This window comes from Catharus ustulatus, chromosome 3, assembly GCF_009819885.2.
Source record: "Catharus ustulatus isolate bCatUst1 chromosome 3, bCatUst1.pri.v2, whole genome shotgun sequence".
In the NCBI taxonomy this organism is placed as follows: Eukaryota; Metazoa; Chordata; class Aves; order Passeriformes; family Turdidae; genus Catharus; species Catharus ustulatus.
In genome coordinates this window covers 26099062-26171150 of record NC_046223.1, presented here as the reverse complement: position 1 = coordinate 26171150, position 72089 = coordinate 26099062, and the positions used below count along the sequence as shown (strand labels likewise).

The 72089-nt window shown below is 39.5% G+C and overlaps 1 protein-coding gene and 1 non-coding gene across 2 annotated transcripts; one reads left to right on the top strand and one right to left on the bottom strand.

Annotated features, from left to right (window-relative positions):
- Positions 1-33582: 33582 nt before the first annotated feature.
- Positions 33583-33676, bottom strand: TRNAI-UAU. The gene is made up of 2 exons: positions 33639-33676; positions 33583-33618 (listed from the first exon to the last, which is right to left on the bottom strand). It is a non-coding gene; the product is annotated as a tRNA-Ile (tRNA).
- Positions 33677-37517: 3841 nt separating this feature from the next.
- HAAO (3-hydroxyanthranilate 3,4-dioxygenase) lies at positions 37518-71466 on the top strand. Its single transcript, XM_033055866.1, has 10 exons — positions 37518-37614; positions 41571-41649; positions 50061-50144; positions 51768-51874; positions 54668-54757; positions 55462-55505; positions 68301-68446; positions 69531-69599; positions 70651-70733; positions 71388-71466. Exons 1-10 carry the CDS (start codon positions 37535-37537, stop codon positions 71464-71466), a joined length of 861 nt encoding a protein of 286 aa, XP_032911757.1. The 5' UTR covers positions 37518-37534.
- The last annotated feature ends 623 nt before the right edge of the window (positions 71467-72089 follow it).

Sequence of the window (72089 nt, the reverse complement as noted above, 5' to 3'; positions counted from 1 at the left end):
CCAGACATGAAAATAATTCAAAGGACAGAAGGAAAATCCTATAAACCCTATAAATTGAAGGAAATCTCCTAGCTTAGTTGTAGCTATTGGAAAGTGAAATTTAACTTTGCAGGTTCTCTCTCTTACAGTTTATGAAAGTGACTGCCTTTTGTGAGGACAACAGCTCTTCGCAACATTTCTGTGAAAGCATTTCTATCTTTAAGAAAAGCTTTTTATTTAACATGGTTTGGAGCAGATCTTTCCAAAGTTTCAAAGCTATTTATACATGAATCCATACATATAAAAAAATAAGGTACTTCATGAACTGTAGCATCCCACATAGGAAGCTTAACTGTGTTTTTTCAAAGTACCAGCCCAGTAAATTAAGTGGAAATGAAATAATTGTGACTTCATTTAAACTATTCATTCTTGTAAAGAAATATACCAAAATTATTCCCCATGGAAAAACTATGATGCTTCAACAACTGTGTAGAGGGAATCGACACAACTGGCATTTTCTGCAAGAATTGGCAAGAAAGCCACTACAGATTTTTGCAAAATGCAAGCACTCCAGGTAGGTATGTTACCAGGTTCACTGAAAACAAATAAAGAACATCCACTCAATTTGTCAAAATCAGCTGAAGTCAGAATGATATAAAAAGATACTAGGTCATAAACATGACAAAAATTCAGTGTAAACTGATGTTTAGAGATTTATTTGTGAACATGGGTTTAAAAGACACTAAGAATGAGTGAACTGAGACATGGATTTTTTTGTTAAAATTGAATCACAGTAGCTTACTGTTTTAACATTACAAGTGCAGTAATACGGTTTTTTAAAAAGTAACACAGTGATGTAAGTTCTGATTAGAACATATCTTTTTGGTTCTGAACTGAAAAAAATCAATTTAAGCTAATTTTCTTTTAGAAAACCCTCCAGAATTACCCTCTCCCAGATCTTTCAGCTAGAATTTACAGTTGAATTCATCCATTAGCCACTTTTGACTGCATAATTATGGCCAACCTTGCAATTTGATTATGAAGCCATTTAATTAATGAGTCTGCACAGCAAAAACAAATTAAGTTAAATGGAGAAATAACAATAGCCCAAGAAAGCGTACAGTGAAGTCATTTTAGAAACTTCAGTGAAAATCTACTTTGTGAATGCAATTCTCCCCAGCCACAATTAGATCATTAACCTAGTGCCACTTTTTAGAGCTGAGATCCAATGACTGGTGAGTTGACAACCCTGCATGATTTACCATCAACTGTCTGCCATCTGCCCCAAATTAATCATTTTAGTCTGCAAATGTGGAATAAGGCAATGCTGTAGCAAGCTACAGATGACTCCCTTACGTTCCTGCAATGAAACACAGCCAGGCACTCTTATTTAGGAGAATGAGCTTGATATCTGCAAAGTCAAAGCCAAGGGCACAGGACTGAGTCCATCTGACTGAGTTTGCAAGTCAGTGCAGAATGATTTGGGGCTTTTTAAAATGTCTTTCTAAACATCTTGCTTTTCTGACTAACTGATTGATCATCCATATGCTCACAAACAACTGTAGATACCTATGAGGACTACAGGGGTCAAACTGTAGGACAGTTCCAGCTAGCTATGAAGAGACATTGGATTTACAAACACATGGAATATGCAAGGGAGTTATTGCACAGACAGTTTAAAGGACACTACCTGCAAGTTCGTAATAGAATGCATTTATGTTTCTAGAAACATGAGATAGTACAATAATCTCACATAGAAAATGTAAAAGTTCAGCTCTGGCAGAGAGCTTGCAAAGACAAGAATAGTTTTTCCAAACAATCATAAATAAGAAGATAAATAAAATCTTATTTATAAAGATAATCCAATTTTCCTAGGAACTAGATAGCACTGTTTGAGTTCTATGGTTACAATAGCAACCCTGGCAAATTCTGCAGAATAAATGGAAGAAAACAGTGTGTCTCTTACATTATTCAAAGTCACCAGAAAAAATATTAAAATGTGTCTTCATGCAAGAACCCGACCTTGCTCATAGTCCTCAATATGCTAAGCACCAGATTATAAAATGCATAGGGTGTAGAGCCCAGAGACAGAACATTCTGAGTGGGAAAAAGGATTTTGCCACAGCTGGACTGACACTGAAGCAATGGTTACCAGATGAATTGGTGCTGAAACCAGGACTGACAATCTCCTCACCTGGATTTATACTGGAACCAGGACTGTTGATCTCTTTTCCTGTTTTTTCTCCTCTCTCCCCAATTTCTCTCTTCCCTTTCACCCTTCCCTTTATCCAAAACCAGTGCTCAACTCATATAGTAGGTTGGGGATAATACACCAATTTATATTCCAAGTGTGGAATTTGCTAATAAATCTGATTATCTAAAGACCCACTGACTTTTGTCATTCTTTCAACCACAAGTATTTATAAATCTTGGATGCATCCTTCCCCTTAAGGGTGGGTCATCACATAGGGGAAAATAGGATGAAAAAAATGATGCAGGGAAATTTTGACACTTCAAACAAAAATCCATTTCACCTGCTATAGCACAGCTGACCTCTCTCAATATTGGATATATCAGTTCCTTGCTTCCTAAGGGTGTGAAGGCCTTCCTCAGATACAGTTTGGTCCAAGAGATTTCTGGACTACTCTGAGAACTGTGTGAAAGGATCTACACTTCAACATCCCCATCTCTGGGGCCAACAGAAAACTAGCAGCACAAAGAGCAGTTTGGTGCTCCTGAATCCAGCCAAGCAAGTCCAGCAATGAGGAGCTGACTTTTCCAGGGGGTCATTTCTGGAGACTCACTTTGACACAGTGTACAATATAGGGCAGAGGTGTTACTTGTGACATTGAGATAACTTGTACTCTTCAACACTTTTTAGAAAAGCACACAGGGCACAAACTAACTTTCTAAAATCAGATGTTACAACAGCAACAAGCTGGGACATGGGCTTAGGAACCAGCTCTACACCCAAGGCCAAATTTAAAAGTATTGGTATTCATTTCTGCAGTACACAGAGATACTGTTAGAAGACAAAAGCTGGAGCTTTAAACACTGCTGCCAACCAGTATAAAGATTTTCTGTTTTCTGGTAATCCAAGAATACAAGGTCTTTTTGCTAACATAGTTTAGAAATTTCAAAAATTTGTATTTTGGATATAATTGTGATAGTTGTGCAACAAGGTCACTTAAAATTAGATATTAAGTTTGCTTTTCTGAATCTTGCTTCATCCTCTGAACTATTTTATGATCGTTTATTTTCCTGTTGACAATTGAGGTCAGTGCAAGAGCGGTAAGTCATATCTCACACTTCAGGAGTTTATGCAATAGCTGGCAACCAGACAATCTATCTGACATCTGGGAACTAATTTGCAAGAAAAGCTGGTGAAATGAGGCCATCCTGAGTTATAAACACAAGTCTAATGATATCTTCCAGCTTTGCAGATCGCTTTTTATAGAGTGGAAACTATGCAATTATGTGTATAGTTTCAATTGTCATGACAAAGTCTTTCCTACACACAACTCGTACTTAATCAATGAAACAAACCATCAGTTTACAAGATTCCCTAAAATACTTGAAAAAGTTATAATACTGGATAAACACTTAAGGAAAATTAATAACGAAACCTTATCTCTCATACACGCAAAGAAAAACAAACCACTGGGAGATTCAGGCCTAAAGATCCAGCTCTGCAAATTCTGGAATTTATAGAAAACAGCAGCTGCTGCTGAATATTTATTTGGTTTTTTTTGCTACAACAGCAGGCACTTACATGCAACCATTTGATAACTTTCAAGTTACCTGCTGTTTTGGGTGAAGAATCTTTTCAGATATTTGCCCAATTTTCTACTAGCTAGCCACCACACCTTGAAGTGTTGTGAGCTACTTACACATCACAAGGTAATCTGCAGGAGTACAGTCTTGGCTAGGCCCTTAAGAGCCCCATCGTCCCTCCATGCAAAATTATTCCTAACATAAGCAGTTTGTTGGAACGTCAGGTAAGAATTAAAATCCACACCCATCTGTTACAGTTTAGGCCCTTTCCTCAGGTTCCCATATCTGTTTTGTCCTTGATTACAAAATTAATCAAAAATCAGACAGACAGATTGTTACCCTGAAAAAACCCATAGCTTTACTTGCCAAAGAAATCTGTTGAATTCAATGAGAAAACTCAAGTAACAGAGAAACCCTCATACACAGCCCAAGCACAAATTCAGCACATTTGGTTTTGGGGAGAAACAGCCTCTTGGTCCAGTACCACCCTGCAGCAGACCAGCAGCTTGGAGCAGCTGGTTCTGCAGGCTTTATTGTACTCCACTCTCTTGGATTTCTGTTTTGGTTTGTTTTGATTCCTTGAGCCTAATGTCCTGACTACATTCGCAGTTTGAAGCTGTCTGAAGGAAAGCTGTCCAAAAAGCCTTTGCTGCCTGCTTTGCCAGAATGCTATCTTGGCAGCTGTCATGTGCAAAAAGCCCAGCAGCACATTAGCGCTTTCCCATATGGAAGCAAACCATATTTCTGCTCCTGTTCACTCAGGAGTGACACCATCTTGTGTGTCATCACATCACACAGTGACACCACACTGAATCTCACTCCAATGCTGAGCTCAGTTACCAGCCATGCAAAAGGAAAGCACCAGGGAAAGCGTACCCATCATGTGCTTAGCTCACCACTTCACTTTTTCTGAGTGTAAGAGGTATCCTTGGGTGTCACTGTGGCCTTCTCTAAATCTGTTTTCAGGAGCAGGAATCCCAGAACAGAGCTGAGCCTGCACTCATCTCCAAACCTGTACATGCTACAGTGCCTTGAGAGTGGCTGCTCAATTCTCACTGAGGGCACAGCTCCTGAGTAATCTCCAGATTTGGGCCTTCAAGGTGATACTGCTCATCATCTAGGACAGATGGCTGCTGCCCTTCTCACACCCCAGAAGACCAGCAGGGTTGACAGCCTCACAATTCTGCTGCTACACTCCCCTATCCAGAGCAGCTCCAGCCTGTCTCATGGCACAAACTGATGAGCAGCAGTATTTCCTCAATGTCCTTGGTGGATTTTCTGGGAAGTGCAGGGGCTGAAGAGCTGAATGGTCACTCAGAAATGGGAACAATTAATAATGGTCTATTCCTGAGACAGAAGGTTCAGAAAACAACTTGGCAAGGGCAAGAGGAGAGTGCAAAAAAAAAAAAACAAAAAACACCACCCTAAAAATTGAAACTATAGACTGTGAAAAACAGAGCTGCTGCTGAAGACTGATATTTGATAGCAAGTAAAAAGCTGCCCAAGTCATGTGGCTCCCTTAACAATGAAAGGAGCCTTCTCAGATTGTCACATTAACTCAGTAACTTGCATTTGTGAACACTTTTAGGATAAGATACAGAGCTTCACTTATGGGGATCCCATGCTTTGATCTGGACCCCTGTATGCACAATCTGTAGAAACATAAGATATCTTCTGTTTTCAACTCAAAGTATATACTCTATACATACTTGAAACACTCTGCAATCCAGACTCTTTCCTTATCTTTTACTCCTATGCAAGAAAAAAAGACAAAAAGATAGATATAGAAATAGAGAAGACAATGTTGTTTTATTTGCTACTATTTCAGTTCTTTAAAATGCTTATTACAAGACTAGCACAGATGACTAGGGGATTGGTCTGTTCTGTCTTCTCAGCAGGTGAAGAACAATGACTTATCTGCAAAGCCCTTAACCATTCTGTATGTATATCCATGATTCCAGTGTCAGAGAGTTGGGGTAACTTGGTGATAAATTAGCATTTTCAACTTGCTGAACAGACCTCCCCTTTCCTTCAGTGACTCAAAATTATGATAGCTCCCAAATAAGCCACAGATCAGAAAAACCTTAAGAAATGAGTGTGTTCGTGCCACACTCACTAATACACCCCCTTTATTTTGTCTCACTCATGAATTCTGAATCATTCTACAGCAGGTAAAGATATTCACATGACTTGGTCAGAAATAACAGTTCTGTTTGAACACTAACACTCTCAGGCCAGATGAATCTCCATGCTGCTCATACCAGAACAGAGCTCCCTCTTCTAAACTTTTCTTGGCAATCACATATGATAAAAATTGGGGAAGCTCACAATCTGGGAAACTTCTAAAGAAGTCATGTTTTTTGTGATGTATTTAGAAATATGAAATTCTAAAAAAGAAAATAAAAATATGAAGTCTGCTCTACTTTCTCATTTTAGTAGTATACTAGTTGAAAGCTATGTTTGAAATGTTATCAAATTGCTCCTTTGTAAATCTAGAATTTTATAAAAACATATTTAAAAGGCTCATATGTGTTTCATGATATCTCTTTATATTCTTGTGTAGGTGACTAAATTGACCACAGAACTAGTAATTTCCAAATGTTAAAAAAAAGTTATTAACTTCATTTTTTTTTTCCAGAAAATGAAACCAAAATTCATCTATCATCCACAAACTTATTACTGTTTTAATCTTCTAAGGAATCACAGCCTGCAAAAAAACCAGGTAGCAGCTTTTCCAGACCAACTTGATCAATCTTGCCTAGATCATTTTTTATTTAATTAGTCCCAGCTGTGTTTGGAACACTGATTTCATTGCACCAAGAGGCTTTTTGTTCCTGTTTTGCACAATTTTTGCAGGGGAATTTCCCAGCAATCATTTAATTCTCTCATCTATCATAAAAGTTTTGTCATAAGATACCTTTCCTACCACTGAATCAGATCTCTGCTGATTACTGCATTTTCAAATCAGGAAATAACTCCTTATTCTCCAACTGTAAAACACCCTGCTTCTATGCACAGGCAAGACCTATTAATGATGTACAATAGATGGGAATGCTTTTTTCCAAGAATGCTATAGAATAGTAATATCTTTGCATTATTAGCAGAGTATTAAGCTTTCCCAGGCTGTAAAACTGAAAGCCACCCTCCTCTTGTACAATCTTGAGTAGTCTTCAGATTCCAAGCACAACTTTTGATTCATCCTTTGTCACCATAAGAAACGACAGCCAGAGCCCCTTTACCTTTTCCAACAAATTTCAGAAAATTCTGGACAGAGTCTGATTTCCTAACAAGAACTTTAAATCAGGTAAGAACAAGTCATTGGCTGCTGGGAGCAAGCCAGAAATGGTTCTGCATATTCTGCAGATTAGAAGAGAGAGGAGGGTATGTGGTATCTGCTGAAGGGTACTCTCTGGAATCCTTTCTTATCTCAGTTGTTTAGTTTGTTTTCCCTCAGTGGATAATTAACTGATTCAGGGCCACAACGAAAGAGAAGAGAAAGAGAGAGCCAAAGGGCTTTCCTCCAAATAAAACACCTGACCAGAGAGAGGTGTCAGCCAGGGAGCACCCACCATAAAATCCTTCTGGCCAGGCTTCACACAGATATCACTGTGCAAAACCAAGCCTCGGCAGCACGTGTGGTGCATTTGACAGGTCACAGTGTCTGTCCAGCAAAGGAATTCCCTTGCTGAGCAGTTCAGCACATGCCCAGTGCTCCTTCCTCAGCATGTTTGACTTTCCTCTACTGTTTCTATCAATGCTGTATACTGGGACTCAAGAAACAAAACTGAAAACGTTGGATGTTCTGCTTCCATGTTGGAAAAGAACCATTAGATGAACTTGGGAATAGAGTTAGACCCAAGCAAAGAGCTCTGCAAAGCACATTCATCAGGATAGAGAGGGAAGCAAGAGACACCATTGCTGTTTACCAGTTGCTACAGAATGAATTAGCAAGAATACTTTTTCCAAACGTTTTTCAAGAAAGAAACTTGCATCGATTCCCTACTCTACTATGCATTTCTGTACAATATCTTCCTCGTTACAAGAATTAAAGTGAGGAACAACCATGACTCACATCAGCCAAGGAGGAAGAAAAAAAAAGAAAAAGACAGGAGCTGTATCTCAAACATTTCCAACAGCAAAGGCATAAAGGTAGAGGCATCTATTTCCACTTTAGTTTTTCTTATGTTCAGATTTGAAGGTTTAAGATATTAGAACCACAAAACACAAACTGAAACACAACTATTAAAGGAACCCTTAAAATAGTTCTGCTCTCAAAGAACTGATACAAGACAAACAGTTTCAAGTAGTTTACTACCAAAAAAGTAAAACTTTGCTATACTGATCTGCAGTCGGTGGAAGGCTAATAACAGTTTCTGGTGCACAAGGATAGCAGTGCAAAGGAGTTGAAGTCTTACAAAGAACATGGTGGATGTTTTTAATTTTTTTTCTTTTTAAAAGGTTCTCAGTGTAACCCAAATAATCTGCAAATACTGCATGACTCAGACTGCTGTGATAAGTAGGGTTGTTTTTAAACTGTCATGAGTTTATAGTGTAAGAATGTGTTTTTTGTAAATATTTCCAGTACAAGAGGTATAAAAAGCTAGGTTTGTTCCCATTCTAACCATACCCAGGGATTTAGATCTCACAAAACACAACTCAAACCCTGAAATTTATTCTTCTCCATCACTTCAAAATGCAGGGATTTGTGTGACATTTCACAAAAGACTTCTTTCCATTTTTCTTCTAGCATGGGGATGGATGGCTTCAGGCATGACAAAATTTCATGCTATTGAAGATTAACTAAAGGAATTAACAACTTCATCCTAAGATGCTTATAGAACAAGTTTAAGGATCCTAAATACAAAGGCTCCCGATTTTCAAGTGTTAAGTACCTTTACGAATCCCATCAAACCTTGGCTTAAACACACAGCAGTAAGCTCATTTTTTTTTTCTTTTTAAACAAAAAAGTAAAACTAACGTACATTTATGTATTTGCACATCTTCCACTAAATTCAATCTTAAACGTACTTGTAACTGTGGTATGTCTATACACTTCACATCCACCTTTTTTTACTGTTAAGTGGAGGATGCAGATAATGTTGCAGGTTCCTCCTAAGTATCAATGTTTGACCATTTGTGTACTTGGTTCACCCTCAAGGAAAAAATTCAGGTGTGGCAAATACACCCTTATGAACACAAAGTCCTCAAGTAAATACAGGTTTTTTTCTTGCTTAGGTCTAAGGGCATGCCCAATGTAATCCATGTTCATATCAAAAAACAAATTAATGCCCACTTAACCATTAATATTTACTTCTTGCACTTGTGTTATTTTATCTTTGTCTCAAACTATTCTTCAAAACTTCTCAGAAGGTTCAAACAAGCTGGGAAAGAAATGTCCATTCTAGTTCCATGTAAAGATCTGAAAAAATCATAGAACTGTCATGGTTGGAAGAGACCTACATGATTATCCAGTCCAGCTGCCCACCTGTCAATACCACAGTAACCTCCAAACCACATCACCCAGATCCAGATGCCTCTTGAACACTCCAGGGATGGTGACTTCACCACCTGGGCAACCTATTCCAATGCTTGACCACCCTAACAGTGAAATTTATTATTATTTTTTAGTATCTAATCTGAATCTTCTATCTCAGCTTAAGGCCGTTTCTTTTTTTCCTCTTACTCCAGGCATGGCAGAAGAGATCCCACCTCACTACAGCCTCCTTTCAGGTAGGGCAATGAAGTCACCCTTAACCCTACTCTTCTCTAGATTAAACTAACCCAGCTCCCTCAACTGCTCCTCATAAGACACAAGAATATTCCTTGTGTTCTCATTTGAACACTTCTTTCTACAGCACTAAAACAGCTTAGAATTGGGAAAGGAGGGGTGAGAAGCTATCCTATGAGCACTGGACACCTCCAGATTTCCTGACTTGTCAGATTTGTAGTTTGTGCTACTTCCCAATGGAAGCTGCTGAAGAATGCCTCTAGGATTTATCACACCAAGTTTTTTTTCTTCCAGTAGCAGAACATTTCTTTAGGATTTCTCTTACCATCATTCTCTAAATACAGCACTGCTTTCAGCAATCAAACACATTGAAATTGAATAGTTTCATTGAAATTCTCCTCGCTTACAATAACTTTTTGGTCAAGTCCTAGTCTCACAAGCACACTGACAAAAAAACAAGACTGAGAAGGACATTTGGATTGAACGCATTAAAGAAATCTTGATACGCTCATTGTGTGCCTTACAGTCTGAATTGCATTTTGTTTTCATCAGGCAGAGCAAGCAAGAGAATTTATTAATAGCTTTATATGAAACAAAAAAAATGTATCAAAATACTAATTACTTCAGCAGGAATAGCTGAATTTAAAGAAGTTCACCTGAAGCTAGTAAATTTACATTAATGAAAAGTCATTCTTCCCTTTATGGTCTATATTTAATTTAAATTTTAACTCATTTTAAAACTCAAAGCAGTCCCTGAAATCCCAGCATTGTTCACATACACAAAACAGAAACCTCATCATAACTTAGCATGCAAGTATGATCAAGCTTCTGGAAAATACCTTTTCAAGTGAAAATAATGATTTTGAGTGTGTCTCTGATCTTAGTCTACACTGTTACACTAGAAGCCCCATTAAATCCCACTCTAGATGACATGAGCCCTTCTGAGCAAGACCAGTAAAGCTGCCAACTGCTGGTTTTCATACTCACACTGCCTTCAATAGACACAGAGTCTGTAAATAATTTGTGCAACCATGGTCTTACACTGGAAATCCTGCAGCAAACATTTACGTTAATGGACCAAGTGAGTGCCAACAAGCAAGCCTGCAGCAAATCTTGCACAACCCAAACTCAGTTTTCATTTGTAGACATAAATGAGTATTACAATATCTGAGTAACTTGGAAGGTTCATTTCATCAAGATCTCTACAGTATTTGTTGTGTCCTGATACAGGACCCAGTCTAGACCCTGATAAAGCATTAAAAACAAACTCATTTCACACTGAAGTTAATAATTAGAGCAGCAGACATGCTGTAAAAAGTTAAAAAGTAGAATTTATGCTGATTTGCAGGTATGAATCTTGTATTTGTGCCAAGACTTTAAAAACATTGGCTACTTTCTGAAGATGTTCCCTCATGATTGGTGCTTGATTTTTAAAGCTATTCACATGCTCTGCAGAAGCTGTTTCACAGCCCTTACCCCTCATTTGGTTCTACTAACCTTCTTCTTCCCCCTTTAATTTAGTACACTGAAAATCAATGCATGCAAATACTGAATTATATGTTAAAAATGATTACTGCATACAGATTTAACTGCTCTATCCACCCTATTCACTAGCAGTCTCTTCCAAAATTTTGTGTCAAGTTTGGGCAATGTACCAAACCCTCTCCTTTTAATTATGCTTGCTCTTGCAAAGCTGATGGGCAGATATTCAACATGCTATCTCTTACAGCCCTCAGGCACATGTTAGTTTAGTCATTGACTACTGTCTCCCTGATCTTCTCTAGAATTTACGTCCTAATTCTCGTCTTCAAGGGTTTCCATTAATCCAGCACAGGAAGGAGGGGCCTGACTTTCACAAACAGAACAGAAAGTCGCTTTTCATAAGTACATATAGTTCTGGTAGTTTTATTCAGTGGCAACATTTCATGGGCCCTTACAGCCTTATCAGCACTGCTGGTCTGAACACAGAGCAAATTCACAGATGCTACTGCTCTTCCTGAGATATGGAGCAGTTGAAAGCAGGGCATTTGTATTAGGCAATTGTCAGAATATATTAAACATATGTTTCATCAAAGGCCAAAATTTTCCCAAATGCCAGTGCCTCTGCCTCTGGACTGTCATGTGCCACTACCATATTTCAGTAGGCCAGGCACACATTCACTGTGTCTGCCTGGAACACTGACTCCGAGGCACACGAGCATTGTGCCATTCCAGCAGCCATTCCCAAGAGCCTCGCTTCCCTGGCAGCCCATAAGGCACACGTAGTTTCAGCAGGAAAAATCTCCCCCTGAGGTTGTATGCCACCTCCCTTCATGCCAGAGCAGAGGCACTAATTCCCACTCTGTATGGGAAATCTATGGATAGGCACCCTGTGGGGTGGTGTGGGACCGTGGCTCCCGCCATACCAGCCCCTCTTCCTCTTTCATTTGGGTAAGTAGCAAATGATGTAGGAGACAGAGTGGAATGCTGCCTTTACTGTAGAATTTGCTTGGAAACTTGTTAACATTTCTGGAGCTTTGAACTTCAGGAAAATCACCTTCAAAGTCACCTCTTTGGTTGAAAACCTGTTGCACTGGCACTGAAACCAGCTGACACAGTGTGCAGCGACAGCTCCATCATTGCTAAAATCCAACATCCAAGTAAGGAAACTGAAGGGATCTCTTATAGCTGTGCCATGGAATTACTGGTCCTCACATGAAATCTGTTAACATTAACAGAAATTTAAGGAAAAAATTTCATATACATCAATGAGAGAATATATCCCTAAATTTCAAACAAAGTATGCCAGAGAGGAAACACCCTTTATTACTTATATAAAAAGACAGTTGACTGAAAATTGGTTTGATGACCATGGTGCTGTGTGATTCCTCTGAGATAATTTATGATTCTTGACTGGTTTCTGGCTTCTTCATTAACTTATTTGTGAATCATCACTGAAAAACTGAAATTAGGAACACAAAATATACCATTAGATTACATATCTGGCGAGAAAAACCTTCCCTTCATGCACTGTGAACACGGAAGATTTAAAAGTCTAATCAACAAGGTTGTGACTACTACACAAAGAATGCCCAAAATCTGGTGATGGCATCTTCAAAGAAATGGATACCTAAAGAAGAGTAAGCTAAACACATGTACAGCCTAAACCAAATTTATTCTGCTTGAAAAGATGAAACAGGAATAGTATTTGTGACACAAATCACTTTGTTTGTCTCTGCAGACTTGAACAAACTTCTAAATTTGTTTGGCCAGAAGGAATGAAAAAATGTTTTAGGCCCTACCTTCATGCAGTGTATATTTAAAGACTGCCACACACCCACAAAAATCATAAGAAAGGGGAGTGTTGAAGTCAGAATGGGAATACAGATGTCATGGTCATGTTACTGCACATAACAGTAACATCCACAGAGGAATTTTGGGCCAAGGTCTCCATATATGCAAGATGGAGTTTTTGCCTCATGCAGAACATTTAGGCTAACAGGAGATTTCACAGAAGTATAATATGGATGTATTTCAGAAAATTGCACTACTCAAAGTCCGGAAGTTCCAGTCCTCTTCCATGGTGACTGGCCTGTAATTCCAGGGGTTTCACTCTCCATCCTTAAGACAGCCTAGTTTTCTTGCTGTTACATGCTACTGGAGGGAGAAAGTATATTTTTTCTGTTCTAGGGAGAAGTACAAATTTTTCAGGAAACCTTGCAGCCTCCATGACATCAGTGTTTGAAGCACAAGAAAGAGTAAACTTCACAACTGAATAAATCATGAAGAAACATTCATTAACACATTCTGACATAGCCAGGTATATTTGCTCATGCACTGGTCTGTCTTCAGCTAATGTAAAAGACACATTAAAACAAGAAATTTCAGCTTATGAAATTAATGAAATTCAGAAATGAATGCATGGAAGTAGAAGGTGGTACAAAGGAGTGAGGTAGCAGCATTATTTCTCAGAGTGAAGCATGATAACCGAGGGTTTGTGAGTAATCAAACCATAACAACTCTTTAGTTTAAAACACTAATTTGAGAGGCTTATTACAGTAAAAATAAAGAATTCTGGAGAAGACAATCAATACATGGAGACAAATGCATATTCACCACATATTTAAAAATCACTGTTCCAGCCTCCTGCTCATCAGATTTGACTTTGTACCTGTAAACTAGAAATAACTTTGGCTGAAGAAGCAGCTATGGGTGGTGTCCACCCTCACTCCCCAGCCTGAAAGCTGAGGAATACATAAATTAACATGAAGCTTCCTTTCACTGAAGGTTTTGTTTAATTTTAGAAGTGTCAGGAAAATGTTAATGTTACATTTTGTTGCGTATTTTCCAGCAGCATGTGGCATATGCCGAGAAGGGAAATAACAGTGTTTGTCATTATAACTTCACAGCCAAGGAGGAAGAAGGAAAAAAAGCAAAAGGAACCTAATGAAACCTGTAATTCATAGATCTGCTAAATACTGTTCTCTGCTACCCAAATTAGATAAATAGTTTAATATAAGGTTCTTTCTCTGCTTCTCCAAACTGCTGATTTATTACTAACCAGGATAAATTAATTTTTATCCAGAGAGTCTGCATGTGAAAAGTTTCACATACCAAATTGGGAAAGAAAGTTGTGTAAATGAGGATTTATTTGAAGATTACAAATCAATGGCCAGAGTTTAAGTTTAAAAATCTAAGTGATAAAATCAGTAGCTGAAACAGGAGTAAGAGAGGTACACCAAGACATTTAAATATTTACGGATTCAAAATTTCAGCAAGCGGGAAAACTGTTTCCTATCCAGGTCAAGTGTCACTCATGACTCTCCTGCGTAACAGAAATAAATTTAAGGAGACATTTTCATGTGTATTGACTGTAGAAGAAGAATCCAATAACACTCTGTTTTTTCTCCCTTTGCCTAAGACATTAAGAAATACCTGTATTATTTAATTTCCTTTTAGTTTCATCAGTACAGACACTGGAGTTAATCTGAGCATTCAGCTTTGACAAGATGTCACTTTTCATTTCTTCCCTCAGCTACCTTAAGCCACTCCTTTCTTGCAAAGATCCTATGTCTAAGTTGCTAAAATACTTGGTCCTTACTTTGCTTCCTCTTATGGTCTGCATCCAATATAGAGAAATATTACAGAAGAAAGTAACATGCTTGTAACATAAATTAATGCAAGGATTTATTTTCAACACTTTCTAAAGTAAAACAGATAAAACTGCACATTTATCTGACTAATAAAGCTGGTCACTCCAATGAAAGTTCTTTACATTGAAATGGCCAAGAAAAATAATATTACAGGCCAAGAACAGGTTTATTATCTGTCCTTCTGTTTTCCATCAAGATTAGTAGTAAGTCTGACTGAATTAAAGAGTCTGCATTGTCCATAATTTCTTCTGGATAACTGCATTACAGTCATTGGGGTTTTGCCAGAGAAAGAGCACCACTTTTCCACAAATACGGACATTTCCACAAAAGCATGATGCCCTGAAAGACGATAAGTAAAATTCAAATCTAAAGCAGCTTGTTCTGCTTTGGTTAGACCAAATTGTCTGTAAAGAGCATCACTCCCATTTCCCCCAGCTCTAGAAAGATAAAGTGCAGCAGTACTGGAAACTGAATCTGACATACAGCTAGCATGGCAAGAAACACTTTCACAAAGATCTTTCCTGCCCATTTCATTACATATTTTATTTTTCTACAAACACACTCTGGTATTTAAAAAACACAGAGGTGTTACTGCCTTACTGTATCAAAACACAGTATCAGACCATCCTCTGTACAATGGTCTCACATTTTTTCCTCATTCTTGCTTCCTTTCTTAAGCCACCCACCTATCCATATCCAGAGCATTAGAGCAGACAGGCATTTACAACTACTACAGAAGTGTCAGATTCCAACTGGTACTAAAAATTTCAGGTGTAGATACTGTTGACTGCTCAGAACACTCCCAACATCTGTAAGTGTTGAGATTTCAGTGCTCTTATATTTGAGAAGCACCTTCCCTGGCAAGCACCTTCTGTGTGTGGATGTGACTTGCACCAGGTGTGTCACTGCCCTTGGACTGGGGCACAGCCCCAGGCACCAAGGGGGAGCACAACCCAAGGGAGCAGCATTTGAAGCCAGCTGGTGCTGAGAATGTCACCAGGTACATTCCACCCTGCTGCTGGGTCTCTCTCAGGGGGATCTGCCTGGCAGGTCTCTGACCCACCAGCAGAGCATCAGTGTGTTACACTTTGCTGTTGAAACAGAAAATACAAGGAAGCCAGTTTTGTAGGAAGACTGGGGACTGAGGCACAAAGCCAGTATGTAGAAGTCCTTGCCAACCCTTAGGCCTTCAACACAGAACCATTAAATTGCAGCATTTATAAAATCCAAATTAATAGCTTAGGGAAATAAAGAAAACACTGTTATTAGCAAGGCCAACATCCTACTGCCTCTATTTCTTCTCAGTTGCTTAGATGCTCTGCCGAGCTTTCCACAGATTACCTCCAATGGATGTAGAAACCAGAAACATGACCTTTCTCAAGCTTTCCAGCAGAATTTTCCATGAATTTGGGTTTAGACATCACTAGGCTCATTACTGAAAAGATACTAGTCAGAAAGACAGTACAGTATTCATATTACCATGAAACAGAAGTGCAAAATAAGTTTTGTTTGGAGTTATATGGGGGAGGGGGGGATGGACCAAAAGACTGGAAACCAGGACATCCTGTAATTGTAGCTGGAGGATTGGGGAAAGAAAACAATTTGGAAAAGAAACTCTAATCCCATCATGATCACTCTCTCATAGAAGCCAGAGAAACTGCTTTCTGTAAAAATAAACAGAAATGAACATTTCAGTATTTACCATAAATGCCAGCATATTGAAGGAACAACTTTAATTTTGTAAAGACTGAAAGGGTAAGTAATAAGTTGGCAGGGTTGCTTAGACATTTGTGAACTCTCATAAATATTACCTACCACAAGTCTAAATCACTGCCAGCTCTGGCTTATGTTAGACTATTTTAATACCTTACAAACTCCTCTGCCAAGGCATAACTGACCTTTGAAAGATTATCTTCCAGTGTGTACAAGATAGTGTCAAATAAATGGTTATCAGTTCTCAGAGAAATTTGCTTCTAATCTTTTGGATGGACCATTACCTCAAATCATGATTTATTAGCTATTTGAGAGCTTTTTGCACTGAGGAAATCGCAACATAAAACTAAATATTGCAAAGCAGTAAGTCTTGCAATTAAAATCACTGCCCAAAGACTAGATGAGCAGCTATTAGATTTACCAAAGCTTTATTACGGATTACTGAGAATAATTAACCTGTGTAATGGCAGGTTCCACTTTTCACTTGGATTCTGCTATTTGCTAAAATGACTCATGCACACACATAAAAATTGATTTGGATTTAAATATACATTGCACCCCCACTCATTTAGACTATATTTAAACAGTATGATAGAATTTGAGAATCTTTCTGACTTTTCAAACTATCTATCAGTATACCTGAACTGGATGACAAAGAAAACAAAACACAAAACCAAAGTAAGCACACAGAAAGTGCATGGCTTAAGAGCAGTGTGCACCAGGTAGCAGGGCATGTGGTTGAACACATCCAGTAGCTGTACTGCCAGTATAAAAAGGGCTCGCTGTTGTTTTATTTTCACTACTAGAGGAAGGGAAAAACACTAACTGTAAACAAGAGAATGACTGAATCTTTGGCATTGCTTTAATTCTGTTGAGGGGGGAGAAAGAATAAAAATTATACCAAATATGAAGACCTAATTTTCTTCCTGAAGCCATATGATAAAGTGAAAAAGTAGGCTAACCTCCATATATGTTCCCCTATCTGCAGCAGAGGCCTGTGGCAAATGCAGGAATTACACAGCAATCGTTGTGTCCACTTTGATTTCTAACTGCATGGAGAGGAGTGAAATACAGAACAGAACAAATCCACAGCTTCTCTGAAGGTCAGCTGAATCTGCCAGCTCTAATAAACAGAAGACAGTCTCTCCTCTTATTTCTGAGAAACCCTTGGCTCTGTAGTTGTGTGCAGCCACAAGATTTGTCAGGTCTTCAGATGTGCATATCTTTCCACAGTAGCACTTCTCCTCGGTCCTTTTCTGAATTAAATGTCAGAGCTGAACACCAAGACAGCATGGGACTGGCATGATGCTCTTTTGTTTGTCAGGAAAAATATTCCTTCAGGTTTATGCAGGGGTTCTGTTGCTTCCAATTGAAGCAAAGGGTAAAATTGGTCCCACTCCAGAATCAGACAGTCACAGCTTAAAATTTCAATGCAAAAGGAATGCAGGTTTGAATTGCAATGAAGGTAGAAAGTGGTACAGTAAGAGAAAGGTTCTATGTACTATTATTTACTCTGATGCAATTCCAGAATGGAGGGAAAGAAGAAACAAGAAAAATCAGCCACACAGTATTATCTAATATAAATTCACTACCTCAATTTACAATTTCATTGTTAAGGTAAATTTTGCTTTCCCATATCCTGCAAGGATAACAGTGTAGGCATCACCTCATATTGCTACAGAGTCCTAATGAAATGAGTTTCAGATTGCCTGAATTTAGAGATGAGACATGTGGTTTTATTAAAATTTTAAAACAAATAGTCTAAAAACATGACTTAAAAGTATAAGTCTGAACAAATTCCAGAGCAATTCACTTTAAATACACACTGCCTGCCTTCATACCACACAATATAGATAATGGAGTGCTCCATTTTCTCATTTAGAAGTTGAGTCTTTGCCATAAAGATGCTTTCCTGTTGGTAGCCAGGATCTCCTAGAAGAAGAGAACAACTTTAAAAGCCTATGTTTCTAGAATAATAAGCATTAGTTTCTTAAATCTTAATCCCACTGCAACATTTACATACAACTGCAGGTTGCAACCTAACTAAACTGAAGGATTTTTGAACTGTAAGAAGAAAAAAAATAATTTAAGCAAATACTATGTTTTATTTCTGCTCTGTTCTTACCAAGAGAAATTTAATATGCTAAATACCTGACTCCAAAAAAAAAAAAAAGAGATCAGTTTGCTTTTTGTCCCCTCCCTATCAGCAAGGAGGGAATATTATGTCTAAATCTGTGGGAAGTTACAGCAGAGAGCTAGAACGACCAACAAACAAAATGTCTGCAGATAAGGACCACAGAAAAAAAGTTCGACCTACAGCTTTAGCTGAAAGTTAACACTTGAAGGTTGATCCTCTTCACGTGGTTATCATTTGTCTTATTTGAAAAAGGAAACACTCCTATACTTCATCTCTCATTGAGGGTGAAATAGAAATCATTCCTGTACACAGAGCCAGAGTCCCAATCAGACCCTTCCATCAGTGATTACTACAGTTTTCGTGCTGCTGATGAAACAGGCTAAGTAATTTCTTTGATCCCATCAAACCTGAGTGGAATATAGATGTTTTTAAAAACCTTTAGATTTCCTCATTCTGTAATATATAAATAACACTGATTCACATAATATATTACATCACAACTTGATGCTGTTCCACTAAGCAGTAATCCTAGAAAGGGAAAGTCTCAGTTGGACTGGATACTATACCACCCACTCAAAAAAGGTGCAGCAACGTCTCCCCAGCTTTCCAGCCTTTCCCTCCAACCACGAACAGAAGCTGCACATTTTGCCATATGTCGGAACATCTTCCCCCACCGGAAGAGCTCCCTCCTCAGTAGTGCTCCTGTGTCTCAGGGTCATTTCTGCTCCAGAGGCAGGAGACTGCTGCTCCCACAAAGATGTGCTTTCCCCTTAGCTCAGCAGCCCAACACTTCCCGCACACATCCAGGCCCTTGGCGTCGTGCACCTCAAAGCTTGGCTGCTCTTACCAGCTCTACCAACCCAACTAGTGAGGCATAACCTCTGTCCACAAACCTTGTCTTTCCTCCTCATGGCATGCAATGCTTTTCACAAAAACCCATTTCGTTTTTCCAAAACTTTGTTTTTTTGTTAAATTAGTTAAACCAGCAATTTTTTCCAAAGCATGGCATAGCCCTATACTAGCCACTGTGGGGAAAATTAACTTTACCCCAGCCAAAACCAGCACACAAATACACAACAAAAAAATCCCAGAATGCCCTAACATAGTTTTTCTGGAAAGATAAAACACATTTAGAGTTTTCTGAAGCTGTTTGTCCAATTTCAACACGTTAATCATATTTAAAGTTACCAGCACAGTTCTCTGTTTTAGCAGATATAAAGTTCTCTCGTTTTCCAAACACTGCAGAGTTTTCCTAGCAGGCTATTAAAAGTTTTATTTTGAAGAAATGTTGGCTGTACAGGTCAGGAAATCATTTCTTTAGGCAAGTTCCAAAGTACAGCAGAACTAAGATGCTTTGAAAGCCTGTCTGCCAGTCGACTTTGTCCCACTTTGAAAACAAAAGCAATTCTTTAGAAAGCACATTCTTAAAAGCTGTTAATCCTTTAAAAAGAAACAATTCCTAAATTATCTGCACTATAAAAGCAAGCAGAGCCTAAAAGAGTCTTTCTGAATGGTTTACAATGCTATTTGAATAGGCTGCTTCTAAAAGGTACACAATATGCAAATAATGTCACAGAGCTGTAACACATGAAAAAACATCTTTTATTCTGTTTTCTTGAACACATAAGTGAGCAACACTTACTTTGTATTCAGGAAACACAGACAAGAGTGATATAATCAACTAAGAAATAAAGTATTTGGCAAACAAAGAGCAGATTCTTCACCTACAAAAACTGCAAGCTTATTTGCTACTAAAAAGCCCACCAAAAACCCAAATCAATTCATTAGGACTAGTAAGGAGGAACTGATGGTACCTCCTGACATACTAACAGTATATAACCCCTGGATGCTGAGTGTTCCACACAGAACTCATGTTCCACATTCAGTTACACACCCAGAACTTTCACCACAGTATGGTAAGTAACCTCTAGATCACCTGGAGCAGTCCCTGATTATTACATCAGCCACGTTAACTTCAACATACTCACACATTCTCTCCATTTACAAAGTGTTGCTCAGTATCTCAAAGATAAACAAGGTCATTTAAGCTGTTTATAATATACTCTGTAACACAAGAGTCAGAAAACCCAGTACTTCCTTAAAATATGAAAATATGATCATTCAGTGCTGAAAAAGCAGAGGTAAGAACATATTACATATGAAGATAACTATTCTCATATTAAAGCTTTTATGTCGGAGTACTCTTTATAGCATTACTGAAGTGACACCAGAAATTAATGCATCTTTAAAGTTACTCTTATGGTGCAACTATTCCTGATATAAAAAGCCTGAAAGACCAGAGCAACACACTGTGAAAGACATTCTCACAGATACAACTGCAGGAGCAGAAGCCACCTAAAGTAGCTGCATTCCCCAGAACTTCTCAAAGGAAGACACTACATGTAGCTAGAAGGACAAATCTGTCAAAATGAGACCTCACTTTTGTGGCTAGATGGGTTTCCCATTTTTTTGGTTTCCTGTTGCCCTTTTTTTTGTTTTTGTTTTCTTTTTAAAAAAAAACAAAAACTTGTGTGTCATTAAGATAAAATAAAATAATGACAAATTATGCAACACTCTGAAGTGACCTGTGAAGACTGTCTTAGAAAGAGTGACTTATCTCCCAAACTTTATACCCAAAGAGACAAGGGAAATCGATGGTCTGATTTAATTCCAAGACCAAAAAACCTCCTGAAATTTATTTGGCTTGGACCTTTGGAAGGGCCCTGAAGAGCTTCTCTTCCCTCCCTGTTCTGGGGTTAGAGGGATGTTGCTACACCAGAGATACAGTCCTGGCGGCTTTTTACAAAGAACACATTGTTCCTTTGCATGAGAACACAACAAACCTATGTCATTAACTGTAGGGATCAGAAAGTAATGTGTGACTCAAAGTATCCCAAATCTCCACACCACAGCTTTAAAACGTGGCCACCATGAAAGACACCCAGTGATACCCTCTCACAGTATATACACTGTGGAAAGATGGCAGTGAGTTCCAGTCTCTTAATGTGCCCTTAAGGATAAAATATTACATTTACACTAATATTTTCAAAGAACTTCCTCCTGGCAATATTAACCAACTTTTCTTTGTTTGTTTTGATTTTTGCTTTAAACAGGCTTATGCAAACTCTGTTTAACCTATAATGATGACAGGACTAGTTCCAAGTCTTACTACTCTGCCCAAGTTGCAACAGGAATCCACCTAGGTGAAAAAGTCCACTGCCACAATTTCTACTCCACAACACACAAGTTGTGCTCACTAATGCCTGCACACTGTTTGAGGGCAAAAGCAAGTGTGCATTAGACTGACTCTGACCACCAGATCATTTTCTGAGGATGTGACTGGAATGAAGACCTTTCTAACTTCAAAACACCAGTTCCCACGATGCTGATGTTCCTGAAATTCTCCCATAAAAGTGAGATTTGCATATACTTAATTTCTTCCAGAATACTAAGCTAGTCACATCCAGACTGCATCTAGTAAAGAAACCATCCATCTTGGCAAACTACTCAGGTACCTGAAGTATTCTATTTTGACTAAAAAAACCCAGAATAAATCAAAATTTCCATTGTGGTTCACTTGTATGACAAAAAGGAGAACAGTATTGGCGTGTAACCCAAATGAATCAGTCTGAACTTCTGCTTACCTAAAGTATTACTTTGTTCTGTAGGGGAAAAAAGAAAGGTTCCTTCATTTACTCTGGAGCCAAACTCTGAAGTAGGTGCATAAAGCTTCCCAAAGAGACCACTAACTTCATTTATATCAATATACTTGTTTCCACCCAAACTGCAAGTTTGGATGGCAGGAGAAGAATGGTTTTTAGTCTCTTTCTGAAGGACTGCAATGGCTGACCTAGTTTCTATTTATTATAGCTTTGTGTTTGTGTGATGCCATTTAAATCAGTGCTAGCTGGTTGCAGTGCAGCACTCAAACTGCATCTTGTGCCAAACCTAAGCACAGAAATATATTCTCCCTAAGAGAATACACACACAGACAAAAAAAAATTTCTTATGCGTTTTAGGATTATGTACAAAGTAGTACATCATAGAGAGATAACTATCTGGAAGTAGAAAGGTTTTTTTTTTTCTGAAGAGGCCTCTGTACCCAGCCCTTCTCTTTCGTAGCAGGAACAGCTCTCATTTCCTGCACAGTCCCTCTGTAACTCTGATGAATCAACAGTGAAGGTGGGAGAGGTGGGAAAATCTCTCCAATCAACTAGACTGAGCTACAAGCAAACTTGTGCTTTGTATATTATTAACTGAGTAATCACAAACAGAAAGTAACTATTGCAAATGAACCTTTGAACACAGTAATGTTCACTTGTATGTCTGCCTAGGTATGGACTCTGGAATCAGGTCGTATGGTGTTCAAAAGTACAAAAAGCACCAGGAAAGTCAGTATTTTTTTTTTCTAAATAAAGAATGGGAGCATGTTGTAGTTTCAAGGACTATATGCAGGAAGTCATTTACAAGCTCCCCACTCATGGTTCAGCTTTGAACTCTTAACATCTTTAAGGGATTTGTTAGTATTTTTACAAAGAACATTTTTATCTAACAGCCTTCCTCTGTCTCAAAGCAGTTACTTAGAGAGTTAACAGAAGAAATTTAGGTGTACTCGCATTGTTTTTTAGTACATTTTCTTATGCAGCACAGAGGTATTTTCCATACAAAACTCACGAGTCTGAAACAATACCCAATTACCATAATCTAAGACCTGTAGTTTAAAACATTTTAGAAGTGGGTTTGGATTGCTACTTAGCCAGCAGTCTCCAACCAGCCCAAGTAGTCAGGAGTTGCAAAACCAGACAGAAAAATTAAGTTACAGAGTGCAATGCTGCCATCTGCTGAAAATTGTCTGTCTTAGTGGTCTAATTGAGTGGCAGGCTTTTGAGCACTCAGAGCAATTACTTAGATGTGTTTAATCTGAGAAATTTGAGGATGAGCAAACAATATTTTTGGATTTTTGTCTACAGATACAACTGTATTCAAGTACAGAATCTGTATTTCCCTCGAATGGGATGGCCACCCAACTCTTGGTAATAATCACTGTTTGCATTCGTTGCCCACAGAGCTGCACCACAGCCTTGCAGAAGATTCTCTGTAAACAGCAGGGCCCAAAAGCAGTATTTCATGCATAGTGACAAATCTGAATCCAAACTTGCAGCTTGCCCTGGTTATGCAGAAGGCAAAGCTGCACATCAGGGTGGACACCTTTCCCTCCAGCAGATTGTGCTGGTGTTCCAGGACTGCACTCAAAGGTGGCTGACTTTTTAGGAAACTCCAAGTCCATGTTTTTCCTTGTTTTTTATTTCTCCATATCCAGTACTGGAATAAAAATTTCTCCTTTCCAAGCGATGGATATGGCATAGCTGTAACTGCACAAATATCTCATTTGCCAAGAGACAAGATTTTTCAGCTGTGGGTCACACCAAAGTTTTTCATATAGCAAAAGTCACTAAAGAAAAAAAAATACCTCAGAAGAACGGGTGTGAAAGTCCCACAATGACATTTTCACTGTGCCCTACACTAATCGTGGTAACTAAATTTAGGTAGGCGTACAGAGCTCCCCCAAGGCCCAGGCTGTCATGCACAACCACTACCCATGAAGCAGTCTGACATTCATGCCCCGTGCTCTGCTGTTTGAATAGCACTTCAGATAAACCAGACAAAGTGTTGCACCAGGATAAACTCTTTAAAGTGCATGCCAGATATTTTTGTTTCCGTTTCACCAGTATAAATCTGAAATAACTCTGCTTAGCTGAGTGGACATGGACCCTGATTTCTCTCAGTGTAAACAAATCAAGTGTGTGAGCCACTGCACTGAGTTCAGTCACCCGTGGCTTTACCAGATACAGATGCTTAACAGTACGAGCCTGATTTGTCCATGCTTTGCACTGAAGCAAGAACAGAATTATAACATATCACTACTCAATGACAACAGCAGTTGATAATCACTTTGAACAGACTGTAAGCAATCTAATGGGTAACAATGTGGAGAAGAAGTAGGTCTCTGCTGTGTACAGGAGGACAAACAAACCCCTCAAATGATGAGTGCAACACAGCCTCTCTCTTTGTTACCATCTCTCATTTCTTCAAAACATCCACTGGAAAAATTCAAGCCTCAATCATACCATCTAATTTGGTGCAGCTTCACAGTAATTATAATGGATTCATACTGCATCATTTACATTGATAAAAGGAAATTGCCAGGAGATTCCAGAAGCATTTTACTGGACTTAATTCCAAGCATAAACTTGTAAGTGCTCCATTGAAGTCTGTCAGTTTGATTATGATACAAATCACACACCAAGGAATACTTTCAACCACATTAAGACTGTTTTAGTTCTAGCAGTAGCACTAAGAAGAGGCAAAAAAGTCTTTGCTCAGAGATTTAAACATTCATCCTTAGCTTCATTTTCTTACAAGATGAAGAAACTGAAATTTTAGGAAAAAAAAAAATAAAAGCCAGTCCAAAAAATGAGTGTAGTAAGCTGGCATTTTACACTTTAGTTGATAACTTGTGAATGTTTACATTGTTTAGCACAGAAACAAGATGAGAACAGCTTATCAGTAAAACAAGACGCAAAAAGCACGCGTGGGAAACAGTCACAGGGACACTGAGCTACAGCAAAGACTCATTTAGTCAGAGAAGCTCATAAATACCCACTCAGTAAAGAATGAGCAAGAAGCATTTTTGCCACATCAATGCTCATGTTTACAATTCCAAGCCAAGGAACAGTAAAGTCAGTAGATTTGATTACACAAGAAGCAGAAACAGCGCCTTTGTTTTTGTGCATATTGAAATGGGCAACACAAGCTCAAAGCTGCAGCCACCAACACTACAGGACAAAGGTTTGTAGGTCTGAAGTCACCTCAAGGTTTCCTGCAAACCACCAGCATAGTTAGACTAATGCATGGTAACTTGAACTGACCACCTGCTAGGACTTCACAGACCACTGGTGTGGTCCATGAACATCAAGAAAATATCTGCAGAATCAAATGATCACATGAGATCCAAGCACAGGATGAACAGCACACAATGAATGGGAACACAAAAAGGCAGGGCCAAGTTCTCCTATGATTTCAATGGATGCAGTTCCACTAACAGTGGCATTTTGTTTTATTTTTTTAAACCACCCACAGAAGCCAAGCCAGATGGCCAAATGCTGCTACTACTAATGCTGCTAATACCCCTGCAGGATTATTTATTGAGTGAGACAGCTAAGACCAGCACTTTCATAGTTAGTAATCACTACCAGTTTTTTCCCCACTTTGTCTGTATCAGTTATAATTTCCTTTCAGGATATGACTTGTTAGTCTCCAATGCCTATTGTTCATATCTTCTCTTAGATTATTACTTAGCCAATGCAAGTACAATTGAATTTGGTTGTGTTGTTCTTATTTCAACTATATCCAAGCCACAATTGTTATTGGAAACTTCTGGTCTTAATTATTTTCTGAACTGACCCTTAAACTCCAATTTCTGATATTGTCCAGCAGTCATTTAATGTTGTAAGTTACCAGAATTTTCACCCCATTATCCCATGGATGAGCTTCCTGAGAAAACAAACAACTTAATTAGTAGAAATACTCCATATAAAAATTAAATACAGTCCAGTGTACGTTTCAAACTAGCATTCACTGGAGACATCAAGGAACTGTAGTTTTCCAATTATAACACTACACAACAAAGCAATCTCAAAGCAACCGGTCACCATGGGTCACATCTCATGAGTGCTGCTGGCTTTTTCTTTAGTTCCTGGCTGTATGGGTCACACACCAGTAATATCCCATCCCAGTTCTGAAAAGCCTGGTATACAACAAGCCAAGGCGATCTATGCTCTAAGAACAATTAGAAGATGTCCAAGCAAGGAATTTACTGTGCTAATGGTTCATTCTGCTATTTGCCTTCATTTGTATCTCACTTGTGAAAGTGACCTGGTACTCCTCATTCCAAATGAAGCAAATGGAAGCCAAATCACTCTGCCACAGTGCCAGCCAAACATACCTGTTTAAGACTACTTCAGATACTCTTGTCTTTTTTAATCAGAAAGCAAAAATGCTATCAAATGGCACATAAGAACATTGCTTGGGTAGCTCCCTATGTTTAGAGTTAGGAACCAAGCACTTCTTTATATCAGCATCCAAAGCTATTTAAATAATAAATAAAATGCAAGGGGAAAGCTCAGAAAAACAATTTAGCACAAAGTTCTCTTCTTCCAATTCATGATGCCTGTACCAGTGACAAGGGGGAAGGCAAGAAAAAAAGCTTTTAAAAGTCAAGTCTCAGACATTTATTAGATGAAGGACCGAAGGAGCATTGTGCCCATTATATCCTCCCACCCAGCAGCCACAGAACAGAAAGTCCTCTCCAAAACGACGACTGCCAAACGCAGCAGCCTCGCACGATTTACTGGTCAGTGTACACAAATCCATACAAAGGGGATCATTATGCCCCTCTCATTTCAGGTGTCATCCAGGAAGATCACTTCCACAGTTTTAACAGTGACCATTCCAAACTGCTGGTGTTCTTCCCAGCAATTGTATTTTGTGGTTGTATTTCCATTTCCTTTACCATGTATGCATAAGCAGACCTCTTTTTGCTCTGAATTATTTACCCTATAATTTGTGCTTCTGTTTTCAACTAGCATTTACTGCTGAATCATGCCAAAAATCACACATACTGAATATTGCAGTGGGTCATACTTTAAAGCCCCATAAATTTCCTGGTTTCCTTGCAGCCAGACATAAGCTTCCCATTACTTTGGGCCAAACTTTATCCTCTTATGGAACATGAAACAAATTCACAGAACTCAGTGAAAATGCACCCACTCGCACTATACATTAATACTACATTTGAAAAACAGTCACTTCAGTCTTGATTCATTGACAGGTTGGCTCTTACTTTTGGAATTATTCAGATGACAGAGGTTATTCCTGCAAGAATACACTTCAAATACATTACATTTGCAACAAGAGGTCTGTTTGCTAGATAGCCTCTACAACACCCAGGTGCTTAGAATCAGGCAGACAAACACCAACATCAGGCAGGCATCCCTAAACAGCTCCAAAAATTTGCCCAAGTGTTACAAGAATTCTGTCAAATGGCTACAGTTATTAGGAAACAAGTCAATTAACCTATTTTTCTATTAATGGTGTTTGCCCTTAAACACAAAGATACACAATAGCAGTCCTACTACCCACAATGAAGCAAAACTCCCAATTCCAGTGAGAGAAAAAAAAAAAATAAATAAAGTATTTTCAAAGATACTATGTGTTAAGAAATTGAGAAATAGTAGCATAAGCAGGCATTTCCTTTATCATAATAGAAGGACAGACACAATCAGATACATCACAGAAGCATTTTAAAACTTATGGAGGCTACTTTAGGTCTTGCAAACAGTTCAGTATCAGGAGTCAAACTTTCAAAGCCATTACAGCATTAAATACCCATGATGCATATGCAAGCTCCTACAAATCTCAACAGCTCTGAATGTAAGCATGTTTTACTGGCACTGATCTCAACAGGACACAGCCACCAAGCCTAAGTGACTTTGCAAGTCTCAAGCAGGAACAAGCACTACCAAGGTGTCAGGGCAATAAAGGGCTTTGGCCACTGAGCTGGCCTAAGCTGCAAGCACCTACAGCCACCTGAGCCACCCCAGGAACTGCAGCACTTCCTGCCACTCACCAGGGATCTACAGGAGCAGTCACAGCTGTATTGCGACAAAGCAACAGTTGTGGACCTCCGGTTGCAGTGGAAACCCCTTAGAGCACTTGCCCAAAGTGGGAGATGAGTTGAACCCCTCAGGAGGCAGCTGAGAGTATGAGGAAATGCAGGTGGGGAGGGGAGCATCTGAAGGGATGCTTCTCACCTTCCCTAAGCCACTGCCAGCTTCAAGGCAACCCTTTAGCTTTAGAGATTGAGTCCTTCCTCCCCTGAGGAGGAAGGTGGGGCAAGGTCAGCAGAGAGAGGGGGGCATAGATTAACACCCCAAACCTGGATCCAGGCACTTAATACAGACACCCTCAAAAGCACTCCCAAATCTAACATCATTTTCCTACAAAATTCCCCTAAGCCCTGAGACAGACCCATTTTCACTTCCAAGTGACACAACAGTGTAAAAAAACATATATAATTAAATAAAGAAAAGTGAGCCAGCTCGCTGACAAAGCTACATAAACCTGCATTGTTAACAGCTTTTCAGTATTAAATGGCTTTTAAATGCACTGGCACAAGTATGATGCGTCTTTCCTTAAAGGCAGATGTGTATCCTTCTTTACACAGCATAAAAATGGTGCCTAAAACTAAGATGTACAGTTAATCAACTCTAATCCCCATCTCAGGGGTAGGATAAATGGAAAATAAATTGAAGTAGTGAAGTCAACTGATTCTGAGACCTCACAACTGATTGTGAATGCTTCTTTTTGCTGACAGTTTCTCTTCACAAAACTGGTAAGCCATCTATGTCACACCATGCAGCCACGTCACTTCCAGCACAATTGCCTCTTAAGATTTTTCCACCATATTTTCAAAAGGCAGGTTTTAAAATTATTGCTTTATCTTCTTCCACAATCCTCCTATGTATATTATATTTATAGTTATAGTTAAATTTCCAGAAGCATTTTTTCCACACTGGCATAAATCTCCTACCCTATGTATAAAGATCTCTGAACTAAAGCAGTCTGTAAAGACTCAAATGTCTGCTTCAAGGGAGCATCCCTTCCCCAAAATTTGCAATTACAGACTCTCTGACTACCCTGTTCCATTTCAGCCACTTCCCCAGCTTGTTCTTCTTCTGGGTTTGGTTTAGTTTGTTTTGCTGTATTTTGAGACTTCTCTGGGGTTTCAAATATTTAGGTTGCACCAAAACTATTTGAAGAAACCAAGAGTCTTTTTCCACCTTAAAAGCAGAGCCTAACACAGCAAACTCAGCATAAGCAAGAAAATTAAATGGGCATAAAATCCAGGACTGATTGTCCATTTCCTTCCTTTTCCAAACCAGAAAGCTCAGCTCTCTAACCCTTCCAACACCAGCTTCAAACCCCAGAGAGACCAAGGGGTCTCTTATATTGCCACACTAAAGTAACCACTCAAAACATACACAGAAGAAAAACCTGCCTCTTGAGTTCTCTGTTTGCTCAAGCCAAACAGGCCAATTTGCTTTCTACAGCAACTCCATCTTAGCTTGGCTTGACTAGCTAACACTTACTCATTTGTTTTTCACTGCCCTAGGCAGCACACTCATGTAGCTATAGGAAGGCAGGAGGATTTTTTAAAAATTCTTTTTAAGAACTTCCTTACCTATGTTCTTCTATCTGACTTTCCCCTGTTTTCTCCTTCTTTATGCCCATATTCTTTCTTTTTTATTCTTGTTCCTTCCTTGTAGCACCCCCTTCAGCAGTTTCAGAGAGCAATTCACACAGTCTGTCTCTTTGTGAGCTTGCTTTACTACTCCTCTCATAAGTTCTTCTCACTTCTCCGTCTTCTATCAGCCTGCATCAGCCCCACTGTCCCACTCATCCCTCAGTCCTTCTCTACTCCAAGGAGGCTTCCACACAATATTTTTTTTTTTTTCCTTCCCTCATCACCCTTACCTTATCTCTCCTCCACAAAAGCAGAGTATTTCCATTTGGTTGAAAAGTTTTTCCACACAGTTTGCAAGCACCTACATTTCATTCCTCTCCTCCCAGCCATTCTTTCCAAGTCCGGTACCTCCACAGTGGGAAGCAGCCATCCGGATTTCAGGCAACCCTGCATGAAAACCTCTAACACCAGCTATTCCACAAAAAAATTAAGAGAACCTAAGTCAGGCCTGCTACACTGGAACTTTGACACAGGACTGAATTCATAGAAACTTTAAAAACCACGATACACCCCATTCACCTCCTGTTACTCCAAACACAACAGATCAACAGACTCTAATTTCAGAAAGCTCCAAGATGTTCCATATAAAGGACAAAGGCGGTGGTGGAACCCAAAACAAAACCAAAACGCATCTATACCTCCATAGGACTTTGTTTTCTAAGCAACCTTTGAAATTTTGGCCTATTGTTCTCTACAGTGCACAACAGAGCATTCAGCAAGTGGTTTCTATTTTTAGGACGTCTGGGAATGTTTTGCTTTCGCCTTTTTCGCTCTGTGGGGCCACAGTGCCATCTACTGGGAATAGCTATAAAGTGCAGACATTGGCTGTTAATTATCTGCAAAGATTCAAAGTATTTATTACTTTGATTTCATAACAATTAGGTAGCCAAGCCCTTACCATAGGCTTTTATAGGTATTTGTTAGGATATGCAAACCTCAATATTATGGGAAATTCCAGACTTTCATATTTAAAGTAACTTAAGCAAACACTTCAGAACTTCACAATCACAACTATACTAACATGCCAGAGAAAAGAACTGCCACTCTTAGAAATAAACATCAGAAAGGTCTACCCTGCTTAAGCCTTTCGTTTTTAATCCTACATCTGCCATTGCAGTGGGGCCCCCTGTTTGAACAAGATCATACAGGGATAAACACAAACCCTGCTCCCTAACCTGATAATACTGATTAATACCTGATTAATACTCCAAGATCAGGCAAGAGATACATCTTTGAAAATTCTCCTTCCATCAATAAGCAGCACACACCAAACTTCCCTACATCTATAAGCAGGTCCTCTTTCTTTCTAAAGTCAGTGGCAACTCAGAGCAATCAGAATAAGCCTGTAGAGCATTCATAGCCCATACTCAAAAAAAAAAAAGAGCAGGACAAATTTTAAGAAAAGGGACCTTTTAAACAAGTCTTCCAGAAAAATTCCAAAGAAGTTTGGGAGGTCCAGGCCTGCCATCCACGCCAGGAAATTAAACAGAGAAGCAGAGGCTAAGAAAGGCAGGCCCCTAGATAAGCCAGGCAGCATGGAAGACTCACCATGGGGATGTCTTTCTCCAGAATGTACTTCCAGGAGCATCCAAGGCCCATGACAGTCCCTTGCTGGGTGACAGCAGGCTGACACCAGGTTCCCCTGGCTACCACCTCAAGGGCAGTGATGAACACTGGGCAGTGGCCCAAAAAAGGGGCACAAGCTCTGGCAGCCAGCTTTTAAAAGGAAAAAGAGCCACAGGTGAGCCACTTTAGTTTGGGGAAGAGGAGGAAGAGGAAAGGCGGGATTTCCTCTTCCTAAATCACAGTGCAGCTGGCACTTTGCATCCCTCACACACAGGTGTTTTCCAAATACATCCCATGGCTACATTGAAGATTCAGAAAATAAGCTAACACTAACACACACACATTGTGAACTCTTCCATCATGGTGAGAAGGTGTCTTTATGCCCACACATACATAACTACAAATGCGTTTTTATACATAAGCTGTGGCCAAGTAGGATTAGAGCACCACCCAACAAATCAGAACCAAAATGCCTAATAAAAAAACAACTTAGTATAATAAAAATGTACTTTTTTCTCATAAGTCTGTAGGACAGCTAGTTTTGAGGAAAAAGTTGCAAATGCAAGCAACAGGCCAGGGCCATCCTCATTTCACCTCATGAGAGCTGCTGCGGCCGTGCTGGAGCCAGCTCAGCAGCACACAAGAGGCTCCTCACATGCCCTGGAGAAACCCTGCCCAGGTCTGTCCCTTCCCAGGGGACACAGTTCACCTCCTCCTCCTCCCCACAGCAGCCCCAGAGAAGGGAAGGAGGTGGAATCACTGAGCTCAGCCCAGCACCCTTCCTGCCCCTGCCCTGCCATGGGCTGGGCAAGAAGAGATCTTATGGAGAAGGTCACAGCAATGTATGCTCCCACCCCATGTTCTGGCTGCTCTCTGGCACCATGGAGGGGCGTTGCAAAAGAGCTGTGTGGGCAACATACAACATCTTTCATGGACCCTGAATGTGGCAAAAATTGTATAATCCCAGCAGGCCAGAGCAAGACCCCAAATGTCAAACCAGCAGTTCTTCCTTGGCAGGAGGGGGCAGGAGCTGCTGCCTGTTCCTGGAGACCCACCATGGAAAAGGAATTAGCACTGTCCCCACTCAGTTTCTTAAGAGGTCTCTGTCCAAGGAATGGAGTCCCTCTTCCTTTCTAATAATGTGAGGTTTGGGATCTTTTTCCTCAGTTACACAAAAACAACATTTTCACTTTTCAGTATTCCCAATACTTGAGCAAATACTCCTCTGTCCAGTCTGTACTCCTCCGCACTGGGACATGGATATCCTGGCATGAAGAAGAAAACATGAAACTCACTGCAAGCAAAAGATGAATTTTATTCATCCTTTAATACATGACAGATGTAAGGTATCTAGTTCATTTACACTTCCTTATACCACTATGGCACCTGCTTCAGGGGTTACCACACCATCATTGAAAGCAGTAAAGTGAATGCAAAATTCAGAGAGAACAAAGTCGCAACCAAAACACAGAAGGGATAGTTAAAAGCCTTAGAGTGGCACTTCAGGGAGTTAATGCCTGCAGTACAGATAAAGAGCTAATATGGGCAATAGAGACACCTCTGGCTGCAAGGTCTGGAGGGCCTCTTTGAACTTTTTGGTATAAATTGCACGGTGAAAGCAGCAGACTAGAGGGGAGTTCACAAGATCCGGGCCTAAACATCCAGCAAAGCACACTGCAACCTTCTCCATTACGGAGCGGCGCTTTTCCCATGGCCCTGCTGCCTTTCTTAAGGGGTGAAATCAGAAATCACTTGAAATTCTTTCCCTCCTGCTCCAGTGGGTGTGTTTGTGAAGCCTTACCCAGGCAATGAGCAGGTTCAAAGACTGCCACCACCAAAGGAGGCAAAACGGGGAGAGATGCTGTCACCATTGGGCTGCAGCGATCACACAGCAGAGCGTTTACTTGCACTCCGTATGAAACAACACAGTATAAAATACACCTTTATTTCCTGCAAGCTCTCATTTACAAGCAGCTCTGAGGAGGAACACGTTTATTACTGTGCAGGGCCAGGGTGCCCTCGGAGCAGCAGCCCCGCAGCACCCAGCTCCCCGGGCACGGCGTGCCCCTCTCCAGCGGGCCCACGCTCCCGCCACGGCCGCATAATTTTTCCCCGCACTTTTGTCCTCTTCCCTCCAGAGCGCCGCCAAGTCCCAAAAAAATCCGGTTTACTCTCCCAAAAAGCTGTGTGCTCCAGGTGAGGCTCGAACTCACAACCTCGGCATTGCTCGGCTTTGTACTGCTGTATAAGTACCGCGCGCTAACCGATTGCGCCACTGGAGCCCTGACACCAACTCCTCCCGAACGGTTTATCAAGGGCTCGCCCGGCCCCGGCAGCGGAAGGGCTGTGCATTCCCGCCCGCGCTCCGCTTCCGAGCGGCGGCCCAGGGCCGCCCCGCTTCCCTGCCCGCGCCGCGCTACCCCGCCGGCAGCGGGGGAAGGCATGAGGGAGCTGGTGGGCGCTGCACCGCTCGGGGAGGGCGGCGCCCGCGAGCAAGGCAGAGAGGCGAGCGGCGGCGCGGCCCGGACAAAGCCCTCCCGGCCCGGCATGGCCTCCCCGCTGCGCGGGCGGGCAGCGGCCCTGGGGGCGGCGGGAGAGCCCGGCCCCCTCCGCCGCCGCCGGGCGGGAGGGGCTGCGGGCGGGGCCGGGCGGCCCTGGCAGGTGTCGGGCCCAGGCGCAGTTCCGTTCTCTGGGGCCGAGACAGAGGGAGCCGGCCCCGGGTGGTGCGGGACCGAGCCTCCTGGCGGCCTTCGGTAAAATGCATTGGCCGCTGGGTCAGCGAAGTTCAGCCTCACGCTCACGGGCAGCCGTGGGGCGATGATGGGCCCTCGGTCATGCTCAGGGCCAGACCGCAGCGAAAAGTGACCTGGCAGGGAACTAAATGTTGGTGTCTTTAGCATCGCCGCTGTGTGCGACACGAGGGCTGCCTGGTATTCTCAAAACAAGTGTTTGTTCAACACTACGTGTGCACTGTGAAAGTGTACCTCCAGCATGGATTTTTTCTGCAGTCAGATCTGTCCCACGTTATGTGGCAGAAAGATGGTAAACATAATAATCATCAGCAGATATTTAAACCCAAGTGTGACTCCACTTCCTCTCTTCCCCCATGATCTCCATGGTAAAAGAGCCGACACTTTTTCAATGGAGAGGATGTGCTTCTCGCTTGCCAAGGAAGTTTTTCTCATATTGGTATTATTACCATGGGCATTACCTAAGATATATTTCAGTGGTATACACCATTGACAGGTGAAGCAGCATGCAGTTGCTCTATGTGATCCTTGATGAAGGTGTCTGCCATGGAGAAGACAACTGGTAGTTCATTTCTTGAGGGAAATTTTCCATCATCACAAACATATACCTATGTGGTACCAGAAAACAGCAGCAGCCTTCATTACCCCTAACATCATTATGGTAACAAAATGGTGTATACCACACAAAGATTGCTGTAGGGGGGAAAAAAGTAGTATGGAAAGTGTCGTTTAAGAAGTATATGACCTGGTGTCAACATTGAGCTTGTATTTTTTTTGTTAACATATCTTTCTTGCTGGACACAAGCCTGTAAGTTTAAGTCTCTAATAGGTCTAGAGGAAAACAGAAAAATAGAGTTGTCCAAACTCTGTTTTTCAGTAGAGTCCAGTAGGAAAAGTGTTGTCCAAAATGCAGCTTTTTCTAGTAGCCCTTTTTTCCTGTGCTCTCAGTGCAAAATATGAATTATTTTCATGTAGCGGTTTTGTGCTTCAGCACTTTTGCAGCAAAAGGTTACACATCAAGTCCTTGCCTTTGCATTAAAGGATGGATCAGGGCAAGAAGGGAGAACAGAAACCCTAGGTGCTGGAACAAGTTTTGATGGCTGTGAAGAGCCATTGTGGAGCAGACTAGCAGGTAAAATCCAGGCCCCAATCAGTTCCTGAGGTGTATGAGATTAGCTTATTTACTTGGGTGTTGCAGAGACTGCAACACTGGTTCTTTCTTTGCTCTGCAATATGCTTCACAGAAATAGCGTTTCATAGCCTTTCATGCCATGCAGTTATCTGCATTTTTCAGTCCCACTATTATATGCATGAAGTGGCAATTAACTTCACTTTCCAAAACCTACTGATTTTCAGAAGATTGCAGAAAATGCTACCCTGTGATAATAGCCTCAGCCTTTTATTAATGGTGAATTTTGTAAGTTAACTTTGTTTCCTCCCTGAGTAGGTTTAACTGTCAGGTTTATCATACTTCATACCAGCCACAAAGCGGATTTATGAGTCTACAACTGGGGAAGTTTTCTCTGCAGGTAATAGTACCTTGTGTTCTGCCTGGTGGGAAAAAGTAGAGACTAGGGATTAGAGCAGTGGTTGTGGGCAAGAGGCCTGCAGTTAAAACTGATACTTACATGATGAACAAAGATTGGCTCAATCAGTTCCAAGATCTGTGATTTTTCTGACTGTGATTCTGGAGATTCTTGGCTTTCATGCCCAACAAATGGAGACCTGCTCTGCAATACAAGTTACCAGTGATGAGGCAGAGCTTTACAAAACCACGATCATTAACTGGAGTGTCTGCACTTCTCCAGTCCTGCCAATCTGGGTCATAATCCTCTAAGTGAAAGCGTATTTTAAATAGAAACTCTATTTCCTTCACAGCTAAGAACAGAAGTGCCAGCAGTCTGCAGAACAAAAAGTACAAAATGTACCTGTCTGTAAGTTCCAAAAACTTGTGAGTTTGCTGTGTGGTGGTGTCTCAGCCATTCTGTTGGTAGAAATTTCATGTGCTAAATAAATGACGTGGTGGTGGCGTTTTGTAATTGAATGAAATAATAACTGCTTTGAGCTTATTTCAGAGGAAATTACAGCTAGTCCCTTTGTGATTGTATTAATACAGTGGAACTGTAATCCACATGTGGATTTTTTTTTATCCTAAAATGAATAGATTTGTTCCTGCTTTGTAAATTACCTAATGAGTTTAAACTGCAAAGAAGTGATAGAGAGGAAGATAAAACAGAGTCACTCTTAAAAATACAGGATAAAAGCACAGTATTAGTTCAAAGTCACATTCCATTGCTTTCTTCTGGTGGAAAATTACAACAGTATGAGTTAAAGAACTCCCAATTTTGTACTGCTCATCATGCTGAATTTTCAGACCTGTAGCTGCACTGCTCATATGTGCAAGCCATGGAGAATGTACCACTCGCTTTTAACCAGATCATTTTATCACCTTATGTCCATCCACATTCACCCACTAAGCACAGTGTAGATAGAAGTGGAAGACTGAGATATGTCAAGAGCAAAGTGCTAAGATACTGTAATGTCTTGGGATTTCTGTGTTTACCCACTCATTTCATGTGTTTGGAGTCTGAAAAAATGTTTCAAGACTCCTTTATTAAAAAAAAAAGAGGGTGGCAGGGAACAGAGTGAGCAGTCCTATAGCAACTATGTAGGTCTTGAACAGAAACTTGTGAGGGAGTAAAGACTAATAAAGATCTGGAAACTCTGGTTCTTCTCAGTTTCTTGTTTGCCTGGCAATTTGATGGCAGTATGCTGCACTTTCCCAAAGGGCGTCACAGAATCAGGGTCAGCTCTGCACAAGCCCTGCTATAACACTGGAAGAGCAAATCCAATTAAGATGAGCATTTATGGACAGCTGCTCTTGGTCTTATAAATGTAGGAGACATCTATATTTTGGCTACTTGGCAGAAGAAGATCCCAGTATTTTCAAACAAATACACATACCAGAAACATTCAGCCTTAGAATGTTGAAGGGAGGTTTCTATATTAGACTTGAAAGGAGTGAATGCCCCAGCCTTGCTCATTTTTTCTGACTGTGAAACAAGGCCATTTTTGTAGAGAGGTGACATACACAATCCAGTTGATGCAGTAAAGAGAGTTAAGAAACCCCCTGTGGGCAAAACTCAGTCTCCAATAAAAATATATATTTTAAATACACTAGTCAATTATTAGCTAAGCTGCTGGAGCTTTAGTACTCTATGAAGTAACCTTTGGCTGATGGACCTGTCCCTTTTGACACTGAAGCCTGAAGACACCTCTCCTACCAGCCAATCCCCTGAGCACTGGGGTTGGAATCACAGACAGTCTGCTCACAGAAAAACACTCGGCAAATTCGAATATTTCAGGCAAAAGTTTCACAGGTGGTGGACCATGGAGCTTCTTGTGAATGTAAGAAAATGGATAGAAGAAAACAAAACTGCCTTTTTGCCACCTGTTTGCAATAAGCTCATGTAAGTAAATGAAGATTATTTTTTTACCAAGTTATTAGATACACAAATATTCCTAGCTGTTAGTGGAAGCTGCAACGATGCATACATGTAAAGATTAATAAGGAACCATAGTTCCTCTCAGACTGCAGCCAGAGTGCTATTCCAAAGAACAGAAAGTGAGTGAAATCTGATTTCCAATAACTCTGCAGAAACTGCAAAGATCAACTTGAATGCAAGATACTTGCCTCAACTCAAAGGTGCTTGTAGGCTTGTAGGCAAGAGAATTTGTCAGGCTCTATAACAACAAGCTCCTAGAAATCAGAGGAGATGGCATCACATCCAAAACCAAATTACAACCTCAAGTAGCTAAAGATGCTGAGAATCATTTCAGCATCACAGAGGACCCAAAGCTGCAGGAGCAATCAAAATCAGAAGGATATATCACTGAAAAACAAGGAAAAAGGAAGGGCAGCGGTACCAAAGGGTCAGATTTCCAGGGCATTTCCAGATCTGTCAGGGCAGGAGGCTAGGGAGCCTGAAGGGACAGTTTACAGCAGTCTACAGTATTCTGAGTGAGGCAGCTAATATAAGGGGAAAAAGTGTGGGCATTATGCAGTTGTTCATACACCGTGCATATTCTCTGTGTCAGAGTTTGTGAACAAATTCCAGTGTGTGTCAAAACATTGACAGGGATTTCTTTTGCCAGTGAAGCTGAGAAGAAAATATTTTGTCTAAAACTCTGTATGCAGAAAGCTTTCATTAGAAAGTATTCTCTCTAAGGAGTGATAGTCAGGTTTTATAAAGAAATTAAAAAGCATTTTCTTAACTTTAATTAAAAAAAACTTTCTTTACAATTTTAATAATTAAAAATATATATATGTCTCTTGCCCTACCCTTAAGTGCTATCTCTAATGAAAAGCTGAATGGGCAGTAATATATCACTGATATTAATTTCCACTCACAGGTGCAAAGGTTACTATTCAAAGCAAGACAAAGAAAAGGTAAAGAGTACATCCTTAGTGCCATGTCTGTGTTAAAACTACAGCTTATGTAGAACTGAAAAATTATGAAACTTGGATCACTCCAAGTGTTCCCATTTCTTTCATTTTCCAAATGGATTTAGGAAGCATTTTATGAAGCATATTCATTTCTGAAGCTTACCAATGATAATGAGAAAATTTTAGTATTTTACATATATGGAATATTTATGTGTTTTTTTCCTTATCAGTACAATGAACATTTTTTGGTTTTACTGGTCTGTACTGCTTACTAGTAGTTCTGTGTAAACCTTGAGTAAATCTGGAATGTGACATCTGTCATAGATCTTTGCCCAGAAACCTTTTAAGAAGCTACAGTGAAACAATAAACATTTTTTGTGACAAAAATTGCATAGTTTAAAACAAAATCAAATTTCCAACATGGCTTCAGCTTATGTAGAAGGAGAGTAAAACCATTTACTGCAGGGATTGATCTACCACCACCTGCACCTGGTGCTACCTAAATGCTTTCAGGATTTTCTAAAAGGTTTTAGGTGGTTTTCCAAGAAGCAACTAATAGATTTTCAAAATTTTTTAAAAGGCCTGATCCTTTATGTGCTGAGTAGAAATGTTTAAGGCAAGCTCAGTGTGTCCTACTGCTTCATTGGAAGGCAACCACCTCAAAATTTAAGTAACTTCATTTCGAGGGAGAATTAACAGTTGAAACTAGGTCTCACAGCAAGGCAGTAGGGCTTTTGGTATCTAAAGTTATTACAACTTTCAGGCTTTTGTGACACTGTGTTCCATATATTTGAGAGGATCACAATTTTTAAATACCTGTCTGGGATTGCAACACAAAACCCCAATTCCTGAATTACTGCCTATTCAGAGTTTTACCAAGGTCAAGAAAACAATACATCTAATTAAATTGCAGCTCTGACATTGTATTTTAATGACACTATCTTGCAAGTTTAAATGCTTTTTAACCTCAACAGTGAGAAATTAGTGCTAAATCAAACCCCTTGAGACAGCTGATTTTTACAGATACTTCTAAAACTCTTCTTCTGAGTTCAGAACATGATACTTAGCAAAAGGACAGCTGAGTGTGGTCATGGACCATCTGATTTTTTGTAGTCTTAAAATGTTTTTAAAGGATTACCTGCTGGTACTACTTTATTTATGCAGAGAAGAAGAGAAATGTAAGAGTATAGAAAACTTAATAGTCCATTATTAGCTCCTCATTCTAACAATAGTACAGTCAGGTAATTTTCTTATCCCTGAAACCTTTACAATACTCTTAACTGCATTTTGGCAGTCTTGACTGAAACTGCTTTTCTTTGTTATGATATTTCTCCTTAACTTAAAGCAACTATGTTAAGCAGATAACTTTATTTAGCAAGATGGACAAACTTACCTGGTGGAGTTCCTGCTCATATTTCATAGCTGGAATCTTTTGATGATACCAGTATATATTTGTTAATGATTGAATGATTAATCCATATCCTGTTCATTATATAAAGCCCAGGTGGGATAAGAGAATTAATCTTAGATTAATTGCAGATTTGCCAAATTGAGAAGTCAAGCAGTAATTGTTTTAAAGCAGTATTTTCACTTTTTACTTAGTGAACTAATAACAAAACTGAATGTTTATTAAAGAAAATGACCCATCTTAACAGTAGACTACAAGATACCCACAGACTGCCTTTCTCTTATTTGATTCTACAGGGTTGATTTTCATTTATTTCATTCATTATTATCTGTATTGCTGCTGTTTGGGTCATCCTGCCCTTCTTTCATAGAAGTGTTCATTAATACAGAGGTATTGCAGTGTGCTGTTGAAAATCAATATTAAATCTACATGGTACAAACAATTTGGATATCAGTTCCTTATTTTATGATGCAGATATGAAGCCCAGTGCTGTAAAATAAACAGCTTCCTATGGAAAGAACAGTCAGTTCTAATTCTTTAGTTTTATTTGACCAACTAATTTGTCACTGTTACTTGTTATGTCTGCTTTACTAGTCCCCACTGTGTTGGGCATTATGATTTAAATACTCTTCACAGAAAAAGTGATAGTGGTAGCACATTGAATATGTATGTGCAACCACTCAGAACAGCTTTTCTCAATTAAGGTGCTGACACAGGGACAGGTTGTTGTTCCCTGTGTTTCAGGGGATCATGGCTGTGCTGGTTCTGTGTTACTGCCCAGAACCTCCTCATTGCAAAGCAGAGATTAACACACCTCAGTTCACTTCTCAAACAGCAGAAGAACAAATCTTAATTCACACCTAAAAGTCCTGATTTTGAGGGCTTTTTTAGCAAAGGAAGACCTGCTACCTTACCTTTTTATTAGTGTGAATGGACTGATAGGTAATTGGGGTGATAGGCATTTCTTGTGATACCTGAGAGGAATGCTCATTCGGGCTCTTAAGAGGGGTAGAGTTAAGAAATTACCTGGAATCTCCTTTTCTGAAATAGCCACAACCAGAAGGAAACCATTGTAATGTTGTTGAAGTTTAGCAAAGCCAGTATAAGCAGAACAGAAATTACCTGGCAATTCCTACCATCAGTATCTCTGGTAATTCTACCAATATGGGGGGCAGGGGGGAAAAGTATGTTTTTACCTTTATTAACTTTTAAGAGTTTCACCTTCACATAATCAGCTCAGGTTGAAGAGCCTTTTTTCTACCTTGTCTCTTAGGTAACATTCTTTATCTTTTCAGTTCAAAGCTCTTTTCACAGCTGGCAGCTATTGTTGTCCCTTTTCCGTAGCTGGAGGCACTGAAACACCAGGAGGGAGGTAGTTGGCCTCAGGTCACCCAACAGGACAGTGCCAGAGCAGAGAGATGCATCCAAGGTCTTATGAGTTCTTTTACTGGCTGTTGCTTTTCACTTAACATTGTTTCATTGACTCACTGTCCTAAAAGAATTTTGAAAAATAAATTAAATTAAGAGCATAATGAATAGAGGTAGTTTCAAAATGTCACTTTCTTTTCTAGGCATCGCTATCAATTAAATGTGATGTTTGTTGGAGGGCCAAATGAAAGGAGGGATTATCATATTGAAGAAGGAGAAGAGGTAACCTATGGGTTGTTTATATTATTCTGATTTAATTTATCTATAATGATTAAATGCAGCTACTTTTGAAGCTACAGATTAGCAATGCCCAGCTCAGAGATGTTGTATTTATTAGATCTATTCATAGGCTCAAACAGAATCTTTCACAAGGACCAATACATCATCTGTGCATTTTGTTTGAAACAAGCTTGAGATCAGATCTGTTCTGCTGTAATTAATTTCCAACATGAAACTAGAGAAAGTGTTCTGACACATCCAAGTGTCTCATTTCAACATTTTGGAATGGAACCTTAGGAAGGTAATGACATTTTTCAAGCAGTATTTTGTTGCAGAAGATTGAGCTGTATTTCAATACTAATTTACACATCCAAAAATAAAAACTATTATAATTCACTAAAAATAGCATTTTTTGTGAACTTTGTGAAAATCATTAGCTTTTCAGCTTTCATTTGAGTTTGGAAAGTTAAAGAATAGAGTCTTTAAATATTTTTCAAATAATTTCCCTGTGCTCAAAGCCATTCCAGCTTTGAGTTGTGAGTAGCCATTGCACCAAATGCAGCATGGAGGAAGAAGGAGTAGAAACCTAACAAAATTGTAACAATTTACATCTTCTTTGTTTACTGCTTTTTTTCTTGGAATTGCTTGCTTGGCCTGGGAACTTCTCCACCACTGAAAGAATCCTAGGGGAAAGTGGTTACTAGAGGCCTGGAAATAAGGGTGTCAGGATGGAGACAATTTGCCTTGCTTCCCAGCAAAATAATTAAACTTTGTGTCATTCCAATGACAGTTGTCAATGTAATTTTAAGTACCTTTGGAAACTCAGCCTTAAACATCTACATAGTTTAAAGCCTAAGTGGGCCAAGATTCAATAAATCCTTTTGAAGAGAAAGAAAAATTAATTTACTTATCATTTTTCCCCAAACCCACCCCAGCATTTCACAAGAGCCTTTGTTGATTTCCTGTTCTAACTGTGCCATGCAGTGTGTGTAGTCCTTACAGACACACAGCTCTGGAAGAGCAGATGCTGAGTTATCTCTAGGTGACTCCCACCTGTGTTGCATTGTCACCACCATCTCCCAGCCCACATGTGGCTGTGGGCACAGGCACATCCATCACATCAGACACACTCCACTGTGTCTCTTCTCATGGGCTGTGCAGGGAGAGCACTTGCAGCACCAAGGACCAGGCCATCAGGCTGCTTGGGATTCCTTAAAAGGAAAGTTAGACTGATTTAACTTTTTTTTTTTTCATGTTGCAAGATGTTCCTGTATTTTTTAATAGCTTGGCCTACCCTTTTATAAACTCTTTATATGACTTCTCAATAATATAAAAAGTTAGCCATATCTGTAAAGGCATAATTTTTAATTTACTGTTGCATACTGATGTTACTGCTAACTCAAGTGGAAGCAAGGTTTTTAGGTATCAGTACATGCTCATTTACATGGTAAGCTTCCCACAATTATTCAGAAACCAGAAATGGAAACATAACAACCCTATCACACCAGAAAACTGGCAATACACACATCAGAAGCATTATCAGTTATGTACCAGTTTAACATATGGGCCAATTTCATTCAGTTTTATAAAAGTACATTATAGTTATTCATTGCATTTTACCATAGCTTTTTATCAGACACACTTGCACCTTCCTGTGATCTAACTTAGAACCATATTTCTCATTAGAGAAGAATTGTGAGGTAGAGAGTATCTTAGCAAAAGGGCATATTCCTAAATTAGACTTGGGATTAAAAAAACACCATTCAAAACAATGTTCAGCTCATTATTTTGCCAGAAAAAGGGTAATTTATAGCTCTGGGTGATAATTTCAAGACGGGCTACATAGACATACTGTCAGAAGGCCAAATCACGATGCAAAAACCCACAAATCCTTCAGGCAAATTTAGCTGATGCTGTTCTACTGTGAGTATTCCAATAGCAAAGAAGGGTTGGTTTAGAGAGAAAGTTAAATTTAGGATTGTTTGTATGTGTCCACTTGCTGTCTTGTGCCTGTTATCACACAGTTTATGGAGTGTCCTGTGTCACAACTTCCGCTTGAAAGCCTGCAGCTCACAGCAGCAAAGGGTTGGCACACAGAGATAAGGGCTGAGGAGCATCCTCCTGCTCCTGAGCTGCTCTCTGCTGGTGCCATTAACATGCAGGTGTATCAGGAAGATTAGTTCTGACTGGCTAATTAGGAGAAAAAAAAAAGAGGCTTGATTTGAACTCTCTTCAAAGCCTTTTAGAATTGTCTTCTGAACAGCTATTTAGGCTAAAATGACAGCTAGTCTAGCACAATTTCTTTCCTCCTCTCAACAAGCAGGCATTTCCTAAATAACTCTTACATTTTGTTCCTTCTTAGTTTTCTCTGTAGTGCTTCACTGCCTTCTTAAATTTCTGTGCACTACTTCTTTGCCACATTTCTGCACTGAAAGAGTCTCATATCTGAGACATGGTTTTCCATTGGACAGTTGTTTTTTTAAAAGAGAAAAATCAAGCAGATAAATCATTCACAGTCCTTGGCTGGAATTTACCAGGAGGTCATATTCATTATTATTTGTAAAGTTCCCTTTTGCTCCCATCTCCATCAGAATAGAGGTAGAGTCAGCAAACATCTACTTGGACATTCTCTACCTCTAAATCAGACACATTCAAAATGAAATAAAATGAAAAATGAAATTGCTTTGGGAAATGCATCTTCTTTTGGAACATGGCAAAAACGTGCTGTGAGAATGGACCCATATAACTGATACTGAGAACTTGCTAGGAAGTGTTTGTGCTGCATGATGAGTTCTGAGGGTTTCAAATGAATTGTTATTCTCATGTGCCTCATTTGTCAAGAAAGTTTTGGGTTCCATGGACTACTGGCTACAATTCTTACGTAGTCAACTTGATGCGGCTGCTGAAAGTTTCTGTGGCAGCCCTGACAAGATCACAAAATGGCTAAGGTTGGAAAACACTTCCAAGATCATTGAGTCCAACCTTTTCTGAACACCACCTTGTCATCTAGACTATGGCACTGAGTATCATGTCCAGTTGTTTCTGAACACCTCCAGGAATGATGATACCACCACCTCCCTGGGCAGCCATTTCAATGCCTGACAATCCTTTTCATGAAGAAATTCTTTCTGCTGTCCAACCCAAGCCTCCCCTGGCACAGCTTGAGGCTATGTCCTCTTGTGCTCAACCCCTCACAGCTATGGGGTAGCAGGTGCCAGGGAACAGTCCTCAACATGTCTTTGTCTTGGATTTTTCATCATACCATAGCATCTGTGACAAGAAGAGTTTCAGTGTTAACATAGCCTACAGGTTCATGGTGTATTTACTGCATTTTTACTTACTTGTAAAGTCTGAGGATAGGAAAAAAAAAAAAACCTTCTTCCAAAGAAGCAAGTGACAACTCAAAGGCACGTATATTTTGGAGAAAGGTAATGACAGAGAAACCCCACAATCATAACAAAGCCTAGCTCTAGTAAAAGAATTTCAGAATTTACTTACTACATTGTGTGGGCTGCTTTGGGGGAAAGTGAGATATGCTAACAGCTAAATCTAGGATCATGAAAGTAGTTAGGCTGCTGTCTCTTTACCCACCTCAGTCCACCACTTACACACAATGAATCTCAACTGCCTTTGATTTAGCTGAGTTTGATTTCTTAACAATTTACATTCTGATGTTGAGTCTATATAAAACAGTTCCATGCAGAGAAATTCAAATTAGCCTTTCATCTACCACCTGCAACACATTTGCATTGGCACAAACCCCACTTGAATTTAGAAGTCCCGATTCTCATTGTGCTGTATTCTACCCTAAGTTTCTGCTCTCAGCATCTAGGTTGTTTCCTATGGATAGAGCCACCTAATTGTTGGCACAGCCGCACAGACCAAAGCCCTCATACTGCAGTCCTAAAGAGAACTCTCAGAAGAAGGAGTTCCCCTTCCTTTGATCATCTTGGTGAATCTCTGCAGCTTCCTCTAGCACATTCATATGGTCTGACTGCTTCATGCTTTGAAACATGATACAGGTTTGAGATCACATCTGCCACAACTCATCTGAGTTTTCTGACCTGACTTTTGATTTTCTCTTTCTGTCCCTCTCACACAGACACCACAAGTAAGACTTGGCTCCAGTTTCTGACAGATTATCTGCTTAAATGAAGCCTGACCCCTTCTAGTGTATGCTGCTCTTCAGTCAGCATGCTTTTGAGAAACTCTCCTCTATCAGATCAATTTGCCCTTTGCATTTTATAAGGATAGTGGATATCTGAAAACAAGGGGAAAGTGGGGCTTGGTGAGCATTCCCATTTGTGATGCTTATATCTCAAATAAATCTGAGAACCCGAATTACAATGAAGCAAGAGAAACATTTTTGCTCCTTCACATTTAAAAACCCTCCCATTTATCTGGCAAAGACTCTTGGAATATTTGAATAAGAGACAAAGCTCCTATTAAAATGTAATAAGAATGATGATCCTTTTGCATCAAAAAGAGATTGTGTCTTCAGAAATAATTTTGCTGCATAAGATTGTTGGCATGAGTTTTGGCTAGTATTCAGGTTTCACAGACAACACATAAATGAAAAGGGGGAAATAAAAAACAAACCACAACAAAAGCCCTCAACATAGTTTTCTCTACCTTACTTATCTATTTGTCTTGTAGACTTCTGATGGCTGAAAAACCCTTGTGATGAGAAAGGGAGAAAATTGTTTTTCTGTACTTAAATAGATCAGTCACCACTGAAGTCTAGAGAACACTCAGGCTCTACTCCCACATCAGAATTTGATTTGCTCTGCAAATTAATTTAGTCCATAACCATATGACAAGCAATACAAGCCAGGATATACCAAGCCAGAGCCTAATCCCAGAAGTGTCTGAGCAATCCCAAATTCCATTTTTAGATGCAGTCAGAACTCAAAGTATCCTGCTACTTGCAGGTCTCTTCAGAGGTCTGTAAATAAGCTGTCAGCTATCAAAGCCCTCATGGAGCTCCAGGTTCCTGTGTCTATGCAGAGATTGATATCAAAGGTGGATCCAAATTAAATTATATACACTGCTGTACCTAAAATAAAATAGACTTGTGGGTTTTTTAGTTAGTCCGTACAGACCAATTACAAATTCTGTATTCTTCCACTGCTAGATGATTCTTTGTTTACACATACCTGGATGAAGGAGCAATTCTCACCATGCTAATAGAGTGAGGATGTTAGTACTCTTTTAAGGTAGTATCCACATGTTCTACTACTCTATTGAAATTTCTGTCAAAGACAAGCAGCTTCATCAATGCTTCTGCTGATGGCAACAGTGAATTCCTACCTCTGTGCATCTCCTCCTCTTGCCTCCAGAAATGCCAGCATACGTAATTTATTCTATGAGTACTCATAATTGAATGAAATATCCCTGTACAGACTTGAGAATGATTCAGCACTGGCCACACTGCCTTCCCCTGCAGGTTTGAAGCATGATCAAAAAGGGTGAAGCAGACTAAGGAAGGAGGATGTATTTCTCCTACAGCAAAGAAAATTTAAGGAAAATTAAAATAATTTTAAAAAACCTTCTCTGACTTAAGGTGTTTTTATTTGAGTTTCATAGGTATATCTGCAGTTTTAATGACCATATTGAGCAATGTTATGAAATAATGTTATGCTTTTGGCAAAGAAGCACTTCTAGGTGGCTCATAACTTTTAAAGTGAGCATTAATAAAGGAGGCGCTTTTAGTATAATCATAATGAGAAGATACCACATAGTAAGCAGAAAACGAAACAAAATGCTGAAGTCTGGAAAAGAAGAGGAAAGGAAGTAGATACAATAATAAATAAATAACCACATTTAGTAGCAAAGAATAAAAAGAATTGTGAACAGCATTTGTTTCTTCCTTGAGACATGTTTTTTACCCAGAAAGACAAAATTCATACCCAACTCTGAGCCATTATGCAGTAGCAATATACAAATCTAGGCTTTTCTACAAGAAGAGACATATATTTCACATCTCAAGAGGCCTTGTCATTAGTAAGATGTTAATAGAGCAGAAATATTGCATATTTCCTCAGTTTTTACTACTCCTGGGGAGAGTGGAGACTAGATTATTCCAGTAAGAACAGTATAGCTGGGAAAGCTTATATTTTCAAGTGGTATGAATTATTGACTTACTATGCTATCTATATAGGCGCATATATATATATATATATACACATACCCAATTTTTTAAACTCAGACCTTGATTTTTCTTTTCCAAGAGAGGCTTACACAAATGTTAGATTTGCCCAAAAGGCAAAAGTCAGTCAATATTCAGAAAAAATAAGTTTCCAACAAAAAGACAGAAAAGACAGTACTGTGTTGCCAATCTTGCCTCTGACATGGGCGTGGACTATAACTCACTGACATATTAAATAGCTGACAGTTTCCTTGATAAAAAGTTCAGGTTATATTATAAGCAAGGCAGTAGATTCAGTAATTGCTGCCACTTGTATTAATCACAGTTACATCAGATGATTTATGGATGACTGAAGCACTCAGGCAATTTAAAAGGAAAAAAGTTTTGAAGAATAGACCATAATTTACAGTGAAAGGTACTATTTAAATTCAGTCATAAGAATGCTTTCATTGACAATATGTAGCCCACGTTATTCCTCCTCTCCCACTGCAAAACAATTATTTTAATTCATAACGTACTGTTTATAATCTTCTCTTATACCTGTGATGTTTCACTGTGAACTGGATAGCTGACATCCACTCTCAAGTTTTGCATTTCCAGAAAGGTTGGATAAACTTTGCCTCAGTTGTCCCTTCCCTCATCTACATGTCCTGTGCATGTGTGCAGTAATAGCTGCCCCAGGAGCTGCAGGGGAAATAGCACGCCAAAGCTCAAGATTTACAAAATGATACTTTAAGTTTCAGCATTAGCAGTGCCATATGACCCACAGCTGGTGTGACAATCCATCTAGATCATAGAGTCTTAGATGAATCTTCCATGAACTGAAGGAGGTGAGGTCATTTCCCCACTCAGATCGCTCCCTGTCATGCAGGGAGCAGCTGGCCCTGCCCAGTGGAAGGAGAGCTTCTGTAGAGTTGGGTGCTGCCCTTTAGAAATACCAAAAAAAGTCAGAGAAAAGAACACAGGGAAATGGACTGCTATGAGGATGGCACTGTGGCCTTCTAAACAAGAGTTATCATTTATCTGTAATGTTGTTCCTAGCTCAAGGTGAACTTTTCACTCATGTAAAAGCTCTCAGCATGAGCTTTTTTCCCAAGTGTTTCTTCAGTTGTCCCTATTATTTTGTTCCCTTGGCAGCATTTTTGTTCTTTCTCATGTTCACAGAGGTGTTTCTCAATTCCAGGGGGCATGCATTAATATTTCAAAACACTTTTGTAAATAATAACGATTAAAAAATTGATTAGGCTTTTCTGATGTTGGAAGGAGTTCAGTTCAGGGGGGTTGCATGCTTCAGTAGTTTTTTCTTTCCCTTATTTATTTTTCGTTTTGATGAAATTGTAGTGACTTGCTTATTTATATAAGGGATTTTTTCAGCTATAGTTCTAACTTTGAATCATGTTTCAGACTACTTCAGCTGCACTAGCACTCTGGTTTCTAGATGTGGTCAAGAGAACATGAAGGCAAGTGACTTTTGGAAATATTATTGCTCTGCACTACATAAAAGGTGGAATGTGCCCATTATTTCAGGTCAAAGATACAAATCTTTGTAACACAGTTCTGTCATGAACATGAGGACCTGAGCACCTCAGAGCCCCCACAAAGCAGAGCTGGTTTTTTTCTGAAAACAGCCATAGAAAGGTCACCGAAGACAGAATTTTGGGTTCAGTGGCTCTGTCCTTATATACACTTGGAATGTGATTACATACACAGTGGGAAGAGTAGCAACTGTTGCTGGATTTGAGGGTATTCACAAAAGTAAAGAAGAACAACTTCCAAATGGGCAATTCTTCCCAAATGAGAAAATGCCATTAAAAAATTGAAAAAGTACGCCAAAAAACCCCTGTGTGTGCATAATTGGAGCTTATTTGGAAAGATGGCATTTAATTTGATTGATTAAAGACCCTGCTACATCTGAAATGAAGCTTTCTATATTGTGTAATTAATGGATGCTTAAACTGTAACGTTGTGCCCTGCAAAAAGTAATTCCAAGGGTAAAACCAGGATAGTAGAATTCCACTAGGTCCAGAAGATAGCTCTGTGCATTTATAGACCTCTTGGATAGATTGTTTATTCTTAGTAAGATAATAGAAATAATACATATTCTGTAACATTTTTTAAATCAATAAATTTTAGAAGCCTGTTATCATTAGAAAAAAATCTGTAACTGCAAATTGAATATATTTATACATGTATTCTTTGTATAGAGTATATAAAGTACACAAGGTTTTGGAGTAGCTGCCTTAATTCTATTTTCTTATTTCTTCAGCTCTTTTACCAGGTTCAAGGAGATATGTGTTTAAAGATAATTGAAAATGGGAAACAAAAAGACGTTGTCATCCGAGAAGGGGAGGTAAAACAGGATTCTTTTATGTTATAGTTATAATATAACATACTTATGTTAAATTATTGTTTTAGGTGTTATTTAGAAACCTTTTTATACCTGCTATGCAAGAGGTGGCATCAGGATCTATTGGGTAAAAAAAAAGCTTGAATGGAGTATTAAAAATTTCAAGTAAATAATAAGAAACTACCGTAAACTGTGTTCAACATTTGACTGTTTCAATAACAGATAAAAACCCCTCTGAACATCTGGAGCACCTATTTATATAGTCAGGAATACTGAGAAAAGTTCTTATTCTCCTGCATTGCATGGGATCTGCCATGTGAATTCAGTCAGATCAGTCTTTTATTTACACCTTGCCAGGTACACACCACTCACCCACCCACACCATTAAGCAAACTGCCTGAACGGAGGAATTCAAATAATTCATGTATTTTCAGCCTTCTTTAGTCCTCAGAGCTAGGCTTTCCAGCCATCACAGTAGGACAGCTTTAAAAGAGTCGTTGACAAATGAAATTTATCCAATTTTCCTTTATAGTAGTACACTTGCTAAAGCATAGATTGCAGTGCTTTTACTGACAGCATGAATAGATACTGGCTGTTACTATGAGTTAGAGTTAGATGTACTACAACTGCCACTCATGGTTATTGACACAAGCTTGGACTGCGCTCAAGTCTTTGAAAGGATTATTAGGTGTAGTGGAGACAACTTTTAAAATGAAAAACGTGTTAAACCCAGTAGCTTAATGCCATTAAAAGCATTATAAGTTTTTCAGTGACGAAACAGAACCACATTTTCCAACTACGAGGTTGTGGTATTACACTTCACACTGAAGGAGCACACCCAGCTGAGATCTCAGCATGTAAGAGAAGCAGTAATGAAAAGGAGCACACAATGCTTGGTGGAAAGACTGACACTAACACTGCTGAGGCACCATCGTTAGCTCTGTATTGTAGGCAGAGGAGCTGTAATGACTGCCCAGCCTTAGCAAAAACATCTGTACTGGTGAATATAGGTTTACCAACTTGCTGCACAGGTAACTGCTAGGAAAGGGTTTGTTCTCAAGCTTCAGAAAAAGACCTGTCTTAACCACATGTTGCCTATTCACTTTGTAACTTCATGAGGAAATAACCCCTCATATTTGTTAATTATTTTCAGAAAGAATAGCACTCCTCATCATATGCAAAAGTGCTCACTGTGTTGGGAGGATACATGTGGCTGATTAATTTAGACATTTTATAGAGCAGACAAAAAACCCCGCTTTTTATTTCCATTTCAATTACTCAGAAATTGCAGTAAGTTTATAAATTTCAGATGAGTAATTGGTTAGATTTTTCATTTGAATTGTGTCTAGCAGTGATGATCAAACCAGGAGGGGAGAACTTAACTACCATCAAGGCAGTGCTGATTGCAGTCACTGTGTCATCATTCCCAGAGAAAGCAAGAAAAACAGTGTTTGCAGGGCTGTGGGTACCACAGTGAGTGCAGTTGCAAAGGAGCAACACAAGATCAACAGAAAGTAGGGGAGAAGTGGGGCAAGGAGCAGAAGATTTTGCAGGTTGAGGGGCAGGAAAAGGGCAATGCAAAAAACAGACTTCCTGGCACTGATACTTTCTGGTTTCTTTTAACAGATGTTCCTGCTGCCTGCCAGGATACCTCACTCTCCTCAGAGATATGAAAACACTGTGGGTCTTGTGGTTGAGAGGGAAAGATTAAAAACAGAAATTGATGGGCTAAGGTGAAGTATAAACTATTGACTCATCTGTTAGAATTCATAATATAAATTAATTTCTCATATCAATACAATGCTGTGTTTAAGTTTCCTGATAATTTATCAGATTCATCCTGGTAAATTTGGACTAATTCTACCCACACATCTATTTATCTAACATACATAAACAGAGATCTCATTTAGCATTTGCTTTGGTTAAACAAGGACCATATTGAAATTTCTTAGGTATATGTTGTGGTTATAGCAATCTACTTCTGCACTACCTACTGCTATTGGCTTAAGTTTTGAAAAATAACTCAGAGCTCTCTAATAACCCAAACAACTTTTTTATCAGCTCTGTCAAGCAGAATATTAATTCCTTTGTAAGCACTGAAAGGAAAAAAGATGAAAAGCAGCTTTCTCATCAAGTGTGTGGGAAGCTGGAAACAAATTCATTTTTCTCACCACTAGTCCCCTCTACACTGTACGCTTCTGCCTAGTTTGAGAAAAACATCTTAATATAATTGAGTGGTTTGCTTTGTATTCTAGAGGGAGCAGGACTAAGGACTGTCCATATAGAATTCACAAAGTCACAGCAGTAAAACATTAGCAAATCTAGAAAAGCTGTCTTGGTGTTAACCAGAGACGACAGACCAAGCAGAATTTATAGCTTATATTCATATAATCTGTACAGATTTAAAACTGCAGTGATGTCTGTAAAGTGCTGGTCCTGTCCTTTCACCTGCAGTTTTGATTGTTGCATGGGTAGTGTCACAGCAGGAAGATTGCAAGTATGCAGAACTAGAAAGACATACTTTTTCATTCCAAGGAAAAAGGCTACAGAAAGTAATAAAGGGACAATTCAAGACAAGAACTCCACATGATTAAATTCCAAGCTAGAAACAAGTCCAGTTCATTTAAGGTATTGTTTACCTATGCATTTCCCATTTTTTCTTTCACTAAAGATCTGTAGATTGTATGGACTTACATTATTTAAAAGATAATTTGCACTAGAAAAAATTGGCCAGTGATTTAGATGAAACAGTTTATTATTTAAGCTCTTTTAATACGTTAATAATAAAGTAAACTACTTAAAGTAAAACAACCTATCATGTGAAGTCTGTGAATGGTATTAGAGAGAGAAATGCTGAATGCCTTTTTAGGAATCTAGGCTGATCTAGAGATTTTTCACGCCAATATAGGCATGCTCATGTGGAGAAGCTAAACTAAAAGCTACCTTATGGCTTGCAGGTGGAAATTAACACATTCTCAATTCAAAATATCTAATCAGATGCCTGAAAAGGAATCAGAGGTTTTTTAGTGCCCTTGTTTTCACTCTGATGTGGTGAATAAAGACACTTGAAAGTTTGGAAGTGAACGATTTTGTTATGCTTTTGAACCTGCATTCCCTCTGTGTGCTCCTGGGAGAAAGGGGAATTTCCAATCAGAATCTCTCAGGGTCTCATACTTTTTTCAATACCAGCCACCTGCAGCAAAGACTGCACAAGAGGAAATTATAATGCACTTTGAAGTATGCTGACTCAAGGTCTAATACTGTGTTACTGTTCCATTATTTATCATGTCTCCAAACCTTAGTCATAAATCAGGGGCCCCAGTGTGCTGATTACTGCACAAGTCAAGAATAAGTAGCCTGCCCCAGTGTTCCAGGCTAAGTAATGAATACATGTCTTGTGCTATGAGAAAAATGATCTAGTTAATCTTAATTCTATGGCAAATAAGTACAAAACCAAAGAAGTTTGATATTAGTCATATTGTTGGATAATTGTTTGTACCAAACAAGACGTTTTTAGCATCTCCCTTCTCTGTAGAGTGTCTGTGTTCAGAATTTGTGCTGGCAGCGCTGTTTTTTCTATACTGGAGGTATAGATAGTTACTCTTTTCAGTGTATTCTATTTTTACAAAACTTGAGGAGCCAGGGAGCTCTTAGAAGATTTCTGGACAATATGTGTGTAGATATATAAAGCAGACATGAATATACAGATTTGCACAGGATAATTACATAAGTTTTGTTTTCCTCTTCAGACACACATTCCAGTAACTTAAACCTAAAAGGCACGAGACCTTTTTAAAAATATTGATAATATGAGTGACTGGAGCATCATTCCTTGCCAGTCCATGCAGTCTTTTAAAAATCTGAGTGTAAATTCTGTTTTTGCCATTCCATAGATTGATTCCATAGAGCAACCTTGAATTGTTGACATCACCAAAATTTATTTTATTTGTTAAGACAAAAAATTAACGCAAATGAAGCACTAAATTCCTTTTCAGAGGGGTGACTCAAATACTTCCCAGACCTGTGTAGCTGAAAACCATCTATTTTTCACTAACAAGTCCATAAGCCACCTTGTTTTCTTATCAGCCTATGCATGGGCATTAAGCAAGATGACTCTGTCAAGTATGGATATTTATGTCACAGCTGCATGGAAGCAGGTTCTGGAAATGGTATTTGGGTCCAGGTTTTTTTGCCGTAACTACATCCAAAGTGAAAGTCCCGAGAGATTATGGCAGCAATCATTTCCAGGATGAAATTGGAAAAGTTGCTGAAGGAATTTGGTGACTTATTTGTGACTGATCAACAGAACTACAAGGCACTCCACAGAAGTTTGAGCACACCACCTCCAAGTCACCTAACCATGGAAACAGAAAGCTTTCCCAAATAACCATTCTTCAGAATGAAGTGCACCAGGCTTGACAATAAGTTTCTCTTACACAACATCAAGTAGCTATTTTCTTCAAAAGACTGAAACTGCCTGATCAGTTAGTTAATAAAAGGATTGACTAATGTGTTTACTTTATTAGATACTATGTTGGAGAATCAACTAATGTCCTCTTTGAAAAATGGTTTCACTGTGAAGATCTCGGCACTCAACTTATACCAATAATACAAGAGTAAGCTTTTTACTTTGTAAATTTTTAAAAAAATTGGAATTATATTGTAGATCTTTGTCAGTCTGTGGTTTACATCATTGGTTAGCTATTTATGCTACATTTTACATAGACTAGTTAAAAGGTATTTGCTGCTCTATAATTTCTTAATCATGTTTTGTATGCTCCAAATTAATCTAATCAGATTTTTAAAAAAATGAGAAATCAAGTATTTGGCAAATCCATCTGGAACACGCTTTCTTGAACCAGTAAACTTAGTAGCACACTGCTTCTAAGTGCAAAAAGGATTGAGTGAAAAATTAACGCTGCTTAATGCTAGGTTATTAAGGTAGAGCACTAAACTGCTTTAAGGCTTCTTTCACTCTTGCTTTAATCTAAATGCTTTTAATTGATATTATTTATGCATGGACTGTGGCAAATTTGGTAGAGAGTTACTTTCTAGGAAACATTTGAATGTCATTAAGTAATCGCTTTGTTAAATGCTTACTAAAGGTGAGCAAGGGAAGCGTTTAGTGACATTAATCTTGTAGGACTTTCAGACAAATCCTCTGTCAGTAAAATAGGTATAGTCTTGCATACATGTGATAGTAGCTAAGGATTTGACATCCATTATCAGCACAAAACTTATTGGCCAATATTACTGCCTAGTCTTTATTAACCTACAGAATATGACTTTTTTACTTCTTTTTAAATGTTCATTATTCCAGGTTTTTCAATTCAAGGCAATATAAAACTGGAAAACCAAACCCAGGTAATGCAAATTAATTTAAGAATTAGAGCAATTGCTGATTGAAGAGCAATGATTATCACCACATAAAATAAGTATTTGTTTTTCTTTATGATTGTGTAAATTAAAGTTACTTTGGGAAATCCTTTTATTCCCCCAACCTCAAGGAAATTCTGTATACATGATTACAAACAGCATCTTGTTTGGTCATGTGATGCCATCATATCCACCTACCAGGTAACTGTACTAGTGTGAAATGCAAGTATCTGTATCCTTCCTTGCCTTTCAAGTCTTACACTAACAAAATTTCACTTCTGACAGCCCATAATGAGATTTTTGCAAGTAGAATTAATACACTTTAAACCTACTTGAACTCCTTTACCTATAACTATATGCTGTGATCTACTCTTGCGAAAAGTAGAGAAAAGCCAGATGACCCCATTTCCTATGGGGTCTGATCTGTTTAACATTTTGTTTCCATGCTGTCTTGCCACATATTTATTTTATCTCTGTTGTGGATAGTGACTGCAAATTCCATACTGGAAAAGATACTGCAGTTTTAAGTGTATTTAAATCTGTTGGAAAGAGACATAGAACAGAGAAAGTGATTTCTAGAAAGCAAAGTTATTTGTTTTGGCTTTAGGAGTCAGATCTCACAAACATGATGGTTGCTTTCTGCATGGCAACAAAACCCTCAATTGCAAGGATATTGCAACAGCACCTTCAGTGGGAGATTTGTTTTGCTGAAATCTTCCAATCCTGCTGGCCCACAGCTTTACCTGAGCACCCAGCATGTGCATGATCCATTGCTATTGAACTATGCCCAAAATTACCCTTAATTATGTTTTCATTATGTACAGAAAAACACACAAAATACAATCATTTCTGCACCTGGAACAGCTCTACAGACTATTTGGAAGTGATTTAGTTGAGTACAACCTGGTCTGCTGCAAGAGCTACCTGAAAAGTTTCCATAACATTACCAGGTTCTTAATTGATACATGAAAAATCACTGTAGTAACAGCAGAAGCTGTCTGTGTAATCTCCAGGAGAGCCTGAGATTCCTTCCTGGAGAGATCCAACACCAGTTAGCCAAATGCTAACCAGTTCAGTCAAATCCCACTGCTCAGATTGGTTGGTTCTTTCAAATCTCTCTGCTGTCTCACTGTGCTGGCAACTGAGGGACATCCTGCACCAGCCAAGAAATGTGGGTATGGCTCAGGTGCGCCACACCCTTCTATGCTACTCTTGACCAACTTCAATGCCATCATCCAGTCACACTCAAAATTTGAATTCCATAGCTCTTATCACAAGAGAAATTTAAATTTCCCCTCTCTAAAAGGTTTTTGGATCCAGCTGTCCTTAATCTCTACATCAATTCCTAAATATCTTAAGATGATTGTTAAGAATTACTCTAAGAGAGACAAAAGTTCCAGTGAAACGTTATTTCCACATTTATCCCCTTTCTCAGCTTGATAGTCACGATAAAAAAGTCAGTGTCTGCCATCTGAATCAATAACAGAACAAAGCTCTTACTCAAATCCTAAAATTGAGTTAAGCTGTTTTTTGCAAACTTCCTAAAAGTAGTTAACTAAAACATTTTTGCCAACATGAAATTAAGAGAAAAGTCTTCTGTATGGGAACCTTAAAGCCCTTGCAATTCGGAAATGGTAAAGCACTCAGAAACCCTGCCTGAAAACTTTGCTGCTGAACTGGCTTTAGGCACTGGTTCTTTAGCTGACTGGGGAATGTGATTCTCAGAGAAAGGCTCCATGTTTCTTATAAATAAAATGGGGTTGTCCCCAAGATCTTACCTTTATTTCTATGCACTGTCAAAATCTGGTTTAGTCTGAGCATGTCACCAGTGTTTGGGTTTTGGTGGTTTGGTTTGTTTAGGTTTTTTTTTTTTGCATGACATGTGTGAGGGCTAGGTAGCACAGGTACCTAGCTCCCTGTGTGTTCATACAGTGTTTAGCAGAGGAAATATAATTTCAGATGAAGCCTCTAGATGCTGCTGTAGTAAAAAAAATACCACATCACACATAGCATCCTTGTTCAATACAGTGATTTCCAATAAGCATCCCACCAGGCTAAGGGTTTAAATATCAGTAAAAAATTAATAATATCAGGGCAGAAAAAAAATTGCTAGTATTATTGCAGAAGATTAGAGCTAAAGATCAAACCTAACAAATCAGAAGCTACAATAAAGCCTGACACCTTTTTTCTAAAACAAGCAATTCTGAGAAACTTATTGACAAATCCAGTACAGAAGCTTTTTTCTTGTAATTTATCTCACAGGTTTTTGGTCTGGAGAACAGCTCCCTTTTTCCAATTCTCAGGTTTTGTGGACAATAACTAACCCATCATCTCAATGATATGTTATGCATGAGGAAAATACCCCACATTTTTAGTTAAAAAAGTTTTAGTTCATAGCTCCTGTAACTGTCAGTGAGACTGACAATGCTAAAAAAAAAAAAAATCAAATAGTTTGGCTGAGATCAAAGTAAACTGGTAATATGTTCACTCTGAAGACATACCCACCTGATATGAAAACAATGTTTTCGATTCATTCCTTCAGCAGCTCTCTTTTCTTTTTTTAAATTTTTTTCTTTTAAGAAGTAGAGTTCAGCAACCAGCATGACATTTCTAACATGTAACAAGCTACCACCAGTTGCCACGATATTTCCTTCCATACATATCTCATCATTATTTGAGCTGGGTTATGCAGAGGATGGAGTTTCAGCCTTTGGTTTTTTTTCAGTTTATCTTCTGAAACTCCAAAATCACTTCAATTTCAAAGTGCCAGCTGAAGTGCTCTCAGGTTCCTCTCTACATAAGCCTGAACACTAGTGCTTCACCTTCTTAGAGAGAAATGGAATAAAATAGAGGAAAAACATCTTCAAAGAAATCCTGGATTGCAGCTCACTCATAGATGAAAGCTGTAAATGGATTCAATCACACTCCAATGGCTTTTAAAAAAATTTTTTAAAAAATTAAACAAAACAAAAAACAAACTAAGTCCAGACCTTTTTGTGATTTATTTATGATTTCTGCCTTAGTCAATAGCAGGGAAAGGCCTTCTGAAAGCAGGGCAATCAGAATACATGAAGATGCAAAAGAGGGACTCAAATACCATCAGGAAAAATATAATCAGAAATATAAATTGCATGCAGTCCTTACTTGAGGCATCCTGCCTGGAACTGTTTTGTATTTTACTACTAGACTCTTTTGTTTCCATGTGCAGAAATAAAGTCTGAGAATACTCTCCCCTGGTTATTTTATCAAAAAAGACTGAATATAATCAGGATATAGGCTATACAGGAAACTCTCAAGATGGGTTGATTTGGGTTACTTTGCATATTTTTTGACATGAGGAATCATAGTTATCAAAACAAGTCTTGCTACTTTCAGTTGAATCAGCCTGAGAACAAGATTATCGCAGTGTATCTATTTCATCTCACTTTTCTAGTCAAGAGGACAAGAGACAGTTCAGACAGAGGAACCTTGGTTCTAGTAAACAGTGATGGCTAAATATTCTTTGCAGAAGTAACCAGAAACTCAAAAGCCTTTCCTGCCATGCCTGAAATAATCCACACTTCATTTAGGACTAATTTGATGGAGAAGAAACTACAATAAAAAAAAATTTCCTAGGTTAGGTGTGTTTGACAATGAACTTCATGAACACTGCTAGTATAGGTAAAATGTCAAGGTTTTGTTTCTCCAAAGTAATCTACTTCTAATTGTCAATAAAATTTTATTTCCCAAACAAGCTTTATTGTGAGTGAATGTACAGATATGTAATAGAAAAACCATCCCCATAGTGACTTCACTAGCAAAACTTTCATTGATTTTTGGTGTATCTAGGGTGATTTACAGTCTGGACTAAAAATCTAGTTAGTATAGTTACAATATAGTGCTGTTTTGTGTTTGTGATTCAGAGTAAAAAAAACCTAAGGAATTGAATGAGCATGAAAAATTTGGTATTTTCTTCAGTCAATTGAGCAGGGGTTACCATAGAGCCTAGGGCATGCTCTGTAAATGTTTTGTGGTCTCAGCAGTGCTATTAAACAAGTTGCAAGGGTAAGCTTAGCACCATAAAAATTGGCTTCTGTATGGACATCCTCTGGATCTAATCCAGTGAACCTCCATAGACAGTATTTGCTGCTCAGTCTTGTTTCACTGATATATAAAAACAAGCAGATCTTTAGTCTTCTATTTTTTTTTTTCTTCTTTTTAGTTAACTGGCTAGTGGGCAATGTTAATTCAATTAAAGCTTCTTCAGAAAACTAAAAACATGCAGGAAGAAATTCTGTCTGCATTTGCACTAGGACAACTACAGGGTCATACTTTTGAATTTAAAATTACTGTATTAATATTTGTGCCTTTCTGTTTTAAGTACATTGAAATAATTCTAAAGATATTGTGTGGGTTTTTTCCAAATAAGAATGCTAATTTTGAACTTAAGTTTTTTTGCTATGTATCTGTTTAGAAAATTGACTATTTGATTCTCATTACTCTCATCTTGAAGGACATCCAACACACACCTAAACGGATCTCTCCTTCTCTTCTAGAACATGGTACTTCTTTCTGCTCCGAGTACTTGTATTAAAAAAAAAAAAGTCCAAAACAAACAAAAAAACAGTTTATAAGCATTTAGATTTTAAGGACTATCCAATTAAGGACTAACCAATACAGAGACTTAATAATTTTAAACTGTCTAGACCCATCAAAATTGTACAGTTCCCTACAACACCATCTCTGTAACTTATACCAACAATGAGAATGTTCTTTTTCTGTATCATCCTCATTGCTCTCTTCTTGCAAAGATGACCATATAAACACTATTCATCTTTAGCCTGTCATACATAGATCCTTTAAGTAACTTCCCAGTCGTGTTTGTATCTCTCCTGAAGCTGCACTAAACTGCAAAGGATATGTAGATGGAAGAAGGTGATAGAGCCATATAATACAACCCTTCCATTCTAATAAACATTACCTCTCACCAATTTCATCTCTGCCCCCTCCTCTCATATTTAAATGCTTTCTACTACACCCTTATGAATACAGAGCTCATAATGAATGAAAATTAACTCCTCAGACAGACCAACCTAAGTCAGCAATATTTAATGCAGAAATAAAGTAGAATTACAACATGGAGTAGGGCTGCTATAATTTTCCATATGAAAACTTCTACTTTTATTTTCTTAATTCCAAACTACAATGTATCATCCAAGACCCAGGGCTGCAGGCTGCACATTCTCTGGAGCCAAGGGGTTCATTAGGCTCCCAGAGCTGCTAAAGACAACACCAAAAAACCTCTCAAGAAAGTCTTCAGGAAGAAATCTGCTTCTCCCATATTATTCTCAAGTGAGCCTGCTCATACAGGTCCAGGACATAAACTGGAAGCTCTGGGAGCTCTCCCAATGCTTCACCACATGAACCAAGCCACTACTGATCTGTATATACACCTATAGTGCATAATGTGCATATAAACCTATCAGGGAAATAGGAAGAAATACCCTATACAGTTGTTCTCCTTTCTGTTCAGACTTTTGTAAAAAAAAATAAGAAATATTTAAGAGCCATAAAACTCAGCAATTTCACAGCAGGTATGTCCTCTCTAATAAAGCAGCTGCTTTCTTCCTTACATTCTTAAATGCTCCCCAGACAGCAACATCTGAAACAGAGAACTCACTAATGGAGTTTGTCTGACATTTTCAGTAGTGTTTCTAAGGCTATTTAGGGGTAATAGCTCACATATGCTGTAAACATCCTTGTCTCACCAATAGACTGAGGTCTTAACTCTTGTTGTAATGAAATATCCTATTCCTATTCTATGCAAATTGAAGTTACTTATGAAGAGAATTAATGAAAAACCCCAAGTTATAAAAGGCAGATTCAGAAACAGAATTAAGATTCTTTGTTTTAGGATTGGATAAGTGGACAGCCTTCCTCAATAATATTTGTCATTCTTAATTACATTAACTTAGCTAGATCATGAAAAACCTTTAAAAATAGTTATGTCCTAAATAGTGATTTTTTTTTGTTTAACTTTCTTTCTGGCTGATGATATCTCCTTTTGAAAAAGCTATATTTTTTTATTACGAAAATATTTTTCAAAGCTTTCCTCATCAAACTTCTTAGTTTCAATTAGTGAAAAAAAAGGTCTTCAGTTTCCAGCATAGATTTAATGACACAAAGAAAAATGTGCCTAGAAATAATTACAAGGACAAGTCATAAATTAGTAGTCATGCCAATTCTCAGGGCATGCTACAAAAAAGTATACAGTTACACAGGGAAATGTATGATTGCACCAAGTGAGTGCTGTATTTTCAACTAAATGCTTCTGCATCTATATTCCACAGCAGGGAAATGAACCAACAGCCCTCAAAGTAATCACTCACTCTCAGTGCTTTCACTCTGGATTTTTATATGGACTGGGTTAACCACTTGTTTTTTCAAACCCAGATGTCTGAAATTATGTCCCTTATTTCACCTGTTTCATTTGCAGAGGTATTGAAATCCTACTAGCCTCATTGACATTTCTGTTAACTTGGAGAATAAAAGAGACTTTTCCACAGAAATTACTTAGGCACACATGGGAAAAACATCCTAACAAATGCATTATTGCTGGCATTGGCAACTGAATGTGAAATGCTGCAAAACTCTATCATTGGAATTATTCATTATGATGTAGTATTGAGGACATGGAAATTATGATTAGAAAGTGTACAGAAACAAATTAATATCTAATTCAAAAATAATTCATGAGTTCTTTATCCCTAGTCTGGACCATTTTAAACTCAGTTAAAGGATGAAAAAACAAAGAAGATTCAGTCACTCCACTTTGAATGTCTTCTGCTGTTATAGAGGGAGACACCATTTAATAATAGACTAGTAATATAATAATAGTATTTGACTGTCACATCCTTGCATGGAGATGAGGCCTCAGCATGTAGGGACAGATGGTTTCTGAGACAGCACAGCACCTCAGGATGGTGGGATAATTAGTAAGAGTATATGGGGATTTAAAGATTTGAACCTTGTTCCATCTAGAATGTGCTCTGTACAAGTGAAGGGTGACACATCACTGAAGGATATCATTTTTCATAAAACGAATATTCAATCAGTTGACCTTATTTTGATATATTTCAAGTGCTTTATTGCTCTTTTCTTTTGAACAAATCTTGGAGAAATGAGAGCAGTGGGAAGAACTTGGGGATAGTAGGGCTCAAGAGAATGAGGCAGTTTGATTTCTTGACAAGAAAGCTTGGGGGCATCACCAGGGAAGGGAAGGGGGGCCTTCCATGTAACATGTGAGTTAAGCATATATCTGGTCAGTCAATGCCAATCTTCTTTACCTGTTCTCTTTATTGCATCAGAAGCACAGGACTCCCAGTAAGCTCAAACTCTTCATTAGATAGTTTCTGTTGAGGCTGTAACTACCTGTACATTCTACTTGCTCTTTCTCACAAGCTATTCTCTCCTTCTTTGCCCAGTTTAATATTTTTAGACTCAGTACAGTTCAGTATTGTTTAACTTCCTCTAAAACCTGTAATTCCCTTTTTTAAATATTTACAAACTCATTAAGCAAACACAACGTATTTTTCAGCTTAACATGACATCAACACATTGTAATTAAACCTGAAAAAAGCTATAATCCCATAAAGACCACATTGCTGTGATATAAATTTTTAATAGCAATGATCTGCAGAACTGGATTTTAGTATTGAACCTTTAAATGGATGTCTGAAAATGTAAGAAAATATTGGATTTGATGTTCCACTTAGTGTTATATTACTTGGAAAAACCTACACAAGACTATTAGCTGACTAGTTTAGAAGTGCCATTTTCTTGCATTTTGCTGGCATATTTTTACCTTTACCGTCATTAAACATGCTGTCTCCTTGCCTCACAGTATTGCTAGAACAGAACTCCAGAAACACAGGCTTGCACTTCCTCAGATACTGTTGAAAGCAAATGAAGGCTAAAGAGAAATATAAGCAAGAATATCTAAATATAAGCCCTTAGCCTGATTAGAAATACTCAGTTCCTTTAGAAGCACAGGCTTCAACTCCAGTATGTGTGGAACTGCAAGAGATTGGATCCTCTTCATTGCAGCTTGTTAGCTCAATTTCACAAGCATTAGGACACCTACAGCTTTTAGCATCATGCAAGGGATCAGCTTCAGGGTTAAATAAGAACTCAGTCAAGTAGTCTATTGATAATGTCACATATCTGTCACACACCTCATCACCACAGTGCTCTCTCATTGTTCTGCAGTAACAGATAGTCAAATCATCATACTGGGTCACACTAAAAGGTTAATTCCACATGAGCACAGTTTTCAAAGGCCATTATGCTGTCACTGGGCAAGTCCCATTAACATCAAAAGTAGTATTAAGCCAAAACCCACTCACAGGCTAGGGCCTGCTGATAAGACAAGTGTCAAAAAAAAAAGCTCTTAAACTGAGGAACTTAAAGTCTGAATAAAGAAAAATCTATCTTTACTTGAAAGTAAATTAAACTGTTAGATGTCAGCTGTTTATCACAGGCAGGAAAGGACAGAGCACCATAGTAAATGCAGGATGTATTGCACTTCACACCAACCCCAAGTAGGCACAGGCCACTCTGTGCTTTTGTCCCATGTGTGTTGTCCCAGTTGATTGGGGCCACTGGAGTCAGAGATCAGCAGAAAGAGGAAAATAGCAAAGTTATATTTATGGAGAATAACAGACAGAAGTTAAAGTACAAACTTAGACTTCTTATTGTAGATTTGTGTTGCTTCTTGGTCAAAATATAAGCAAGTACTTTGGCTTTCTTTTTTACCCCAAATTCCTTGCAATTCATGAGGAACATTCATAGTTCTCCTTTCCTAAAATACCACAGTGCCCATCCTTGAGATTCAGCTTTTTGCTATTCATTCTCCAGCATATAAAATCTGAACTTACTTGTTCATGCTGTTACTTGTTGATGCTGGAATTCTTAGACTGTGGAGAAGAAATATTCCCCAGGTTGAGCAGTATATTGACAGCATCTCAGTATTTGTCTCTTATCCTATCAGGTCCCATATGTTTTTGTTTTTTTAAAGTAAACAAACAAGCAAAAAACCCACCACCAAAACCCCACATACCTCTATTAACTAGGACATGCATTTTAATAGAAAGCTCTACCAATGGGTAACTTTCTTGTATTCTTAAACTACAAGAAACTTTTTTGAATTCAAATGATGAGTTTTAGTCTGAAAACAACGTAAAACAAAAACAACTGGTAAATATTTCAGCAATTAATAGAACAAAATATGTTAATGTCTTTTGGAACACCAGTTGCACTGAGTACCTTCTGATAAAATTTCTGATATTTTTTTTCTTTTCCTCCTCTGCTGTGTGTGAACACATATGATATTTTAGACCTTTGTTTTATATCAGTCCCTAGTCAAAAAAGCAATTTTTCACTGCAGCCTCATTTGCACATATCCATAATTTAAGGCCAAAGTGTGTATGCATTGCTAATTAACGCCAAAGGATGTTTGATGAACCAGTGAAAATTAAGGAAAAAAAACCCCACTGGTCATATTGCAATGAGAAAAATGAAGCGCCAAAACTAAATCACCATATAAATACCTTAACACTGCATTTTAGTGTTATCAGACAAGAAAATACAGAATGTTCAAGACAAGATCTTGTTAATGCTTACAAGTTCAGAGTAAAATAAATCTAATGTAAAGACTTTATTTTTTCCTTTGGTGCTGCTTAGTTTCTCTGGAGGAGCTTGCTTTTCAGTAAAAGTTGTTTTAAATATTTGAGTTAAATAATGTAAAAGTAAGATGCTTTAAAAAAAAAAAACCTGAAGAAAAAAAGCTTTCAAACAAATTTTTTTCCTCTGCTGCAGATTTCTTCAGATTACTTTAATAATTTCCTCAAAGAGGCATTGCCAAGAGGAATTATTTTTAAACATATACAGTAATTTCACGACTATAAGGCGCACCCTTTTGACTAAAATTTTCCCTGGAACCCGGAAGTGCGCCTTATAGTCCGGTGCGCCTTATCTGATGGACAAAGTTCAAAAAAATTGCCTACCCGGAAGTGCGAGCTGCGAGCCATGGAGGGAGCCGGCAGGGCCATGGCTGCCAGGTGGAGGCGGGGCGGAGCAGCGGCGGGCACGCCCCGGCCCTGTGGAGGCGGAGCCGCCCCTCCAGAGGCACGCCCCAGCCCCGTGCAGGCGGAGCCGTCCCTCCAGAGGCACGCCCCAGCCCCGTGCAGGCGGGACGGCCCCTCTAGAAGCACCCCCTGGCCCCGTGCAGGCGAAGCCGCCCGTCCAGAGGCACCCCCCGGCCCCGTGCAGGCAGAGCCGCCCCTCCACAGGCACCCCCTGGCCCCGTGGAGGCGGCACGGCCCCTACAGAGGCACGCCCGGGCCTTGTGGAGGCGGAGCCGCCCCTCCACAGGCACCCACCAGCGCCGTGGAGGCGGAGCCGCCCCTCCAGAGGAACCCGCCCGCCCCGTGCAGGCGGAGCCGCCCCTCCACAGGCACCCCCCGGCCCCGTGCAAGCGGGACGGCCCCTCCAGAGGCACACCCCGGCCCCGTGCAAGCGGGACGGCCCGTCCAGAGGCACACCCCGGCCCTGTGCAGGCGGAGCCGTCCCTCCAGAGGCACGCCCCGGCCCCATGCAGGCGGAGCCGTCCCTCCAGAGGCACGCCCCGGCCCCGTGCAGGCGGAGCCGTCCCTCCAGAGGCACACCCCGGCCCCGTGCAAGCGGGACGGCCCCTCCAGAGGCACCCCCCGGCCCCGTGCAGGCGGAGCCGCCCCTCCAGAGGCACGCCCCGGCCCCGTGCAGGCGGAGCCGTCCCTCCAGAGGCACCCGCCGGCCCCATGCAGGCAGAGCCGTCCCTCCACAGGCACCCCCTGGCCCCGTGGAGGCGGAGCCGCCCCTCCACAGGCACCCCCTGGCCCCGTGGAGGCGGCGCAGCCCCTACAGAGGCACGCCCGGGCCTCGTGGAGGCAGAGCCGCCCCTCCACAGGCACCCACCGGCCCCGTGCAGGCAGCACGGAGGGGCGGCGGCCATAGCCCGGCCCCGGAGAGGCAGCACGGAGGGGCGGCGGCCATAGCCCGGCCCCGGAGAGGCAGCACGGAGGGGCGGCGGCCATAGCCCGGCCCCGGAGAGGCAGCACGGAGGGGCGGCGGCCATAGCCCGGCCCCGGAGAGGCAGCACGGAGGGGCGGCGGCCATAGCCCGGCCCCGTGCAGGCAGCACGGAGGGGTGGCGGCCATGCCCCGGCCCCGCCGGATGCAGGCAGGCCTGGGGCCCCGCGGCACCGCCCCTGCCAGGTACAGGCGGGCCCGGGGGCCAATGGCTGCCGGGTTGAGGCGGGGCCTCGGCCAGCAACCGCGCGGAGGGAGCTGGGGGCGGAGCCTCGCTGCAAAAAAAAAGTGCGCCCTATAGTCCGGTGCGCCTTATCTGATCTACAAAGTTGCAAATTTTGCCAACTCCCGGCGGGTGCGCCTTATAGTCCGGTGCGCCTTATGGTCGTGAAATTACTGTAATTATTTTAATATCACAAAATCACAGCATGGGTGAGGTTGGGAGGGATCACAGTGGGTTCTTAGGTCGAACCTCCCAGGATAACAGAGAAGGAATTTGAATAGCAAAATTTTGTTTCTACAACAAAAGGGGTAGGATCCCACCGAGATTATCTGGAGAGGGATGTACTCAGTGCTTACTAGGGTCCCATGAACAGCAACAGCATTTTCAGGACACTGCTATCCCTTGCATGCACTGACCCTCTCACATACTGTTCAAAAACTGTGTGCTAAATGGTCTTTAATAAAAAACTGAAGTAATATGTTCAAAACACTGTAGAGCAGTGAAATTCAGCATTAGAACAGAACCAAAAGAGTATTGAATAATGAATAAACTAATACTTTAAAAAGAGCTGTTCTATTACTAGCACTGAGACTAAGATTTGGCTGTGAGTTTATTACCACAATACATTTGGGAGCAAACCATCCAGGGAATTTTTCCAGCATCTAGTTGGCATTACTGCTTGAAATTACTCGATGGGTGTTCCCTCATGGCATCTCAGAACAAACTACTTAGAATCACCAAGGCAATTGCTCTGTCTCTGCACTTTACTGTGAGCTGGTGAATAACTAAAGCTCCTTTCATCTACCAGCAACATGGAGCATGAAGCTTGAATTTTGCCAGCAATACTGATACTGCAATTAGTCCTCCAGCTATTTTAAATCAAATAATTTAGGAAGGAGAATTACTGGAAATTAAATCCAACTACTGCTCCAAGAACACCACAAAAAATACATTGTATTAAATTTTAGGTTGTACTCATCTGTTTAGTTCACTGTGGCCAGTGTATTTAGTAACAGGGGACACATAGGAGAGAACAAATATAGGGGAGAAGAAATACAGAGGAGAAGAAGCATAAAAGCTAGTACGAACTATGTGAGAGATGTAGAATAAGCTTATTCCATAGGCCCAAGTCTACTTTTAGAGGGATATGATATAAACAAAGGCTCAGAGATGATACATCATATTTTACCTGTGCAAATCTGGTCTGAAAGAGAATGAGGGCTATGCCAGGAAGAACTAGGTAGTGTATTGCATACTGTTTGAATACAAAGTTCTGACAACATCTTTGAAGTCACTCCATGAAGACACACAAATAACAGATCTTGCAATCTCAAAGAGTCCTGATAATGACCATAGCACTGCTTACTGTTACAACTGACTTTTAACTAGATAGTGCCTATAAATTGATCCCTCAATTAAGCAAGTATCACTGATAGTCCTCTGCCTTGCTTACAGATGAACTCCTGAAAGAAACACCTTTCCCGCTGAATTCCACTTCTGTTATGGAGCCATTTTCCTTCTCGAGCTGGTTGAATGACCATCGTGGTGAAATTAAACAGAAGAAATCCTTGAGTATGTTTGGAGATAACTTTGAAACAGAGGTAAGGGGGTATAATTTCTCTAAAAAGAAAGAAATCTTTTTAAAGGTATGGATAATCGGTACCCACTGTTCAGACTGAGTGAATCCATGCCTGGGAGCAATATATAGTCAGCAGACAAAGTTATGCACCCTGAGAGAAGTACCTGTCTTTGGTCTATTGATTTGACTAGCTTAGGGCAGGGGCTTTCTAGATCATTACTTCCATTTGCAGAATCAAGCTGAACTTTATTTCTGTTTATTTCCTTTGGGATTAAAACACCTTCATTCCCCTGTCCCTCTCTCCATATTTCCCAAATCAGAAGCCCCAGCATGATGCAAATACTGTTTAAGTGTGTTCAGTTTCTTTACGTGTTTGAGCAGCATTCGTGGTCCAAGTCTAATCTGGGTGTGTAAACACACTTTTTTTTTTCTCCCCCTCCATCTACATAAAGGAAAACTGGGCAGTCACCAGAGAGCTTGGGCTGCCCTCAAACATTCCGCTTCCCAGTTTAGTCAAACACAGTCTGGTTTGGGTGTAAATGAAGCTGTCAACATTTGATATCTGTGCTGTATGCAGGATGTTTACAAAACATATTCTTGCCCAGAATTACTTGGAGTCACACTCCAAAGAATCTAATACAGTTGACAGCAAAGTGACAGAGTGTGGGAATGTCAGGAAGAACACAGAGGGACCAGAAAACGAGAAAGACGAAGCCGTGTCTGCAGCCTTTTTAATGTTAATAGAAGAAACTTTTCTATTTCAACAGGCTCTTGACAGGGCCCAGAGTTCATGAGGAGGAAGTGCCTGTTCCAAGAACAGAAGCAGGAAGCATATAGATGCAAAACTGAGAGTGGGAGGAGGCAGAAGGAATAGATAAGTGAGGATGCAGAGGAGCATAAGGAGTGGCAGGTGTGACCAGTTCCCTTTTTATCAGTAGGAATCAATATGAGAATACCGAACAGCGTGAATTTTAATGTCTGTAAAAATAACATCATCTTCTATGAATATTCTCCTGTAAAAACAAAATACTTTAAATGCTGTTGGAAGATGAATATGGACACTTTGGTCACTTGGATGAAAATGTTACCTTTTTTTTTTTTTTTAGGTTATAGCTTATGGGCCAGGAACAACTGAGAAAACTAAAAAGAATTCGGATATCTGGATATGGCAGTTGGTATGTAGCAATTCACACTTGTTAACTGATGAGTTCATGTTTAAGTTCAGACTCAACAGTAGTAAAGCCTTCTAGCAACAGAAACGGGAATGATTCCCTTCCTTCTCATAGAAAAGATCACCAACAGGCACCACCTTTCAGCTTTTAACTGTAATGAAAAATAGCTGTAAAGTGCTGCCACAATAAAAACAGCCTCTTTTTCCTCAACTCATGTATGTTGATGACAGAAATACTGGCACCCATCCTTCTTGGGAATTTTAATGCACCCTACCTAGGCTAAATTCTGTAAATATAACAGAATACCTCCAAGCAATAAAGCAACATTACCTCTTAGTTCTGCCTTGAAACATTTGTCATCATCCTGAAGTCAAACTGGAATCAAGCAGAATGAACTAATAAAAAAGTCTGATAACTTGTTTATGCTAAATCAGAATTATAGGTGATCAAGATGTTCTTCATTGAGCTTGCTTCTAGGATAAGTTTGCAACCCAAAGAAAAAGAAAAGCTAATTTTTGATTACACAAAAGGCTAGCTTGGGAGGCAGATATTTCTATTAGCTCCTCTTCTGCTGAAATTCATAGGACTATCAAAAAACTAATTAAAGAAGTCATAATCTTGAAATACATTTGTTTACACTACAGTTTACATCAGCCTGTAGAATCAAGACCTTGTGGCTGGCAAGAACCTGGCTCCCCTGCTTGACAAGACAATAACCAGTCCATTCCAAAATGGAGGGACTCACCAATTTCAGTCAGCCCCCTGCTGACTTGTGAGCTGCTCTTCAAGGCTTAAAGGGCTATGAGGAATCAGAAAAGTAGAAGAGGAGCTTGAACTACTCCAGAAGATTCTATCTGTAATTTCTGGAGCTATACCAACTTGTAGGCTGCTAGGTTAGATTGGTGGCAGTGTACCCCAAGATTCTGACAAGACCTTATGAAACAGAACAGGTTTCAGGTGTTCTTTCAGTAGGAAAGATTTCTGTACATGCAGCATTTTCTTTCTTTCTGCTGGGGACAGGACATGGAGAATTAAAAGCCTTCTTTCCCTTCAGGAGGGCACATCGACTGTTGTTGTGGATGGCAAAACCCTGACTCTCTCTGCTGGGGACAGCCTGCTTGTCCGTGCCCAGTCTACGTGAGTAGAGATGAACAGGGGCTCACAGCATGATTCCCCAGCTCCCAGCAGCATCAACTCTGTGTATTCAATCCACACCATGTTTGGCATCACTGGTGCAGAAACCCAGAATCTGTGAAGGCAGGATTTAAAATAGCCTCTGCTATTTCTCGGGGCAAAAGTTTATTAAGAGGAAAAGCTAGACATTCATTCTAGTTCACTTCTTATGATAAAAGCTGGAAAAACTAAAAAAAATACAAAAAATAAAAAATAGTTTAAAATAATAAAAAAGAGAAGCACTACCAAGAAAATGCAGCATGCGAAAGACCATGCATAAGAATATGTAGCCTGAATCCACCCTCTGGCACTCACAGCAGACGCTTGAAGCATCAGACCTGGCTTAATCAACATCAGTGCTGGAAGATTTAGGGTTCAGACTAAGAACATAGCTCTCTTCCTGGAGTAGAATGCATACAGCTGTTTCTTAACATCACACACATGATATACATAAAGGAAAATAGCTTCCAGAGAAAATGGAAAGGAAAATACAGAGCATGGCTAAAGCTGATAAAGTACCCACTTCCCCTTTTCAATATCATCAATGTTTCAGTTGTTGGTTTGAGTGTGTGATTCCCCTCTATACATATTGCATCATCTCTTTTTTCATTCTTCCAGGTACTGCTGGAAAAGAGCAGAAGAATGTGTTGCTCTCTGCATCGCTCAGGATCCAAAGCGCAAGCAGCCTTATAAATAACTCCTGTGTCAGTTGGCTTTGATGATAACCAAGTTTTAACCTACCTATCTTAATTACCTTTTACTCAGAGTGCCTGGAAATTTGAATACTCTAACACAATGATTTGGAGTCAAGTGCTGTGCCCAACTAAAACGTTTTCCCCAAGTAGTTAAAGTTCTAGCAAAATTTATAATCAGTATTTTTTTAAGATCTTGTGTTTTGTTTGATTTTATCTGAAAGGAAATGACAACATGTCCAAGTGGCAGGATTTCTTATCCAATAATACATGATACTAGATGAAATTAGAGCCTTTTGAAATGCAAGTCTCTGCTACAAGATGTAGAGAAGGAGATGGGACCAAAACTGTTACACTACTTAGGTAATAGTTTTTACTTCTTCGTATTAGATTTTTCATTTGTAATAAATTAATACAACACTAGCTACCCAGGGCAGCTTCCAGTAGCAAAGCTTTAATTGGTAGTAGTTCAGAGATCCTCTGAGATCTTTGGCTAAAAGTTTGGCTTTTTTAAAGGCCCTATGTGCTGCACTGCTTGAGAATCTCAGTGCTTTGTCAAAGAGAAAAAGGTGCATTAGTAAAAGGGGAAGCTGTACCTGCAACAACATCAGGCATCACTTAGACCATC

What these genes read in the sequence shown, in the direction of transcription:
- HAAO (XM_033055866.1), top strand. Translation starts at nt 37,535, where the DNA reads ATGGAGCTTCTTGTGAATGTAAGAAAATGGATAGAAGAAAACAAAACT. An exon ending in CCTGTTTGCAATAAGCTCAT is followed by an intron (nt 37,615 to 41,570) that starts GTAAGTAAATGA and finishes TTTCTTTTCTAG; the next exon opens with GCATCGCTATCAATTAAATG. An exon ending in ACAGAAATTGATGGGCTAAG is followed by an intron (nt 51,875 to 54,667) that starts GTGAAGTATAAA and finishes TTACTTTATTAG; the next exon opens with ATACTATGTTGGAGAATCAA.